The following is a 61,603-nucleotide window of genomic DNA, read 5'->3' as shown; positions in this document are numbered from 1 at the left end:
TTAGCCCAATAAACTATGCCTGAATGAATAAATGTCAATTCCTGAGGTTTCATCTGATCGCTAATCTTTTCTTTTCTTTTTTTGAGACAGAGTTTCTCTCTTGTTGCCTGGGCTGAAGTGCAATGATGTGATATTGGCTCAGCACAACCTCTGCCTCCTGGATCCAAGTGATTCTCCCGCCTCAGCCTCCTCAGTAGCTGGGACTACAGGCATGCGCCACTACACCTGGCTAATTTTTTTTTTTTTTTTTTTTTTTTTGTATTTTTAGTAGAGATGGGGTTTCACCATGTTGGCCAGGCTGATCTCAAACTCCTGACCTCAGGCGATCCATCTGCCTGGGCCTCCCAAAGTGCTGGGATTACAGGCGGGAGCCACCTTGCCCGGCCCTGATTGCCAATCTTATCACACTCTTCACGTCACATCTTCTCGCAGCACCCATTCTTTTCCTTGTAGCTTTTCATGTAGTTTGTCATGATCTATTGATTGGTTTATTTGTTCGATGTCTCCCCCTTGGGCTCTAAGCCCCTCACAGGGCTCCCGTTCTTGTTTGTTCACAACTGTGCCTCTAGCACTTAGAACAACACAAAGCAGGTTTTCAATAAACATCTGACAAACCACAAGTGGACAAACAGCTCCCTCCCCTGCAGCCCCGGGGTAGGGGTTTGCTTGCACCTCAGTGACTCACAGGCAGGCACCCTCACCTGCACAGCAGGTTGACACGCAGCTGTGACCAAGATTCGGGGGAGTCGGGGTTTGCGCCAGGAAGGAGCCACCATCCCAGAGAGGGATGGATGCAAGAAGGGGCAGAATGACATAACCTCTTCCTTCTGCCAACATCCATGGGAAATTCATTTGCCAAGCACCTGCCATGGGACTGGGGCAGGGGGAGGTTCTCCTTCTTTGATAGCCTGGGAGAAGAAAGTAAACTGGGTGTACAGGTGAGGAGGTTTTAATAAACTGAGACCAAAACACAGATGATTAATTAAACAAAGGGGGCTACATTTTGGTGTACAATCAAGGAGGTGAAAAATATAACATCGACAAAACCAGGATTAAAAAAGGGCTGATTTTGGCTGGGTGCAGTGGCTCACGCTTGTAATCCCAGCACTTTGGGAGGCCGAGGCAGGTGGATCACCTGAGGTCAGGAGTTTGAGACCACCCTGGCCAACATGGTGGAACTCCATCCTACTAAAAATACAAAAATTACCCAGGTGTGGTGGCGTGTACCTGTAATCCCAGCTACTCAGGAGGCTGAGGCAGGAGAATTGGTTGAACCTGGGAGGCAGAGGTTGCAGTGAGCTGAGATCACGCCGCTGTACTCCAGCCTGGGGGATAGAGCGAAACTGTGCCTCCAAAAAAACAAAAAGAAGATGGAACACAGTTCAAAGTGGGAGAAACGCCACCTCTTGATCTCCGGGTGGATTAGGATTCTGACACTCATCACCCACTCTTCTCTGCCCAGCCACCTCCTGGTGTGGGAAACTCCATCATTTCAGCCCTGGACCAGGGCAGAAAAACCACACCTGAGTTTGCCCAGGAAGTTGGCTTTTTCCCTGGAGTGTGAAACCGGGAAACAGATTTGATGAACTCAAGCTTGGAGAGGTGGCACACTTAGTCACCCTCTATAGGCAGAGCCCAGAGGAGGCAGAAGCTTCTGCGTATCTGTCCTGGGATGCCTGTCTTTGGGTGGAGTCAAGTGTCCAGGAGCTGGAGAGGAACCCTGGGTCCTCTGAGGGGAGTGGGCCTTAGCACTCTTGTTTGAGCAAAGCCTGAAAACACGTGCAGATTCTCGCCACACCTGGGCACCCACACACATAGCTCTGCCACCTCCAGCTGCTCACACCCTGCACATTCCTTCCTGCCTGGCCTTCCCACCAGCAATCCCACCTCCACCCCTCTCTCAGTCTCTCCCCTTGGCACCAAAACCCAAATATCTTTCACCCTTGCACCCACTGTAGCCACCCACTGGCTCTTGTTCTGGTCTTAGCCTCCTCCAAACCGGCTCCTAGATCCATCTGCTGCCCCAAGCCTGCCCACCACCACCTGCCCTTCCTTCTAATGCCCTTTTCATGCCCAAGGTCAGACTCTCAGCTGTTTCCCCTCCAACCTGAGCCAAAATGTCAACGCTTGGAGCTTCAGGTTGGGGCTTAGGAGGGCCCATGCGGGGAGGGCAGGAAGGATGAGCGCCTGGCCCCAGCCCAGGTTCTGTCTCACAGGCTCCTGCTGCCCCGGGTCTTCGGCCCCTCCCCGTGGCTGCCTCGACCGGCTTTTCAGGAGACACTGCGTCCTGTTCCAGCTCATGGCAATCAGCCCCCTGCCCTTGCCCAAGGGCTGGGAGGCAGGCGGTCTGGGTTCTGTGACAGGAATGGGATCCCGCCTCCAAAATCCGCAACACTCCCCAAGAGACCCTATGCTGTCCTGGCGACCCAGGCGCCCTTCCCTCCAGCACCCTGTGAAACCCAGACTTGGGCTTGGAGTCTCTTCCTTTGGCTTCCTTGAATCTATCCATTTGTCCAGTCAATAAATATTTACTGAACCCCAGGCAGTGTTCAAGAAGCTATGAATACAGCAGTGACCAACATGACCAATTTACATTCCTAGTAGGTGAGACAAGCAATAAAAAATAAAGATAATTTCAGAATTTTTTTTTTTTTTTTTTTTTTTTTTGCTGTGAAAACAAAAGGGTGATACTACAGAGTATAATTAATGTCATGTTATGGTCAGGGGAGGTTTTCTTTCAAAGTTGGCATTTAAGTCAAGTATGGATGAGGAGGAGCCAGCCATGTAAAGATCTGGGTTCTGCATTCCAGGCAGAGAGAGGAGCATGTGCAAAGGACCTGCAGCAAGAATGAGCTTGGTGTGTTTGTGGAACAGGGAGAAGGCCTGTGTGGCTGGAATGGAATGAGTGAAGGGCAGGGGCCGGCCCACAAGAATGAGGTCTGATGACTCCCTCAAACCCCCTAGGGTTCTTCCCTCTCCAGACGGTGCCTCCCATCATTGTAGCCCCTCACTGCTGGGGGAGCTGGAGGCTTAGATGCCTGAGAGGAGTGAGGTGTTGAGGAATCCCCTGCATCCCAGGGACAGAGAGTGGTGGAAGGTGGGTTTGAGAGAGAGGAGTCCTGGACAGTGGGTGAGGAATGAAAAGAGGAGGTGGTTGGAAGGGCAGACACCCATCTCTGGGGTGGAGGGCAAGAAGCAAAGATGCCAGAGTTCTTCTCCATCCATGACTCACCCTCTCTTCCTCCTCCTCTCCATTGCTCAACTCCAAATCTCCCTGGGAAACACCTCCTTGACTGAGGACCAAGTCAGTGCCTCACAGAGGTAATTGAGTCATGAGGGGTGGAGAAGAGGGCTAGAGGGAGAGAGAATAAATAGCAGTGTGGCTTCCCAGGCTCCTCTCTGCATCCTCCCCGACCTTCCCAGCAATATGCATCTTGCACATCTGGTCAGCTCCTGCTCCCTCCTTCTGCTACTGGGGGCCCTGCCTGGATGGGCGGCCAGCGATGACCCCATTGAGAAGGTCATTGAAGGGATCAACCGAGGGCTGAGCAATGCAGAGAGAGAGGTGGGCAAGGCCCTGGATGGCATCAACAGTGGAATCACGCACGCTGGAAGGGAAGTGGAGAAGGTTTTCAACGGACTTAGCAACATGGGGAGCCACACCGGCAAGGAGTTGGACAAAGGCGTCCAGGGGCTCAACCACGGAATGGACAAGGTAGCCCATGAGATCAACCATGGTATTGGACAAGCAGGAAAGGAAGCAGAGAAGTTTGGCCATGGGGTCAACAACGCTGCTGGACAGGTTGGGAAGGAGGCAGACAAACTGATCCACCATGGGGTCCATCACGGGGCCAACCAGGCGGGAAGTGAGGCAGGGAGGTTTGGCCAGGGGGCCCACCATGCTGCGGGGCAGGCTGGAAATGAGGCTGGGAGGTTTGGCCAGGGTATCCACCATGCTGCAGGGCAGGCAGGAAACGAGGCAGGGAGGTTTGGCCAGGGGGCCCACCATGGTCTCAGTGAGGGCTGGAAGGAAACAGAGAAGTTTGGCCAGGGGATCCACCATACTGCTGGTCAGGTTGGGAAGGAGGCAGAGAAGTTTGGCCAGGGGGCCCACCATGCTGCTGGTCAGGTTGGGAAAGAGGCAGAGAAGTTTGGCCAGGGGGCCCACCATGCTGCTGGTCAGGTTGGGAAGGAGGCAGAGAAGTTTGGCCAGGGGGCCCACCATGCTGCGGGGCAGGCCGGAAATGAGGCAGGGAGGTTTGGCCAGGGGGCCCACCACGCTGTGGGGCAGGCCGGAAATGAGGCAGGGAGGTTTGGCCAGGGTATCCACCATGCTGCAGGGCAGGCGGGAAATGAGGCAGGGAGGTTTGGCCAGGGGGTCCATCATGGACTCAGTGAGGGCTGGAAGGAGACAGAGAAGTTTGGCCAGGGAATCCACCATACTGCTGGTCAGGTTGGGAAGGAGGCAGAGAAGTTAGGCCAGGGGGTCCACCATGCTGCCAGTCAGTTTGGGAAGGAAACAGAGAAGCTCGGCCATGGGATCCACCATGGGGTTAATGAGGCCTGGAAGGAAGCAGAGAAGTTTGGCCAGGGAGTCCACCATGCTGCCTCGCAGGTGGGGAAGGAGGGAGACGGAGCGGTCCAAGGCCTCCATCATGGCATTAGTCAGGCTGGAAGGGAGGCGGGGCAGTTTGGCCACGACATTCACTATGCAGCAGGGCAGGCTGGGAAAGAGGGAGACATAGCAGTCCACGGTGTCCAACCCGGGGTCCATGAGGCCGGGAGGGAGGCTGGGCAATTTGGCCAGGGAGTTCACCACACCCTTGAACAGGCCGGAAAGGAAGCAGACAAAGCGGTCCAAGGGTTCCACACTGGGGTCCACCAGGCTGGGAAGGAAGCAGAGAAACTTGGCCAAGGGGTCAACCATGCTGCTGACCAGGCCGGAAAGGAAGCAGACAAAGCGGTCCAAGGGTTCCACACCGGGGTTCACGAGGCTGGGAAGGAGGCAGAGCAGTTTGGCCAGGGAGTTCACCATACCCTTGAACAGGCCGGAAAAGAAGCAGACAAAGCGGTCCAAGGGTTCCACACTGGGGTCCACCAGGCTGGGAAGGAAGCAGAGAAACTTGGTCAAGGGGTCAACCATGCTGCTGACCAGGCTGGAAAGGAAGTGGAGAAGCTTGGCCAAGGTGCCCACCATGCTGCTGGCCAGGCCGGGAAGGAGCCGCAGAATGCTCATAGTGGGGTCAACCAAGCCAGCAAGGAGGCCAACCAGCTGCTGAATGTAGGTGAACAGGATGGGGAAATGGGGGACATGGGGGTTGGGGGAGGGAAAGGTTAAACCCCTGGGACATTTGGGGGGGTCCATGTAGTCTTCGTTTGGTGAAAGAAGCTTGGGCAGCTGTATCACTGTGCTTCTCCCCCAAGCTGTATCACTGTGCTTCTCCCCCAAGCTGTATCACTGTGCTTCTCCCCCAAGCTGTATCACTGTGCTTCTCCCCTTTCCCCATCTCCCTTACAAAGGAGCTGGTGGTAGCTGGTCAGATAGGGTGAGCCACCTTATCTGCAAAGCATGTATCAGACAGGGTGGTGGGCACTCCTGGTTAAGGGGGCCTCAAGTGGGGACCGTGAAGCCCCTCCTGGGGAATGGGAAACAGTTCCTGAGATCAAGATCTAGTATAGGCACTCACTGCAAAGGCATTGAGTGTTGAGAAAACCTGGTGAGGAGAGTGAGCATGAGGAACAGCTTTTGCAGATGAGCCTTGGCCTGTGCAATCTTCGTAACTACCCTCTGATGTGGTCAAGATGAGGCTGCTGGCGCCCTGATTCTCAGATAAGGAAACAAAGGCTCAGAGAAGTTAGGGGACGTGCCAAGGTCCTGTGGCTAGTGCCCAGCTTTGGCGGAGGGCAGGCCAGTGTTTTCTTCCCCTACACTGCCCAGCCAGGAGAGTTTTTCTGGAAGGTTTCTCTCACCCATTTATGCAGAGGGAACAGAAGCTGGGTTCAGTGGCTCATGCCTGTAATCCCAGCACTTTGGGAGGCCGAGACAGGCGGATCGCTTGAGGTCAGGAGTTCAAGAGCAAGCCTGGCCAACATGGTGAAACCCCGTCTCTACTAAAAATACAAAAATTAGCCGGGTGTGGTGGCGGGCGCCTCTAATCCCAGCTACTCAGGAGGCTGAGGCAGGAGAATCCCTTGAACCTGGGAATCGGAGGTTGCAGTGAGCCAAGATCGTGCCATTGCACCCCAGCCTGGGCAACAGAGTGAGACTCTGTCTCAAAAAATAATAATAATAAAATATGTAGAGGGAACAGAGACTGGAGGCAGGCAAATAGCGCCACTCACAACAGAACAGACACCAAGAAGGGAGCGTGGGGAGCAGGAGAGGGTGGACTCCTGTGCGCCCTCACTTTCCAGGCTCCATGAGGGGTCCTGGGATCTGCAAGATGTGACTGGCTCCGAACTCAAAGCCCAGAGCCGCATCTGCCGCCAGACAGAGCCAGGGTGGGGAGGAACGGTGCAGTAGAGGAGTGGGCGCGGCAGGCTGCAGGGTGCCACGAGCAGAGGTGCACTGTGGGAGTTGGGGGCTCGCAACAGCAACCGGGGTTGGGGGCGCTGCTGGGGTGCATGGCTGAGTGTCTGGGGCTGGGTTAAGGACGAGGATCAGTGGAGTTAGGGATGCAGCTAGACAGGGCATAGAAGGGTAGATGTGAGGTCAGGGCTGAGGTGAAACTAGGTCCTGCTAATGGCATGGGTCCTCTACCTTCCCTTTCCACCAGCCCCTCCTCCGTGACTGAGGGCACTTCGTTAAGGAAATTAAAAGGGGCTTTGGGGAGGAAAAGGTAGCAGGAGGCAGAATGCCCACGGGAGCACAGGCTTTGGGTTTTCTTCTGGATAGTGAGGAGGCAGTGGGTTAAGCTGTGCCTCCCACTCCAGCCCCAGTCACCCTGGAGGGGACCAGGTCACTGGGGAAAGGGAACTGGGAGACCCCCAGGATTAAGGGTTTGTAACAAGAGTCTGGGCTTTGTCCACAGGGCAACCATCAAAGCGGATCTTCCGGCCATCAAGGAGGGGCCACAACCACGCCGTTAGCCTCTGGGGTAAGTGCGGACTCCGGGGTAGGGGAGAGAAGGCCCCTGGGAGTTCCCTAGCATGGCTGTGGGTCGGACACTGGAAACTGACCTTCTTGTCCTTGGATTGCAGGCCTCGGTCAACACGCCTTTCATCAACCTTCCCGCTCTGTGGAGGGTGAGTGCCACACCGTGTCTCCTTTCTGCTCTGCGTCCTGATAGACACTCTCACCCTGATCCCTTCCCAGTGTCTGTTGGACCCTCCAACCTGATACCCAGTCCTGGGCTTTCCTCTCTCCACCCGCTCTCTCCCCTTTGCACCCTGCCCTCATCTTTTGGGTGCTTTTCATTTCCACCAAGGCAAACACAAGCTGGCAGAGAAGACCTCCAGGGCCCTGGTGCCCCTGGGAGCCAGGGAGTGGGGAGGGGCTGCTGACTGTTCTCATTCCCTCTCTCTCCCTGTCCTCGTTCCTGACTGACTTCCCTCCTGTCCCCCCACCCTGCTGCAAATGCCTTTGCTTCATGCTGAGAGGAGGAGCCTGTGGCTTTGTCCTCTCCCTGGTGCAAGGTCACCCCAGTGTAGAGGCTCCTGTGGAATCCTTGTTCCCACTTGGGGCTCAAAGTAACCTCCTGACTCTCTTTCTTTATTTTAATTTATTGAGACAGAGTCTCACTCTATCTCCCAGGCTGGAGTGCAGTGGCGCAATCTCAGCTCGCTGCAACCGTCACCTCCTGGGTTCAAGTGATTCTCCTATCTCAGCCTCCTGAGTAGCTGGGATTACAGGTGTGCGCCAACATGCCCAGCTAATTTCTGTATTTTTAGTAGAGACGGGGATTTCACCATATCGGCCAGGCTGGTCTCGAACTCCTGATCTCAAGTGATCCCCCCTTCCTCGGCCTCCCAAAGTGCTGGGATTACAGGCATAAGCCACTGTGCCCAGGCTTTTTTTGCATTTATTATATCTGCTGCCTGAGACCGGGTGCAGGCCAGGGTGAGGGTGTGTTACGGAGGAGGAAGGCCCACCCTTGTGTATCCTGGGCTATGGGGGCTGCAGAGCATCTTCTGAGGCTAAACACACGAGGCTTGCTTGTTCCTGCAGAGGCCCCAGCCCCTCTGGCTGCGGGAGCTGGCTTCCTCATGTTCTTAAGTTTAAATGCTGCCTTCCTGAAGCTGTTCCTCAGAACCTAACTCCGGGGCCAGAGCAGCCAGTGCCTCTTGCGCTTCTCCTGAGGGGTGGGGCTGAGGCCCTCGTCATGACTGTAGACCCAGCATTCACCCTGCTCTCCTTCTCTCTTCCAGAGCGTCGCCAACATCATGCCCTAAATGGGCACCTGCCCTTGCTGGGAGACTAATGTTGCCGTTGTCACATCAGCTGACATGACCTGGAGGGGCTGGGGGTGGGGGACAGGTTTCTGGAGTCCCTGAAGGGGGTTGTACTGGGATTTGTGAATAAACTCGATACACTATGCTGTCTCATCGTGGTCCCCTGGGCTCCCTAAGGAGGGATGGAGAGGGAGGCGGGAGGGGCTTGTCTTTTCTTGTTACTTTGCTGAAGGAGTCAGGGTGTCTGATGCACAGGGGGGTTGGGCTGGAGATTTCAGGCTGATCAGCCGTAAAAGGGCAGGTAATGGGGGCAAACTACACTTTACTGGGGTGCAAAGTTCGTGCTGGCTAATGGCAGGAGGACTCGTGCAGGGAAAAGCACTGCCGGCCACTGGTGGGGACAGACACACCGGGAGAGAATGGTCTGGGTCCAGGAGGTAGCATCCTCAGTCAAGGGGGTGGGGCGCCAAAAGAATAACAACAATAACTTGTATTTATTGTGCAGTTAAGACATGCCAGGCTGCCTGCCAGGCGCGTTACCTGCATGACATCATTGACTCCTCCCAACCACCCAGTTAGGTGAAAGGGACTGTTATTGCCCCATTTTATAGAGAAGCACGTGGGGGCTTGCACACATTAAGAAACATGACCAAGTTTACACAGTCAGTGAGTGGAGGGAGAGAGACAGTGAAGAGCTACAAAGGATATTCTCGAAAAACAGAGGTCTTTGCCCTTTGGCAGCAGCGGAGAGGGGGAATCGGTGAACAGGAAAAGTGAGACACGGGATGGGGCCGGGGATCCTCTCAGGGGAAGGAGGGGGAAGGATGGAAGGCTCAGGTGGAAGACATGTTGGTGACAGGAGCCACCGAGTGGGGGCACAGAAGGCCCCATTTTCAGATCTGTGCACCATTCAAAGCCCAGAGGAACGACGATTACAATTACTGAGTATAGAGCACTTGCTAGACTCAAGGTACCGGCTACAGAGGTGTTCATATTCTCTCTCTCTTTTTTTTTGTTTTTGAGACAGAGTCTTGCTCTTTCGTCCAGGCTGGAGTGCAGAGATGCGATCATGGCTCACTGCAGCCTCGACCTCCTTGGCTCAAGCAATCCTCCCACCTCAGCCTCCTGAGTAGCTGGAACTACTACAGGCACGCGCCACCACATTCAGCTAATTAAATTTTTTTTTTTTTTTTTTTTTTTAGAGAGGGGGTCTCACTAGTCTCACTATATTGCCCAGGCTGTTCTCAAACCTGGGCTCAAGGGAGTCTCCTGCCTCAGCCTCTTGAGTAGCTGGAACTATAGGCACGCACCACCACACTTGGCTAATTAAAAATTATTTTTTTGGCCGGGTGCAGTGGCTCATGCCTATAATCCCAGTACTTTGGGAGGCCAAAGCTGGCGGATCACGAGGTCAAGAGTTCAAGACTAGCCTGACCAACATGGTGAAATCCTGTCTCTACTAAAAATACAAAAAAAAAAAAAAAAAAATTAGCTGGGTGTGGTGGTGGGTGCCTGTAATCCCAGCTACTCAGGAGGTTGAGGCAGGAGAATCACTTGAACCTGGAAAATGGAGGTTGCAGTGAGCTGAGATTGTGCCTCTGCACTCCAGCCTGAACGACAAGGCGAGACTCCGTCTCAAAAACAACAACAACAACAACAAAAAAAAAAAACAGGGCCTCACTATATTGCCCAGGCTGTTCTCAAACTCCTGGGCTCAGGGGATTCTCCCGCCTTGGCCTCCCGAAGTGGTGGGATTACAGGCAAGGCCACTTCATCTGGCCCGTTCATGTTCTTTAAGTCTCCCACAACCCAAAGGCAGAAGCCCTCTTCTCGTCAACACTGTATGGATGAGGACGCTGCAGCTCCGTGGGACGAGGGCACCCACAGAGAAAACAGCAGGCCTGGGTCTGGCTCCATCTATCGCCAGCACCTGACTTCTCATGGTTCCCCGTGAAGTCTCTGTAACCCTCCCAGGCACTAGCCTGGGCGCTGGGAGACTTGCGTTCCAACCAGGAGCAAGATGCCTGAAGGCAGCGTATTTCCCGGAGGCAGGGATTCCACAACTGTTGCTTCCAGCTCCAAAATTCCATCAGTGGGGGACTGGAACTAAGAGACAGTGTTCTTGCCCTTGGGGAATTCACAGCTTTCCTGGGAGGCAAGGCCTGTAAACAGAATGTGAATGCAAACACACAAAGCCACGCATCAATAAGAGCTCAATGACTGGCAAGGGGAGGGGCCTACATTTGTGCAAAAAAACGTGAGGTTCCTCACTTTATAGTCACTGCATTTTCCCTTATTCTGTGGAATACCATAATTTCATTACATATGCTCCTTCCCTCCCCCTGCGATATTTTATTTTGAAAACATTTCAAACATCATGAAAAGATGAGTTTTATAGTGAACACCAACATTCTCACCACTTAGATTTTACCATACTTGCTTGATCACGCATCTGTCCATTTAGCCCCATATCAAACATTTTTGATGTATTTCAAAGTAAACTGTAAACATTATGTTTGCTGCATTTTGTCTTCTTTATTTTTTGAGACAGAGTCTTGGTCTGTTGTTCAGGCTGAAGTTCAGTAGCAGGGTCACGGCTAACTGCAGCCTCAATCTCCTGGGCTCAAGGAATCCTCCCACTTCAGCCTCTCAAGTAGCTGGGACTACAAGCACACACCACCATGCCTGGCTAATTTTTAAATTTTTTTTTGTAGAGATGGGGGTCTCATTATGTTGCCCAGGCTGGTCCTGAACTCCTGAGCTCAGGCAATCCTTCCGCCTCAGCCTCCCAAAGTGCTGGGAATACAGGTGTGAGCCACGGCACCCACCTGCTTGCTGCACTGATGTAAATAGAACCTTCCATTCATGTCACATACTGAGTGAGGGTCTGCTCTGTGCTGGACTTCGTTTCACAGGTATTGGAGGAGGCTCTACTTAAAGGAATCCTACAGTGGCGGCTTTTGAAAAGGCAAAATTGAAGGGACTCTTTCTTTTGTGAAATAAAAGCTTTCATTGACTTTATTTATTTTTATTTAAAAAATATATACATACCTATATGTATACATATGTGTGTGTATATATATATATTTTTTTTTTTTTTGGAGACAGGTCTCACTCTGTCATCCAGGCTGGATTGCAGTGGGTGATATCAGCTCACTGCAACCTCTGCCTCCCGGGCTCAAGCAATTCTCCTGCCTCAGCCTCCCTTACAGGCGTGTGCCACCACACCCAGCTAAATTTTTGTATTTTCAGTAGAGATGGGGTTTCACCATGTTGGCCAGGCTGGTCCCGAACTCCTGACTTCAGGTGATCCGCCCGCCTCGGCCTCCCAAAGTGTTGGGATTACAGGTGTGAACCACCGTGCCTAGCCATCGCCCGGCTGATTGACTATTTTTCAGGCACATTTTCTTGCTGGGTTTGCTTGGATGGGGGTCCTGAAAATACCAAAGAGATACAAGATAATTGATAGACACTGAGTCAGTCCTGGGAGGCCTCTGAAAAAGCAGAGCTTTGAGTCTGTTTTGAGGGTAAAAGAGGCTGGGCTCTCTCCTGTCTGAAGGTCTTGCATGCTGCTCCCTCTGCTAGCAACACTTTCCATGCCCCTCGGCCCCCCATACTGGCTCTTCCCTACCCTTTGCATCTCAGCTACCTTGACCGCTCAACCTGAGCTACAGCCACCCTGTCACTCTCTCTCATAGCCCTGATCTTGTTTTTCCTGTTGGTTACGACAATCTGTAATCATATTACAAATATCCTATCCATTTCCCCCCAGACGAAGAGGTTCAAGCAGTGATGTCAAGGCCAGGTGTCAATGTCTGCCAAAAGCAGAAGGGAAGCCACTGGCTTGAGCAGGTTGGGAAGGGCCATGGAATGAATGTGAGCAAGACACAGGCTGCTTTGCCTGAGACGGGTGGAGCCAGGCTAGGGAGAAACACGGAGAGGAAGGGCCGGTTTCTGAAGATGTTGAAGAACAGGGAGAGGAGTTTGGGTGTGGCTCTCACTGGGCATCTTTTATAGGGTCTGTGCTAAGCACTTACAGGCATGATTCATTTCATCCCCACAACCACCTAGGAGGCAAGTACCATGATCATCGCCCTCACAGATGTTGAAGAAGAGGTGCATAGAAGGGAGCGTGTTGCCTGAGGCCACCCAGCTAGTAAGTGGTGAAGGCCAGGCTCCTGTTCAAGGGCACTTCCCTGCTGGACATCTCTAGCAGTGAAGTGGCCTGCTGCCCTTGCGACTCCCAGGAAGGGGGAGGGGGCTACATCCAAATGAATGTTGTCTTGTTTGTTTGTTTTTTTGACAGAATCTTGTTCTGTTGCCCAGGCTAGAGTGCAGTGACACGATCTTGGCTCACTGCAACCTCCAAATCCCGGGTTCAGGAGATTCTCCTGCCTCAGCCTCCCAAGTAGCTGGGATTACAGGCGCACACCACGCCTGGCTAATTTTTGTATTTTTAGTAGCGATGGGGTTTCACCATGTTGGCCAGGCTGGTCTTGAACTCCTGATCTGAGGTAATCAGCCTGCCTTGGCCTCCCAAAGTGCTGGGATTACAGGTGTGAGCCACCCCGTTCTGGTTCCAAATGAGTGTTCTTTAAAAGTAAGTTTCTGTATCTGGCATTTTTTTTTTTTTTTTTTAATTGAGGCAGGGTCTCGCCCTGTCATCCAGGCTGGAGTGCAGTGGCGTAATCATGGCTCACTGCAACCTCTGCCTCCAGGGTTCAAGCGATCCACGTGCCTCAGCTTCCCAAGTGGCTGGGACTACAGGCACATGTCACTACACCCTGGTAATTTTTGTATTTTTTGTAGAGACGGGGTCTCACCATGTTGCCCAGCGTGGTTGGGAACTCTTGGGCTCAAGCAATCTTCCCTCCTTGGCCTCTCAAGGTTCTGGGATTACAGGCGTGAGCCATGTATCTGGCATTTCAGGATGTGTGCATGTGTGTGTCTCAAGATTAAACAACTGCCGAGAAAGCATTCCAGGAACAGCAATGTGATCAGCACTGCCGAGAAATATATTGAGTGCTTCTGAGTGGCAGACACTTCTCTAAGCAATTTACTTGTATTGCTTCACTCAATCCTCACATTCACCCCTCTTTACAGATGAGAAAATTGTTGCACAGATGGGTTAAGATCATGGTTAGTAAGCGGTGGAGCTAGGGTTTGAATGTAGGCTCTGGGATAGGCCCCGTGGAAGAGGTGAGACTGTAGGTGCCAGTTTGAGACCTGGCATCCCACAGAAGGGAGCAGAGACATCACCCACCCCCAAGGCCTTATCTTCCCACTAGACTGAGTCCAGCCTCCAATCTCCCTCCTCCCTGGTTCTCTGTACTCCACAATCCCCAACGATCTGTTCCCCAGGGGAATGCTGTTAGCACCCATGGCAGCCCAGAACCCTTGGCTGGTTCCACCTCATTCAGAGTACAAATAAAAGTCAAAGTTGGCCAGGTGTGGTGGCTCACACCTGTAATCCCAGCACTTCGGGAGGCCTAGGTGGGTGGATCACTTGAGATCAAGGGTTCGAGACCAGCCTAGACAACATGGCAAAACCCCGTCTCTACTAAAAATACACAACTTAGCCAGGCATCGTGGCAGGCGCCTATAATCCCAGCTACTTGGGAGGCTGAGGCAGAAGAATCACTTGTACCCTGGAGGTGGATGTTGTGGTGAGTTGAGATTGTGCCATTGACCTTCAGCCTGAGCGACAAAAAAGAAAAAAGAAAAAAGAAAAAAGTCAGTCTTCATAATAGTCCCCAAGACCCCAGGATCTTTCCCTCTTTGACTTTAGCTTCTCCCATCCCGACACTGCTCCAGCCACAATGGTTCTCAAATACAGTAGGCAGGCTCCTGCCTCCAGGCCTTTGCATGGCTGTTCCCGCTGCTTGGAATCCACTAGCCCCAGCTAATCCCCACGGCTCACTCTTCCACTCCCTGCAGGGCTCAGCTCACAGGTCACATCTCAAAGAGCCTTTCCCGAGTACCCTATTTAAAACACCTCTCTGTCACCTATTGCCCAACTCCCCCCACCGTGAATGTAAACTCTGCAAGGAGAATGCTTTTTTTGAGACAAGGTCTCACTCTGTCACCCAGGCTGGAGTGCAGTGGTGCGATCATAGCAGCCTCAACCTCTAGAGCTCAAGCGATCCTCTCACCTCAGCCTCTGGAGTAGCTAGAACTATAGGCGTGCACCACCACACCCAACTACTTTTTCAAAAACATTTTTTAGAGATGGGGTCTCTCTGTGTTGCCCAGGCTGGTCTCGAACTTTTGACCTCAAGTCATCCACCTGCCTCGGCCTCCCAAAGTGCTGGGATTGCAGGCATGGGCTGGGATTATGCGGTGTCACTTAGCTGGAGAATGGTTTCTAGGCTGTATCCCCAGTGTCCGGAATAGGCGTGTCACGGAGCAGGTAGTCATAAACATTTGCTGAATGAATGATGTGGTGAATTAACGAGAAGAGCTGAGACCAGAGGGCCTTGGACATGACATAGGCATGTCAGATTTGTGGGTGCCATCACGCGTAAGAACACGGGTGGCATGGTGATGGAGGAGAGAAAGCTGTTTGGAGTCAGACTGACCCGGCTCAAGTTTTTGTTGTTGTTGTTGTTGTTTTGAGACGGAGTTTCGCGCTGTTGCCCAGGCTGGAGTGTAATGGTGCAGTCTTGGCTCACTGCAAACTCCGCTTCCCAGGTTCAAGCAATTTTCTTGCCTCAGCCTCCTGAGCAGCTGGGATTATAGGTGCCTGTCACCACACTCGGTTAATTTTTGTATTTTTAGTAGAGATGGGGTTTCACCATGTTGGCCAGGCTGGTCTTGAACTCCTGACCTCAGATGATCCACCTGCCTCAGCCTCCCAAAGTGCCTGGCTCAAGTTTTGACAACTCTATTTTACCACAGTCTTTTCACATATGATTTTGTGTGTGATGCTGAGCCACTTGGGCCTCAGTTACCTCATCTGTATAATGGAAATAATATTAACCTCTTGTGGTCATACTGAGGATTCAATGAGATCATGTATCTGAAAGCACCTAATATTTTATTTGGTTCACACTAGGTATTTAATAAGGATGCCCTAGGGCTGACCTGCGGTGGCTCCTCAGGTCCGGCGACGTCTGAGGGCAATTTTTTCCTAGCAGTAGAACATGGGCCTGTTGGTGGCGTGGGAGAATTGAGGTGATCCGTGGACACAGCTTTGAATAACTGAATCACACAGGGAGAAACTTACTTTCTTCTCAATTTTCTTTTTTTTTTTTTTTTTTTTTTTTGAGACAGAGTCTCGCTCTGTTGCCCAGGCTGGAGTGCAGTGGCCAGATCTCAGCTCACTGCAAGCTCCGCCTCCCGGGTTCACGCCATTCTCCTGCCTCAGCCTCCCGAGTAGCTGGGACTACAGGCGCCCGCCACCTCGCCCGGCTAGTTTTTTTTTTTTTGTATTTTTTTAGTAGAGACGGGGTTTCACCGTGTTAGCCAGGATGGTCTCGATCTCCTGACCTCGTGATCCACCCGTCTCGGCCTCCCAAAGTGCTGGGATTACAGGCTTGAGCCACCGCGCCCGGCCTCAATTTTCTTTTAAGCTCTCTGACTGTGTTAAAGAGAAAGACTTCATTTATGTTTATTTTTGAAAAAATTTATTATTAGTGTTATTTTCTTGAGGCCTGGACCTACCCTTGAGAAAGATCCCATGTCCAGTTGTGCTGGTGAGTCAGAACACCTCTTTCATCCTTGCTAATCTTCCTTCTTAACAAACAGGGCACGTGGCCGGGCGCGATGGCTCATGCCTGTAATCCCAGCACTCTGGCACTCTGAGGTGGGCGGATCACTTGAGGTCAGGAGTTCGCCACCAGCTTGTCCAATGTGGTCAAACCCCATCTCTACTAAAAATACAAAAATTAATTGGGCATGGTGGTGTGCACCTGTAATCCCAGCTATCTGGGAGGCTGAGGAAGGAGAACTGCTTGAACCTGGGAGGTGGAGGTTGCAGTGAGCCGAGATTGTACCACTGCACTCCAGCCTGGGCGACAGAGGGAGACTTCATCTCAAAACAAAACAAATAAACCAACAAAAAACAAAGAGTGCAGGAGCTGCAGCAAGTATGATGTAATACCACTGTTTACACATGCCTGTCATCCCAACACTTTGGGAGGCCGAGGCGGGCAGATCACGAGGTCAGGAGTTCGAGACCAGCCTGGCCAACATGGTGAAATGCTGTCTCTACTAAAAATACAAAAATTAGCCCGGCATGGTGGCGGGTGCCTGTAATCCCAGCTACTTGGGAGTCTGAGGCAGGAGAATCGCTTGAACTTGGGAGGCAGAGGTTGCAGTGAGCCAAGATTGTGCCATTGCACTCCAGCCTGGGCAACAGAGTAAGACTCTGTCTCAAAAAGAAAAAAAAGAAAATTAGCTGGGCGTGGTGGTGTGCATCTGTAGTCCCAGCTACTTGGGAGGGTGACGGGAGGATCGCTTGAGCCCAGGAGGTCCATGCTGCAGTGAGCTACCAGTGTGCTACTGTACTCCAGCCTGGGCAAGACCCTGTCTCTAAAAAAAAAGAACTATCTCCTAGAGTTGTATAATTCTTAAACTGCTTGTGCTTAGTCCAATGCTGGGTACATCGAGAAGCGCTGATAAGCTGGAGCTGTAATTATTATTATTGTTGTTATTATTACCACCATTATTATTATCATCATTAACGAGTAAGAGATGGAATAACAGGGAAGTAGGAGCTGAGGAGGACAGATGGGGATTGTGTTTACAAGGTAAGAAGTGTTGGATGTTACAAGCTGGGGTGCGGATATTGGGGTGGAGAGAGGAGGGAGAGACTGACTGAGAGACATTGAGAAAGGCTGATGGAAACTGGCCCCTCCTAACTGGGTGATGAACCCCAGTGATACGAGACAGTGGGAGAACCTGTGGTCCCTGGGAATAGAGAAGCAGCCACATTTGCTGGGCAGAGGTGAGGCGGGGGGAGGCTCCCAGGTTCTGTATCACGAGCTGGGACTGGGGAGAGGGCTGTGGCACTCACGGATGACTTCTGACCTTGTGTTACCCTCTCCTCGCTTCCCACTGCTGCCCTGGCCCCTGGCCTGGGGGATGGGTGGGGTGAGCTGGCCCAGTCCCGCCCCTCATAGGTGCTCATACTCACAGGTGCCCCTCCAGGGCTGCGTAAACAGGATGGGCGCCTGGGTCAGCGGCTCCCTCCCTTGGCCTTCCCTCCCACTCGTTCCCTGGGGGTGGCTGGCGCGCCCGGCCGTCCTGCTCCGCACCCAGCTTTCTCAGCCGGGAGCAGCCCGAACGCTGAGACACCCTGCTGACCACTCAAAGGGCGACAGCCACCTCCCTCCCCAGCACTGAGGGTCCCCCCGGGGGCTCTCCCCAGAACGTCAGAAGCTGACACGCAGCCAGTCTCTCTCTCGGGCTGGAAGGTGTGGAGGAACAACAGGGCAGTCACCTGTAGGTGGCAATGCGGGAGGGGAGAGGGAGAGGAGAGGCTGAGGTGCTGAAACCAAAAAAGGTGGACGATGGGCTATGCCTGTCACTCTGGAGCCCCTGAGCCAGGCTGGCTGAGCCTGGGTGGGTCCTGTCCCCTGGGGCTTCCCTGTCCTTACTCCCCTGATGGGGTCCTGCCAGTAACTCCTCTTTTCTAAGTCTGCCCCCACCCCACCGCCTCCAGGAGCCACTGACAACCTGTCTCCTTGAATGCCCCTGCCCCCACCCAGCGCCCCGAATGCCTGGGGTTGGGAAATGGGAGCCCTTTTGCATCACCTCATCCGTTTCTCCCTCCCTCCCTGATTCAGTTCACTCTCTGTTTCGACAGACACTCTCAGACTCACAATTACCGCTCATTACCCTATCGGTAGCTGGGCCCTGAGTCACTGAGGGGAGGGACCTCAGGTTGCCCAGCCCTGTCACCTTCTCCCAGCCTAGTATAAGGAGTAGTGACAGGGAGGTGGACTCTGGGAAGGCCGGGAAGTTGAGGACAGGAGACAGAAGGCTGCAGACCCAGAGGGAGGGAGGACAGGGAGTCGGAAGGAGGAGGACAGAGGAAGGCACACAGACGCAGAGCAAGGGCGGCAAGAAGGAGACCCTGGTGGGAGGAAGACACTCTGGAGAGAGAGGGGGCTGGGCAGAGATGAAGTTCCAGGGGTCCCTGGCCTGCCTCCTGCTGGCCCTCTGCCTGGGCAGTGGGGAGGCTGGCCCCCTGCAGAGTGGAGGGGAAAGCGCTGGGACAAATACTGGGGAGGCCCTTGGCCAAGGGACCAGAGAAGCAGTCGGCACTGGAGTCAGGCAGGTTCCGGGCCTTGGCACAGCAGATGCTTTGGGCAACAGGGTCGGGGAAGCAGCCCATGCTTTGGGAAACCCTGGGCATGAGATTGGCAGACAGGTGGAGGATGTCATTCAACATGGAGCAGATGCTGTCCACGGCTCCTGGCAGGGGGCACCCGGTCACAACGGTGCTTGGGTGAGTGGCTGTGGGGCCAGGTGTGGAAATGGGAGGCTGTGGGCTTCTGGGTTGAGATTCTTGGGAAGTGGTTGAAAGGATGGATGGATCTCTTACTTGCAGCCTTCTGGGGCAGCTTTCTTCTATGTTCCGCCCCCTCCTATGCCACCCTGGAGTCCCTCTGCCTGTCCCTCTCCCGGTCTCTCTACAATTTGCTCTGGCTCTTCTCTGTCAGGGTCAGAGATGGTCCCACTAAGTGCAGGTTTGTTATTCTTGCAGGAAACTTCTGGAGGCCATGGCACCTTTGGCTCCCAAGGTGGTCTTGGAGGCCAGGGCCAGGGCAATCCTGGAGGTCTGGGGACTCCATGGAACCAGGGATACCCTGGAAACTCAGCAGGCAGCTTTGGAACCAACCCTCAGGGAGCCCCCTGGGGTCAAGGAGGCAATGGAGGGCCACCAAACTTTGGGACCAACACTCAGGTAAAGTCACCCCGCAGACCTGCTACCTGCCACCTCCCTCCCTCCAAGCCCACACACTCCACGTGCCTCTCTGGTCCCTCTGGATCCTACACTCAGTCTCACCTTCTCTGCAGGGAGCTGTGGCCCAGCCTGGCTATGGTTCAGTGAGAAGCGGCAACCAGAATGAAGGGGTAAGAGGAAAGGGCTGCGAACGAACGAAGAAGCCACTGGGTGCAGGCTACCGAGAGCTGGGGAAAGAGAAAGAGGAAAGCAAGATGTGGGAGTGGAGGGATTGGGGTGAGAGGAAGAGATGGGGCTGGGCAAGGAGTCTCACGCCTGTAATCCGAGCACTTTGGGAGGCCGAGGCAAGTGGATCACCTGAGGTCAGGAGTTCAAGACCAGCCTGGCCAACATGGTGAAACCCTGTCTCCACTAAAAATACAAAAATCAGCTGGGCGTGGTGGTGTGCGCCTGTAATCCCAGCCACTTGGGAGGCTGAGGCAGGAGAATCACTTGAACCTGGGAGGTGGAGGTTGCAGTGAGCCAAGATCGCATTACTGCACTCCAGCCTGGGCAACAGAGTGAGACCCTGTCTCAAAAAAAAAAAAAAAAAAAAAAAAAGGAGGAAGAGACGGGCTTGGGTCTGGGCCCGGGGAGGAGGCAGATGGGAAGGGGAGGTGGGAGAAACATGTTAAGAGAAAGGAAGCCAAGCCCTAAAGAACAGGAGAGGCCTGGCCTGTGTCCACGGCCGAGGCCGACATCTCCAAACTCACCGTCCCCTTCCCTCCGCAGTGCACTAACCCCCCACCATCTGGCTCAGGCGGAGGCTCAAGCAACTCTGGGGTGAGTGGAGAGGGGCAACCCGGGAGTTTTGCACCAGGAGGAAATGGAAAAGTTCTGCTCCCCTTAGACTGGGCACCATGGAATTTGGCCTGGGTGGAGAGGGAGAGAGGTGGGGCCTGTCTTGGTGCTCTGTCTTTAATCCTGGCCCTGCTCCCTTCCTGCCCCTCAGGGAGGCAGTGGCTCACAGTCGGGCAGCAGTGGCAGTGGCAGCAACAGTGACAACAACAGCGGCAGCAGCAGTGGCAACAGCGGTGGCAACGGTGGTGGCAGCAGTGGCAACAGCGGCAGCAGCAACAGCAACAATGGTGGCAGCAGCAACAACAATGGTGGCAGTAGAGGTGACAGCGGCAGTGAGTCCTCCTGGGTGAGTTTGGCACCTCTGTGGAAGACTGAGATGGGGTAAGGCCCTAGTGGTCCCTGCCGGGAGAGGGCTCCAAGTTTCTCTGAAAGCTGCCGCTGCCCCAGGATGGGCAGTCTCCCTGGCAGTCGTCACTCAGGGGTTCCCTCAGCCTCCTGTTCCCCACCCATGCTGTGCCCCTGACACGCGCACTATTATTTCTGCCAGAGCCACCCCACAGCTTCTGACTCTGTATCCCTATTTTCCACTCTGTGATGGTGGGGACGTTATCCCGCCCGTCTAAGCTCTTGCAGTCAAGTCCACTTGGCAAGTCTCAGGAGATCCTGGGGTGGTGGAGAAGAGGGGGGACATGGGAGAATATGACACTTGTCTGGGAAGCTTCCAGGAGAATGGGGGCAGGACTGTGATCCGGGAGACCTACGGACGCTGACAGAGCGACGGTGCAGACGACATTCACACACGGGGCCCCTGCATGAGTGTGAGGGCAGGAAGGGGCGTTGTGACCCCGCAGCTGCCACCCCAGGGCCCCGGGCCTCACTGACTCCAGAGCCGGCAGTCCCTCCAGCCTCCTGGCCAATGGCCTGTCCAACCCCTTGGCTGATGGCGTCTCCCATCCCGTGTCCTGGAGTCGAGCTGGAGAGGGAGCCACATCTGGCTTCCTCGGGGGTCTGGGAAAGGTGTCAGACAGGAGGAGGTGCGTGAACACAAGACGCCAAATAACCTGAGCTGCTCTCATGCCCCGCTCCCGGTACAATCCTCTTCTCCCCCATCTAGGGCAGTTCTGGGAATGGTGACCAAGGCAGCTCCGGCAGCTCCCAGGTGAGGGCTCTCGGGTCCCTTCCACTTGCTGCCCCCTGGTGGCAGGATCGCGGCTACTGCGCGGCCGGGCTCCAGGGGTTCCCACCCCTGGCCTGCGGTGGGCGGCAGCTTAGGTTCCCCAAATCATTGCATAGTTCCGAATACCCTCGGCCACACCTGGCTTTCTCCATGCTCAGAATAACTTTCTGCAGCGACCAACAGGCTAAAGACAGGGAAGGTGTGGAGGCTGGAAAGAGGACTGGAATCTGATTGGGGTTCCAACAAATCTGCAACACCGCTGGGAGCGACTGGGTCCCCTTTAGGTCCTTTAGGACAGCGTTTGAAATCTTGCTTTCCCCTGCAGGGATCCAGTACCGGCTCGTCCTCCGGCAACCACGGTGGGAGCGGCGGAGGAAACGGACATAAACCCGGGGTGAGTGACTGGCGTGAATCTCCCACCTACCGCGGGAAGAAAAAGGAGAGCAGCTGATGTCACTTGCAGGATCGAGGAGCCAAGGCTCCGCGGAGATGGGGCTGGATGGCCGCGGAGTGGAGCGGAAGAGGCTCGCCCCAGGGTTAAAATGCTCCCATTTGGGGGCTGGGACTGGTCTGGGAGGGGACTGAGAGAAAGCCTCCACTTTCTTCCCCCGGCAGTGTGAAAATCCAGGGAATGAAGCCCGCGGGACCGGGGGATCTGGAATTCAGGTGAGAGCCAAAGTCTCTTGGGGACTGCAGTTCCTGCCCGGGACTGCGCCCGCTCCTCCTAACTCAACTCCGCTCAGCCCCCTCCTGCCTTGTCTGCGGGGAACTATTTCAGCAGAAGAAACCAAAATGCACTCCTAAAAATGCTAACAATTTCCAAAGTACTAATTAATTGCAAATCTTGCTGTGATATACCTCACCTTATACCACAGATGGGGCTGGGAGAAATCCCAAGTAAACCGATCCTGGCACAATTGTCTTAAATGTCCTCTATCCAGCCAGGGAACAGACTGTGGTGAACTCTGGGGGATTCAGAGTGTTTTGGAAAGAACATTCCCCCCAGTTATGCTGGAAATGTGGGCTTTATGTCAGCAACCGTGGTGCTGAGAGTTAGTGTTACTGAGATCTTGTGAAAGTGCGGGTTGCTCTAACAGGGTTGAGTAAGGCTGAGCTCCGCGTTGCTAACAAGCTCCTGGGTGAGGCTGGTGGGAAAGGACTCACCTGGCCAGGAGTAAGGCCAGACCGGAAGTGCTGGGGCTGAGTAGAGACAGCTCTTTTTAGATCATCTATGAGGGATACTAACCTTTTATGGGAACAAACTGGATTTTAAAAAACTTTCTCCCCATTTGTAACCCTCTTTCTAGTTTTTTTTTCTTTTTCTTTTTCCTTTTTGAGATGGAGTCTCATTCTGTTGCCCAGGCTGGAGTACAGTGGTGCGATCTCGGCTCACTGGAACCTCCACCTCCGGGGTTCAAAAGATTCTCTTGCCTCAGCCTCCCGAGTAGCTGGGATTACAAGTGCCTGCCACCACCCCTGGCTATTTTTTTTTTTTTTTTTTTTTGTATTTTTAGTAGAGACAGGGCTTCACCATGTTGGCCAGGCTGGTCTCAAACTCCTGACCTCAGGTGATCTGTCCGCCTCGGCTTCTCAAAGTGCTGGGATTACAGGTATGAGCCACTGCACCCGGCCTTTTCTAGTTTTATAATATACCACAGTTTTAAGTATATAAGTAGTCAAAAAACAGCCATCTTTTCCTCTATGGTTTTTGCTCTTGGTGTACTGCTTTAAGGTTTTTATTTTCTTCTAGCACTATGCATAGTCCTGTAATTTCATTTTTTCAGTTTAACTGGGATGCATCTGGACTTTGTTTTCCCGTATGCTGTCTAGTCCCACCCCTCCATCTAACCAGACTTACCCTACACTTTGTATCCGAGCTGTGTGCTCCTTTATGAGGGGGAAAACTGGTTAAAAATAGAGAGGAGGAAACTGATGAGCTCGAACTAAAATTTTCCTCCAAAATACTTCACTGATATTCCCAGTCCCATGTATTCAAACACTTCAGCCTCTGACTTAAAATGCCTCTTATAAATACCTTAGTATTTTGGGGAGCTTCTGGGAATTCTGTCAGACAAGGACCACACTGCTTTATTTATGGTAGCTTTAGAGTATGTTACTATCTTCCTCTTATCTTCACTTACCATTTATCTTTTCCAGTGTTTCCTTACCTATTCTTAGACTTTTGTCCTTCCAAAAAAAAAAGTCAGTGTTTGAACCAGTTCCAAAAGACAGTGCCATTAGGATTGTTAGAGGAATCATATTAAATCAATACATTAATTTTTGGTGGTGGCCTCAGGATCTTAAACAGGGGTCTGTGTTTCTTTGTCTCACCCTGCAGGACTCCAGAGGAGAGAGAGTTTCCAGCAACACGAGGGTAAGAGGATGGCAGACCTGGGGGCAGAGACTGTACCAGTAGTAAGTGGGATAGAGGTAGGTTCTCCAGGAGCAATACTGGCAGACAGGTGGTCCCACATCCCTGCCAGGTCTACATGAGAGCTCTGGGAACGAGGAAGTACTTATGGGTCTGGAATTCACCACGTTTCACAGCAGATAAAGCAGGACTCCAGAGGAGCCCACCTCTCCCTTAAGAGGGGACCAGCCAGTCTACTCTACGCTGCCTCAGCCGCTACTGGCTCTCCAGCTAGCATCCCCTTTTCTTACTAATGCCAATCAGCCCAGACAGGGTCCTTCAGTTTGAATCAATTTAGTGCAACAGCCTGGCTCACTCCAGCTCCCAAGCCAGGGGAGAATTCAGATGCCTTGCTGGCAAAGCCCTCCCTGATGGATTTTGGGTGGCTTGCAGAAATGAACATAAACAGAGATGGCAATGTTATCTCTGGACATTGTAAGTGAGCAGCCACCCGACCCACAGGAGCTCGAAATAAGATCGAAGGGCAGATGGAGCTTCCCTGAGACAAGGACCTCTTTCTCGGGGCTCTGGGAAGTCCTCTGTCATGCTCATGTCTCAGTCCCCCGATTCAGGAACCCCTTGCTGCCACCCTGCTTCTCTGCCCTCTCGTCCCCCTGCCCGCCTGCCTCCCCATCAACTCCTCTCCATTTTCTGTCTCCCTAGGAAGTAAGCAAAGAGGGCAATCACCTCCCTGGAGGCTCTGGAGACAATGATCCGGTGAGCTTAGGGGCAGGCAGGGTTGGCTTTAGGAGAAGAGATGGTGAAGCATGCTAAGATCCTGAGAAAAGAAACAAAAATGTCAGTTTCTTCTTGCAAGCTGCTCTAAATCTGTGTCCAGTAACCATCAGGAGACCAAAACAGGGGTCTGGGATCCCCATCTCCCTTTTTGGTTCATTCCTTCCTTCCTTCCTTTTGATTTGGATCAGAGCCATGTTACTTTTGTAACGGGAAAAAACAGATAAAAGTAACAGAAGAATGGCCAAGGGGATTTCCATACTTAGGGAGGCAGTGTTGAGAAGGAGAAAGTCGGCCGGGCGCGGGGCTCAAGCCTGTAATCCCAGCACTTTGGGAGGCCGAGATGGGCGGATCACGAGGTCAGGAGATCGAGACCATCCTGGCTAACATGGTGAAACCCCGTCTCTACTAAAAAATACAAAAAACTAGCCAGGCGTGGTGGCGGGCGCCTGTAGTCCCAGCTACTCGGGAGGCTGAGGCAGGAGAATGGCGTAAACCCGGGAGGCGGAGCTTGCAGTGAGCTGACATCTGGCCACTGCACTCCAGCCTGGGTGACAGAGCAAGACTCCGTCTCAAAAAAAGAAAAAAAAAGAAGGAGAAAGTCACTGAGCTTTGAGGTAGAAGATGGGGTTTCAAAAGCCAGCTCTGACCAGGCATCAGCATAACTGTAATCCCAGTGCTCTGGGAGGCTGAGGTGCGGGGATCATTTGAGCCCAGGAGTTTGAGACCAGCCTGAGCAACATAGCAAGATGCTGTCTCTACTTTACAAAAATAAAATAATAGGCCGGGCACAATGGCTCACACCTATAATCCCAGCACTTTGAGAGGCCGAGGCGGGTGGATCACCTGAGGTCAGGAGTTCGAAAACAGTCTGGCCAACATAGTGAAACCCCACCTCCACTAAATATACGAAATTAGCCGGGCATGGTGGCGCATGCCTGTAATCCCAGCTACTTGGGAGGCTGAGGTGTGAGAATCGCTTGAACCTGGGAGGTGGAGGTTGCAGTGAGCCAAGATCGTGCCATTGCACTCTAGCCTGGGCAACAAGAGCAAAACTCCATCTCAAACAAACAAAAACAAAGAAAGGAAAATAAGTTTTTTTTTTTTTTTGAGAAGGAGTCTCACCCTTGGCCCAGGCTGGAGTGCAGTGGCGCAATCTCGGCTCACTGCAAGCTCCGCCTCCCGGGTTCACGCCATTCTCCTGCTTCAGCCTCCTGAGTAGCTGGGACTACAGGCGCCTGCCACCACGCCCGGCAAATTTTTTTTTTTTTTTTGTACTTTTGGTAGAGATGGGATTTCACCATGTTAGCCAGGGTGGTCTCGATCTCCTGACCTCGTGATCCGCCCATCTCGGCCTCCCAAAGTGCTGGGATTGCAGGCGTGAGCCACTGTGCCCAGCCTCAAAATAATTTAAGATATATGTTAAAAAACACCACCAGCTCTATCATGTCATCTGTGTATCTTCAGGCAGGTCAGCTAACCTCTTCTAGCCTGAGCTTCCTCCGGTAAAATGAGGACAGTGAAGCCTGACTCACGTAGCCTTCAGTTACCATACAGCTTTCTGTGTCACCACCAGACCAAGGTGTTGTGGAGTCCAGACTCTGGAGGCAGATGCCGCATAAGGCACGGTGCTTGGCGTGCCGTGGGACTGCGTGCCAACTAATCTCATTACTTGGGGTGTTTTGGGGACAGAAAAGGGTGAAGGCAAGAGTCTGAATATTGAGATTCAGGGGACTGAGTGGGGTTCCATGGGAGCAAGCCATTCTAAGAAGGCCTTCCTAGGTGAACTTTTAGGGGCTATGTAAGGAAGAGAAGGCGGCTTTACAGAGAGGAGGACAGGAAGCCTGGACCGAGGTGGGGATGAAGCAATCCGGGGCAGGTTGACAGGTGGCAGGCATGATAGGACGCATAAGCCTTGGACATCGGTCCCCCTTTTCCCCACCCAGGGGCAAGGGTCCAGCTGGGGCAGCAGAGGAGGTGACGCTGTTGGTGGAGTCAATACTGTGGTGAGTGGAGGCGACACTCCACCTTGGGCTGGGACCATGGTGTCACGCAATCCTCGCCTCCCCTCCTGCCACTCATATCTCCCGCCTCTGGCTCACAAAGTGGGTTCTTCGTCTCATCCCATTTCTCCTTGATTCCATAGAACTCTGAGACATCTCCTGGGATGTTTAACTTTGACACTTTCTGGAAGGTGAGTTCTGCAAGATGGCCCTGTTCACTTGCATTTGGAAAACCCCTGCCCTTGGCCCTACAGGCTGGGGTCCTCTTTCTAAACCAACAGTCAGCAGTGGCCCTTGACCTCTCTCGGCCAATTACCTTATGACTCAATTTGGCCATTCTTCTTTTTGTTTCCTCTGCAGAATTTTAAATCCAAGCTGGGTTTCATTAACTGGGATGCCATAAGCAAGGTAAGGGCTGGAAGGCCGTGTGATCCCAATCTCTGTCGGAGAGGGGTATAGGGAAGAAAGCTAAACCTCCGCTCGGTGAGCTGGGGAAACAGTGACCCTGGCTACTAAGGGAGCATTTAGGCCAGTGCTAAAAACAAAAACTAAACCCACTGGGGGTGGAGGAGGGAGGACAGAGGAGGCCTGAAAAGAGGGGCAGAATCCGGAGCAGTTGGGATTGAGGATGAGTGGAGGGGATGGGCTTCTTTGCTGCTTCAACACATAGACCCGAGCAGGTCCCGAACCTCAGTTCCCCCTTTGAGATGGGGAAGGTTAAGGGGAGAGTAGGTTGACTCCTAGAGGGTACACAGAATGAGGAGGGAGGTGGAGCTAAGACGGCCCGAGAGGATGGACACCCAGAGAAAGGAACCAGCAGTGGCCGACAGCCTCAGGGGTGACAGGCATTAGTCTCTCCCACACAAACAAAAACACAGCTGGGGTGCAGAACCCCTCCCTCCTTCCTCCCTGCCCACACTTCCCTCCTGCAGGGGAACCCCTGGCCAGGCTGCTTTGATATCTGAGTAGCAGAGGCACCTCTAGAGGAGAGGGGGCTGGACTGGAAGGGAGGGGAGGAAGGACAGACAGACAACCCACACAGACACTGCCCCGGCAGAAGCTGCGACTGGTGATGAGAGGATGGGTTTCTGAGCCACTATTTTTTTTTTTAAGAATATGAATTAGTTTAAACATGGAGAGACTTCACATAATGATTTGGATTTCGGGTTTCTTTCAAAAACTTTGGCAACACTGGATTCCATTTCCACGGGATGGGGTTAGGCGAGAGCTGAGAAACAGCTGCTGCTTGGCCCAGGTAGGGTGTGTTGGGAATAGGTGGGAGGGTCACTCTCTAGTGGCCAGACTGTCCCTACCTGTCACAGTCATTTTAGCCACCCAACTGATCCCTGTGAGCAGTGGAGCTTCTGGCCTTTAATGTAAAAGAAAGAAGACTGGGCTCAGGAAAATCGAAGTCTGACGTTTTAGGAAGAAGGTTGAGGAGAGAGGAGAGTACAGATGTTCCCACCCAGCTACAGTGGATTCATGTTCTCTCTTTCTTTCTCTTTTATTTATTTATTTATTTATTTATTTATTTATTTATTTATTGTGAGACTGAGTCTCGCTTTGTCACCCAGGTTGGAGCGCAGTGGTTTGATCTCGGCTCACTGCAACCTCTGCCTCCCGGGTTCAAGCGATTCTCCTGCCTCAGCCTCTCTAGTAGCTGGGTTTACAGGTGCCCACCACCACACCCGGGTAATTTTTGTAGTTTTAGTAGAGATGGGGTTTCACTATGTTGGCCAGGCTGGTCTCGAACTCCTTACCTCCAGTGATCTGCCCGCCTTGGCCTCCCAAAGTGCTGGGATTACAGGCGTGAGCCACTGCATCCGGCCTCTCTGTTTCATAGAGAATGGTTTCTGGTAGAAACAAGACTCTTCCCTGGGTCACAGGGAACTTAGGGTCTGATGGGAGCTGGGGCACATACAGACACTTCCCAGAGAACCAGGACCGACACCGTGCCATTTTTGCCCATCTAGGGCGGCAGTCGAGGGAGTGATCTCAGTGAGTCAGGATTCATCTGGGCCAGCTCCTCAGGAGGCAGATCTCCTAGAAAGCAGGCAGGGTAGAGGTGGGCAGGGCAGAGGGTGGAGCCCCGCTCTCCACAGTGGGGCGAGGGAGCTGAGGACTTCAGCCAGAGTGAGGAGGAAGCAGAGGGGAACGCAGTGTAATGTTTCTGACGAGGCAGGGGGTTCTCAAGCCCACGCCGGGGTATCTGGGTTTGTTTGGATAGCGGGGCAAAAAGGTCCCTGTAGACTTCTGGAGCAGGGGTTTTTTATACCCTTGTGTCGGCTCACGATGTCCCGGAATTCCTGTTCCTCAAGCTCTCTCTTTAGAACCTATTTCTGGCCAGACGCGGTGGCTCATGCCTATAATCCTAGCACTTTGGGAGGCCAAGGCTGGTGGATCACTTGAAGTCAGGAGTCTGAAACCAGCCTGGCCAATGTGGCCCATCTCTACTAAAAATACAAAAATTAGCCAGGTGTGGTGGTGTGCGCCTGTAGTCCCAGCTACTTGGGAGGCCGAGGCAGGAGAATCGCTTGAACCCAGGAGGCGGAGGTTGCAGTGAGCTGAGATCGTGCCACTGCACTCCAGCCTGGGCAACAGAGTGAGACCCTGTCTCAAAAAAAAAAAAAAAAAAAAAAAAAAGAACCTATTTCTTTGCCCAGGACCAGAGGAGCTCTCGCATCCCGTGACCTCCAGACAAGGAGCCACCAGATGGATGGGAGCCCCCTACTCCCTTCTTAAAACACCACTCTCTCTCATCACTAATCTCAGCCCTTGCCCTTGAAATAAACCTTAGCTGCCCTAAACTCCTGGTCTCTGCTCCTTTCTTACGTCTCCGCTGTTGTCCGGGGTGGTGTGGAAAGGGTGACTGCAGCCCACAGCTTTGGGAAATGGGATGGAGGAGGCCCAGCAGGTGGAAAGGGGATGCTCTCAGGCAGGTCCTAGTCTTGAGGTTTTGCTAGAATTAGGTTCTGCTGGAGGCTGGCAGACTTGGGATAGAGAACATTGTATGCTCTGGGACAGGGAGAGTTGGTTAGTGCCTCTCTCTCTCCCTGTGTTTCCAAACATGGTTTTCTGGTGTCCCTAAAGACTCCCAGCTCCTCCCGTTCCAAACCTTAGTCACAATGACATTCTGAAGGCTGAGAAAGGGCAGTAGCAGGAGGAGGGGTGGGTGAGTGTGCCCAGGCTCTCTGCTAACCTGCTCACCACCTTTCATCCACAGAACAAAGTCCCACCCCCCAGCACCCGAGCCCTCCTCTACTTCAGCCGACTCTGGGAGGTAGAAGAATTCTTGCTGTTTGAAGAATGGAGGCCTGGCCCTCCTGACTCCCCAAGCCTCCCTCAAGGCAGCCACCCTCTGCTCCCACCACCTGTCTCCAAACTCCCCCTCTTTTCATTTTTGAGATAGCTCATCCAAATCTTATCGCCCAAATCTTATCACCAATACCATCTCAAGTCCTGCCACCCTCAATCTCCCACGTGCTTACCTTCCTCCAACCCCAAACCACACCCAAAAGCTCCTTCCTAGCTGGAGACTACCCCAATTTGCTGCACAGACCACCCCCTGGGTTCTGCCTCCCCGGCCCACTCCGCCCTCCTTCTCCCCGCAGGATTTCAAACACAACACTCCTTTCCTCAACTGGAAAGCAATTATTGAGGTAAGCGGGGCAGGACTTCTCAGCTCTGGGACACGGGGTTTGGGGCCCTGGGCGAGCCGCTGACCCAGGTGTCTGTCCCAGTTTCTTCCCCTCCCTTCCCACTTTCTCAGGCTTTGTGCAATCCCAAGTGGGGGCGGGGTGAGAGGGAGAAGCTGTGAGTCACTGAAGAGCAGGGTGGGAGGACCTCCTAGGATAAAAGCCAAGGCCAAGCGCTGGGGCTTCCACAAGCACATGAACATGAAGCTGGCCGCTGCCTCTGCTCTGCTCCTGCTCCTGCTGGGCCTGGCCTGGACCCAGGGGAGCCACAGCTGGGTGGGTACCGCAGCGTGCGCAGGTGCGGGGAGACCACGTCGTGGGGAAGAAGGGGCCTAGGCTGGGGCATGGGGAGGACAGCTGAGGGGGAATGGGAAGGCGGTATGCAGGGGTCAGGTCCCTGTCTAGTGGAGGCAGCTGCTGAGGGTCTGAAGACCTGGGTCAGGGAGGATGGGCCGGACCTCTGGACCGTGCCAAAGACCACACTCCAACTGTGCATGGCCAGTAGCCTTTGAGAAACAGGACCCGTGGGCACTGAGGTAAGGGCTGCCTGCTCCCGCATCTACATGTGCCAAGTACATGAGGCTGGACAGGTGGGGCCCTGCGAAGGGGGAGGTCGACTTCAGCTGAGTGCGGTCATGCATGTGTGTGTGAACAGGGTGGCAGGTCGTCTGATGTTTCACGAAGAACCAGGATGCTGATCTCTAATTGTAACTAATTTAATTTTTAAGTGGACCAAGCAAAAAATATCTGGAGGCCCATGGTCAACCAGTTTGTGACCTCAGGGTTAGGGCTTGCAGTGGGGTTTAGGTTCAAGGTCAGGTATGGATAAGGCAGAGTTAATGCTGGAGTCAGGACTTCACTGTCACTTTGTGTGTGTGTGTGTGTGGCGGGGCGGAGGGTCCAAGTGGAGAAGCTGTGATGGCTTTTCAACGCTTAGTTTCTCCTCCTGTGCTGGGGCTGGGGGTGTCCGGCGCATCTGCAGTGCCTTAAGTTGCTTTATCTGTTTTCTTGTGTTTCTTTTTTTTGCTTCCTGCAGCCCAGAGCTAACCTAAGCATGCAGCTTCTGCAGATAACAGCCCCTCCTTCAAGCACCCTGTGGGGCATGGCATCGGTGTGCAGGGACTAAGGGCCTACGGGCATAGCAGCAGGACTTGGTACAGGCAGAAGGCGAGCTGGGCTGCGGTGCCTGGGTCTGCCCCAGAGGAGCCTGCGTGGCTGCAACTCACTTGTTCTAGCTCAGTCTCAGGCTGGAGCTGTCAACTCTCCCAGGGCATGGGTGGGGAAGGAGTTGCCAAACCTGGTTCTCTCCCTGGCTCCCAATGCTGAGTGTGGAAATCTGTCGTCTATCTATCTGGGCCAACAGCTTCTCCAGGCTCACTGCCTTCTCTATAGGTAGCACGTGGAAAGGGTGGGGTGAGGGAGAAACTGGGGCTCCGGAAGCCCGGCAAGGCCCGCACGACTGCAGAGGCAAAAACTGTGGCCCCTTTTTCCTTTCAGGGTGCGGACACGTCATCACTGCAGAAACGTGCAGGCGGCGCCGATCAGGTGAGTCTCTGTCCTCAGGTTCCCCTGCAGGGCCCTTGGTCCCCCTTGGCCTTGCTCCCAGGTCTGGGCAATCTGAAATTCTCTTTGCCCCCACCCCCCACCCCATTCAATGGCGTTCTCAGCCGGGTGCAGGCTGGTAGGAGGTGGCAGCTGTAACTTCCAAGGTGAGACATCTACCACGGACCCACTGGGTTAGGTCCTGGAGCTTCTTTTCTTGGTCTCCTACCCTCATCTCCCAAGTAACACTTGAAGAGTTGGGAGAGGACTCGAGGGCAGGGTGAGGAGGAGGAGAAGGTGGTGGCCATTTGGGCTAGGACAGTAAAGGCAGGTGAGGGTGTGGGCCCTAGCTGGCTGGAGGAGATTCTATAAAAGAAAACACGTGACACGAGGGGAGAAGGCAGGCGTTTTAAGAAAGGTTCGGTCCAGGCAGGAAGGTGGAATGTTTATTCCAGAGCAAAATGGCCTTCTTCCGTCTGTTCTAACCCCCACACCCACTTCTTCCACAGAACTACAACTATAACCAGCATGCGTATCCCACTGCCTATGGTGGGCAGTACTCAGTCAAGACCCCTGCAAAGGTGAGACCTGCAACCGCCCCGTCTTCCCACTGGGGGCTCTGCATGGGGGATGGGGAGAGAGGCTTTCACTGCCGGGTCCTCTCGGTTGGTTGCCTTGCCTGAGGCTGGATCCCGCTCTCTTTGAGTCCAGGCCTCCCCACCCTTTTGCAAGGGAGACTCGGGTTCCCTGAGACAGTTTGGAAGTGAAAGGCAGGAGGGTTCAATGCTCCTCACACCCACCCAGTCAGAAAAGGTTAAAAAGGAGCAGCAGCAACAGAGAAAACTGAGAACCAACACCCTCTCCAAGAAGAATATAGGGTCTAAAAACTCATGACACCGGCCGGGCGCAGTGCCTCACAACTGTAATCCCAGCACTTTGCGAGGCCCAGGCGGGCGGATCACGAGGTCAGGAGTTCAAGACCACCTGGCCGACATGGTGAAACCCCATCTCTACTAAAAACACAAAAATTAGCCGGGCATGGTGGCGGGCGCCTGTCGTCCCAGCTATTTGGGAGGCTGAGGCAGGAGAATTGCTTGAATCCAGGAGGTGGAGGTTGCAGTGAGCTGAGATTGTGCCACTGCACTGCAGCCTGAGCAACAGAGCAAGATTCCGTCTAGAAAAAAAAATAACGACACCTGCAAAACACACGAGCAGCTCTTCCTCACAGGTTCCCTCTCTGTGGACGTTTTTTTGGGAAGATGGAATGGAGAGTGAGGAAAACAGACTCGCGCTTAGGGGCCAGCCAGGGAGTGGATGGTTGGTGGAAAAATGGATGCTTTATTCCACAAAGGAAATGAAAGGAAAAAATACGTGAAAATATGGTTTCATTCTGTTGCAATGAAGGCAATCTCGTAACATCAGTAAATGAATATGCTAAGTGCAAATTCGGCTGACAAAGCGACAGCAGGCTGGGTATTTCCATCTCTCACGACAATAAAGTCCTCGCCTTGGGGAGTGGACTTTCCACTGAGAGAAACCACAGGCCGGTGAGAGGAGGGACGTGCAGCTTCTACTGCCTGTGGCTTCCACTCTGCCGGGTTATCTGTGGCCAATGTCGACCCACCTGGCAGGCCGAAGGGAGGCCTATCCTCTTTTGACCCCCTTGGCCAGTACGTGCCCAGGAATCATGTTCAATATCATCTTGGATCAAGTACACTTAGGATAATAAATGTGCTGTGAAACCAACTCCACAGTCTGAATGTCCACAGTCAGACTGGAGAACCTTGGTGATAGCCCCGGTGTGAGCCTGCCCTTGCCGCTGGGCCCTTCGTGAGCCCGGAGGCCATGGCAGGGTACAGGGAGGCCATGAGCCCCACATCACTTTCCTTTGATTTTTTCGCAGGGGGGAGTCTCGCCTTCTTCCTCGGTGAGTATGGGGGCCTGATCTTCATCTGGCTGGAGAGAGAAGGGGCCTGAGGCCAGAGGGTGTGGAAGGGACCCTGTGGTGACCACTCAGATTTCTCTTTTTCTGGCAGGCTTCCCGGGTGCAACCTGGCCTGCTGCAGTGGGTGAAGTTTTGGTAGGTGAGTGTCAGAGTGGGCCGCACCAGGCCACATCCTGGGAGCGGATGCATAGTCACCCCAGGGCAGGGCCAGGATCTTGGTATATCCTCAGATCTCAGTGGGCAGCGACATGAAGTCAGGTATGCTCTGCGTGGATGCTCTAAAGGTGTTAAGGCAGAGGGGAGCTCATGGTGGGGTGTGGAGAAAGACCCATAATAAAATGATCTAGGGCCGGGTGCGGTGACTTATGCCTGTAACCTCTGTGCTTTGTGAGGCTGGGGTGGGAGGATCACTTGAGGCTGGGAGTTTGAGTCCAGACTGGGCAATATAGCAAGACCCCACCTCTAGAAAAGCAAAACAAACCATTCCAGCCTGGGAAACATGGCAAAACCCCGTCTCTATTAAAAATACAAAAAATTAGACAGGTGAGATGGTGCATGACTGTAATCCCAGCTACTCTGGAGGCTGAGGTGGGAGAATCACCTGAGCTTGGGAGCTTGAGGCTGCAGTGAACTGCAATCACGCCACTGCACTCCAGCCTGGGCAATCAGAACGAACAAACAAACAAATGAAATGAAACAAACAAACAAACAAACAAACAAACAAACAGAAAGATTAGCCGGGCATGGTGGCACCTGCCTGTAGTCCCAGCTACTTGAAGGCTGAGGCAGAACGATCGCTTGAGCCCAGGAGTTGAAAACTGCAGTGAGCTATGATCACACCACTGCACTCTAGTCTGGGCAACAGAGGGAGACCCTGTCTCTAAAAAAAGAAAGAAAGAGAGAGAGAGAGAGAAAGAAAGAAACAAAGAAAGAGATAAAGGAAGAAAGAAAATGACCTAGGACCATCAGAAAGCACCCTAAGGTGGGACCACACAGGCACAGCTCTGAGAAGAGAAGATGGTGTTCTAGATGGAGCACAGGGACCGGGATAGAGATGTTGCAGGGGAACTGTAGAGAAAAGAGCCTCCTGGTGGAAAGGTTCAGAGGCAGGACGCAGCGAGGCTGCAGGGGCGAGAGGTGATAGCTTAGCTCGGCAGAACCACAAACTTTGTTTTAGGTGAAGCAAAAGTGAGGGGCACCACAGGTGAACAGGTTGGACAGCAAAAGAATGGTGGGCGCCCAGACGCTGGGTGAAAAGATGCCCCATTTCCGTAGGCTTAGGAATGGCCACATGCTACCATTTGATTTTCTTTCTTCTAGGCAATTTCTTCCAACCACCACCGAGGCCCCGAAAAACACTGGTAGTCAGGGAGCTCCTCCCCTTGGCTCCCAGCCTGTACCAGCCCTGGCCCGGCTGCTGCACCTCTGTTTCCTAGGCTGGGGACCCAGCTTGTGTCTCCTTATTTCCTCCCACTGCACTGTGGGGCCTCAGTGACCACCAGCCTCATCGGATACACCAGCATCTTTCTCTACCTGCTCCCTTTTGTGACCTGAAGTCACTGTGACAGTTCTCCGGGAAGGAGGAGCTTCCTACTTTTGAGTCTCTCTGTGGAAATAAAACATGAGTCTTGTTTCCCTACGACTTTCTCAAATTTTATTCTTTAATGCTATGTTGATGGCCTGGCTCAGGGAGGATGGAAGAGTGATTTAGGGGCAGCTAATCTGCCTGAAACTGGTATAAGGCACAGAGGCCGAGAGAGATGAGACCTGGGTTTTATTTCTGACAAGCAGCCTGCATCGTGCATCAGTTTCCTCATCTGTTTAAAAAAAAAAAAAAAATCATTAACCAACCTATATCTGAATACCATTCTTTTCTTTCTTTTTTTTTTTTTTTGAGATGGAGTCTCGCTCTGTCGCCCAGGCTGGAGTGCAGTGGTGCGATCTTGGCTCACTGCAAGCTCCGCCTCCCGGGTTCACGCCCGTTCTCCTGCCTCAGCCTCCCGAGCAGCTGGGACTACAGGCGCCCGCCACCGCGCCCGGCTAATTTTTTGTATTTTTAGTAGAGACAGGGTTTCACTATGGTCTCGATCTCCTGACCTCCTGATCCGCCCGCCTCGGCCTCCCAAAGTGCTGGGATTACAGGCGTGAGCCACCGCGCCCAGCCGCCATTCTTTTTTTTTTTTTTTTTTTTTTAAGAGTGAGTCTCACTCTGTAGCCCAGGCTGGAGTGCAGTGGCACGATCTTGGCTCACTGCCACCTCCACCTCCTGGGTTCATGCAATTCTCCTGCTTCAGCCTCCTGGGTAGCTAGGATTACACGCATGCGCCACCACACCTGGCTAATTTTTGTATCTTTAGTACAGACGGGGTTTCACCATGTTGGCCAGGGTGTTCTCGAACTCCTGACCTCAGGTGATCCACCCGCCTCGGCCTCCCAAAGTTGCTGGGATTACAGGCGTAAGTCCCCATACCCGGCTTGAATACTGTTCTTTTTGCACTTGAAGCAGCCACAGGTGTTTTGGTGGCCTGAAAAAGCGACAATGGAACTATTCAAGTCAGGAGGCAGGGGGAAAGAGGTTGTTCAAAGTGGGAGGTCAGTCCCAGAAGGTCAGGGAGAGGGCAGGAAACAGGAGCCAGGTGCTGGTAGAGACTGTGCTTCACCACCTGGACAGGCTGCCGTGGGGATGGGGGTGTGGCTGGGGAGACGCGCTTAGGAAGTTGGGGGCACTGGATTAACCCAGGGCCTTATCATAGGCACTGCCCTGTGTTTCCAGGATACAGAGGGAGGGAGGAGAACACTTCCACCCCATCACTGTATCAATGAAACAGGAGAGGCTGAGGCGCAGGCTGAGCCAGGCGTATTCCACGCTGAGGAGCCCTTGGGATGGGGCTGGGGGTCTGCAGTTGGAGCCCCTAAGCCCCACCAAGCTGGTCCAACACGTCCGGATTAAGGATCCCCCACCCCTTTGTCCCCCTGGCATCCCTGCAGGGGACAGGAAGTAAAAGGTGGACAGGAGGCGCCCTGCCAGCGTAAGTGACTCCCTCCCAGGTTTGAGTTCCCTGAGGGCATGGCCCCCATCTGCCTAGGTCACTCTCCACCCACAGGACAGGCACAGGGCCTCACACAGTGGATGTATACATGAAAGAAACCCGGCCCCAAACTGACTTCAGGAAACCAAGCTGACCCAGTCCGCCTGCCTGGGAGAAGGCTCAGCCGCTCTTCCGCTCGGCCTCTCTTCCGCTCGGCCTCTCTTCCGCTCGGCCTCTCTTCCGCTCGGCCTCTCTTCCGCTCGGCCTCTCTTCCGCTCGGCCTCTCTTCCGCTCGGCCTCTCTTCTCTCCTGGGTCCTGAAATCCTGACGCTGGTTTGTACTTGTCCTCCGGGGTTCAACGCCGTAGGAGAGCCTTGCAGTACCTCCTGGAGGCCACAAGGGGGAGAGCGCGGGGCTGTCCCAAGGAGGAGGCTGCATCCTCGCTGCACAGGGAGCTTCCCGGAGCGTGGGTGGGGGTGGAAACCCGCGGGGAGCTCAGGTCTCCTCGGCCCAGTCCCTGAGGCACTGGGAGACGCGGGGTGAGCACGGTTCTTGGCTCGTGGGGTGCTCGTGGCCCAAAGAGCTGAAAGCAGCTCTTGAAAGCTTAGAGTGACACCCGAGGCAGGCTAAGATCCCCTGGCATAAGGGGCCCTCCAACTAAGGGTGGGTACCCCTTTCTCCTTTCAGGGATCCTCCAGTGACCTCCTGAAGCCGCAGCTTCCATCTTATTCCTTAGATCCCATTCTTCCACAACGCCCGGAAGGAGCCCGTGCTCGGAACCTACCACCAGCTTCTCATTAGCCCTGGAATAAAATCCCTATTCCTCACCACGGCTCTATGCAATGGGCCTGGCCTCCCTCTCTAAGGTCCCTCTGGGCCTACTGGCACAGGCCATCAGGGAACAAGGGCGGCTGTTACCAAGGTCTTCAGAAAGCCAGAGCTTCATCTGCTTTTAGGACTAATTTCAAATTTCTCTCCCTGGGCCACCTTTTTAAATTTGTATTTTAATAGAGATGGGGTCTTGCCATGTTGCCCAGGCTTGTCTGGAATTCCTGGGCTCGAGTGATCCTCCTGCCTCAGCCTCCTAAAGTGCTGGGACTACAGGTGTGAGCCACTGCACCCGACCCTCAGGCCATCGACCAATGAAGCCCTGTCAGCATCATATGGCTGTCAGCATCATATGGTTTTCTTCGCAGCACCTGTCCTTCTCTGAAGTAATCTTGTTTGTGTGTCTATTTTTTGTTGCATTATGATGTCTCCTTCGCTAGGATGTGGACTCCGTAGGGCAGGTCTTTTGTCCATCTGCAGTCCCCAGCACCAAGAGTAAAATAAATATTTACAAATTAGCCAATGGAGAGAGGGATTGGAATTAAGTGGGACCAATCCGGGAAGACTTCCCGGGACAGGTTTAAGCACAGGGCACATAGGGTGGGTGGCAAAGGAAGAAACCGGACCTGCTGGTGGATGAGGCTGCTTTCTTGGGTGTGACAACACTGACGAAGGGAGGAAGGGACGGGACAGGGATGCCCTGAGTTCTGCCCCCTAATACTCCACACCCCAGCCCCCTTTCTCTCCCAGGATTCCTGGCTTTCCACCTAGTGTTCACTAAGGCCCCGAAAACCCAGTGTCTATCTCTTGGAATCCCCACTCCCTCCCTAGACCCAAAAGGCTGGCTGCCAGGCCCTAGGTGTGTCTCACAATGGGGCAATCGGGGCTGGGCCTCGCCTCCTACCCACGCTCAAGTTCTGGCAGATTTGGGGTGGGGTGGGGGCAGGCCTGTGGGAAAACAGGGGTTTACTGGTATTCTCAGTGAGGGAGCTAGGAAGTCAAGCCAACCTGGAGATGTGATGTTGCAGAGCCAGTCTCTGCGGCTGCCTGACTCCATTAACCCTCCGTGATTCATCCAAAGCTGAGCTGCATATCAGGCAGATTTTCCTGCCACCCATCACCTGAACTGCTGGGACCCTCTCCCAGGGAGAACCCCCTGCCCCTCTCTTTCCCCATCTGCCCAACCCAACTCAGGGACACAAACTACTGAGGCAGCGTAGATGGAGGAAGCTGGAGGAGTCTGGAGAGAGACACTGGCTTCTAAAGCTGGCACAGCAAAAATCATGTCAGGATGGAACTAGCTGGGCGCTGTGGCTCACTCCTGCGATCCCAGCACTTTGGGAGGCTGAGGCAGGGAAATCACTTGAGGTTAGGAGTTTGAGACCATCCTGGCCAACATGGTGAAACCCCATCTCTGCTAAAAATACAAAAATTAACTGGATGTGGTGGTGCATGCCTATAACCCCAGCTACTCGGGAGACTGAGACAGGAAATCACTTAAACCTGAGAGGTGGAGGTTGCAGTGAGCCGAGATCATACCACTGCACTCCAGACTAGGTGACAGAGCAAGACTCTGTCTCAAAAACAAAAAACAAACAAACAAACAAAACCCCAAAAAATTACCCTCAGAAAATCTACCAGGAAGGTGCCAAGTGGAAACAAATCATGAGTCCAACACAGACAGCTTTTTTGTCCAGCATAGGAACAGAATTTCTTTGGTTGAGCACACAAAGCAGTTGGCCTGTGTTTAGAGGCACGATACAAAAAGTACCTATTTTTAAACACCAGAATGTTGAACACTAGAGCCAGAACCAGAACCTTATCTGTAAACACATACTTGGTGTGGCAAGATGATTATACTACTGGAGGCATCTGGAAACTGAGGCAATCTCAGGTTCATTCGGGGGCTGATGCCACTAACCTTAGTTCTTCGTTTTCATTTTGTCAAGAGCGTGTAGTTTGATTCATTTAAATGAATGCACCTATGCTTGGAGCTGCCATGTCTGATGGTGCAGGCTATGTATCACAAAGGACACTGTAAAGGGGACCTGCGGGGGTTTGATGCAGTCTGCCCCCCACTCTCAGGGCATAGGTCTAATTCACACAGGGTGTTACATGGGCTGTAACATAGCCTGTCCAGCATAGAGAGGAGCGATACAGGTTCAGGCTCTGGAAGCCCAGCGTTCTAATGCTGGTGCTGTCACATTCTGGCTGTGTGACCTGGGGTGAGTTATTTAACCTCTATATGCTGTGGTTCCCCCGCCTATAGAATGTGAGTAATTATAGTACCCACCTGTGTCAGAATCACTGGGACATTTCAATGAGATCACGTATTTGGAGCACTTAGTACAAGGTCTGCCACATAGTAAGCCTCAGTAACTCAGCTAACATTCTTATCAGTACCATGAGGTGGAGAGGAAAATATAGGAAGGGCAATTTATTGTCAAAGGACAATCACAGACTAGACTCTAGAGCCAAACAGAAGATGGCGTTGGATTGTTTGATGCTCTAGATCACCTAGGCCAAAACTGGCGCTGGGTCCCCCCACCCATCTGTCAAATCATAGCTGATTACACATCAGTTCTCTTTTGTCTGATTCTTCACTCCTGGAGTTGACCCTATGCGGATGGAACGGTGGCTAATGAGCTTTTTCAGTCACTGTTCGTTAATTAGTAAGATTCATTACACAGAACTTGTGTCCTCCAGAAAACCTTTTGGGAGGTGCTCCACCCACCTCAGTCATTCTATAACTCGTCCCTTCCAGGAGCACCAACTCTGTGACATCTACTACTGCATGGCCATCTGGGCTAAGGGAGTGTTCTCCAAGCAGTGTTCCCTCAGGTAGCTCTGCAAAGGGGAAGCTGCCGTTATAAAATCAGAGGAGGCTGAAGAGGGGCAGGATGTCTGGGACTGGGGTGTGGGGGCAGCGTGAGGATGGAGCCGAGGTGCCCAGCTGCTGGGGTTCGTAAAGGTTATTCATGGACACCGTCCAGCCCTCCCACCCAGGGCCGCCGCCACGGTGCATTGCATCAGGTTGGGTTGATAAGGTCTTGCTTTGCCCTGGCAGTGCCGGTCCATGTCCCAGCCCCTCCCTGTTACAGCAGGAGCCGGTTTGGCCACCTGAACTTCACTGTGGAGAAGGCTGCTTGACTAGGACGTTGTGTCACAGTGAGGTGATCCAACTTCCAAACGGGGGGTGGGGCAAGGTGGGTTAGGGCAATGACATGGAGTGGGCACTCCAAGTTCAGGGTGCCTGGATCCCATCTCCAACTGGGCACCCTAAGACCTGGTTTTTGTTTCCCTGTTCCTTGTCATCTTAGCTCAAGACAGTCATTTCTCTGAAGACCCAAGAGTAAAAGATGGGCAGTTGGAAAATGGAAAGGTTCAGCCCCATGGAAGAAAAATGTACACTGTGGCAGAAGGATGCTTGAATACTAAGTCTAACATATCCGGTCTGACTAATGCTGACTCCACCTGGGTTCTTTTTTTTTTTTTTTTTTTTTTTTGAGACGGAGTCTTGCTCTGTTGCCCAGGCTGGACTGCAGTGGCCGGATCTCAGCTCACTGCAAGCTCCGCCTCCCGGGTTTACGCCATTCTCCTGCCTCAGCCTCCCGAGCAGCTGGGACTACAGGCGCCCGCCACCTCGCCCGGCTAGATTTTTGTATTTTTTTAGTAGAGACGGGGTTTCACCGTGTTAGCCAGGATGGTCTCGATCTCCTGACCTCGTGATCCGCCCGTCTCGGCCTCCCGAAGTGCTGGGATTACAGGCTTGAGCCACCGCGCCCGGCCCTCCACCTGGGTTCTTTGTGAGCCGTGGTACTAGGGGGATGTAAAGCTGGTCAAGATACAGCTCCTGACCTCAAGGAACTTGATATTCTGAAAGGGAAACAAGGCAAGAACATGATTTACTTAGATACAATAGACACACTTAGATACAGAGACATAGAAACGAATGAATATGGGAATTCTGTGAAAGGAAAGGTGTGGAGAGAGGGACTGGGCATGGCAGGAAAAATCTGGGAAGCTTCATCCAAGAAGAGTGCTGGGTTCTGAGAACTGGAGATGAGAGAAGGCCATGTTAGGAATAAGGGACAGCATGGCTAGATTCTTGAAAGAGGAAAAAAGAAGGATACAGTTGGTAAGGAGTCCAGTTTGGTCAGAATGTGAGGTATGTACAAAGGGAGTAATGGAAGAAGTTATAAAGGTGGGTTGAGTTCAGAGCATAGACCGCCTTCACTGCCAAGCTAAAGAGTTTACATAGATTTTGGTAGGGTGAAAAAACGGCCTGAATTAGTGTGGAGCGCGGGCTGATACCTGTAATCCCAGCACTTTGGGAGGTCAAGGCAGGCGGACCACTTGAGTCCAGGAGTTTGAGGCCAGCTTGGGCAACATGGCGAGACATCTTCATCTCTACAAGAAAATTTTAAAAAAGCTCCAACATCTCTACAAGAAAATAAAAAAATTAGCTGGGTGAGGTTATGCGTGCCTCTAGTCCCAGCTACTAGGGAGGCTGAAGTGGAAGGATTGCTTGAGCCTGGGAGGTCAAGGCTGCAGTGAGCCATGATCACCTCACTCTACTCCAGTCTGGGCAACGAGTGAGAGCCTGTATTAAAAAAAAAAGGGGGAAAAAAAAGCCTGAATTCTAAGAGAGGAATAGGGATATAAGGAAAAGAGACAAAGACAAAAGGAGAGGTTGCTTGGGTACCACTGCCAATCCCTCGGAGGGACAGGTCCAACCTGTCTCTGTCCCAGCCCCATCTGCATGAAGAGACCCATTGCAGTCTCACCTTCCACGTGCCTGGGGCAGAATGTGAATTGAGAAATCCAAGGCAAATGAGGAACAGTCCATGCCTCCCCCTCCCAGAGCCCCGGGGGTGGGCGACAGGCTCTGAGGATGAGTCAGTGGGGTGGGGACCCCATTTCTGTGCTCATCTGCCTCCTTGGGAATATAAAGAGCAAGCACTGAGGCCCCGCCTCAGAGCACCCCAAACTTGATGCCATGAAGATCCCGGTCCTTCCTGCCGTGGTGCTCCTCTCCCTCCTGGTGCTCCATTCTGCCCAGGGAGCCACCCTGGGTGGTTCTGAGGTGAGCACGTCACCTGCATTTTTATTCTTATACATGTTACCCACCTACCCCTCCATCTCTCTACCTTCTGTCCATTCCTGGATAGGTGGCTCTTAGTTTTGGATTCTGATGGGGGCTGAAGAAGTTGGGGCTCTGTGGAAGGGAGGAGGGAACAGAGCATCCCTGGGGAGACATTTGGGACAGAGATGCTCCTCTTTCTGGAAGGGATGGTGAAGTGTGTGGGGGAGGCTCGTGTACTGAACCCTGGGAGGAGACAGGACTGAGTGGGTCGTCTGGGTTCAGACGATCTCCACCGTGGGCCCTCAGAGTGTTCACTCATTCTGTTCCAGCGCACACATGCCTGGGGATGTGCAGGGGAAGAGGGGGAACTGGAGAACGGCAATGTGAGACAGAGCAGCTCCAAACCCAGGCCTGCGTCCACATGGACAGCAGGTGGAGAGGGTGGAGCAAAGCGAAAAACTAGCTAATGCTGCCTGCAGCTGACTTAACTCTAGGAGGAGTGGGGCTGGGGTGTTCTGGGATACCCCTGCCTAGCCCCTCTTTGCTCTATTTGTGCCCCTGTGAGCGGTGCCCTGGTGACGGGTGGCTCCTCACTGTCTCTGGAGCGCAGACCACGGTGAGAATCTTTACCATCCAGTCCTCAGCCAGAGAGGAATCCTGATGCCTGCTCTGGATTTAAAAGTCTAAGACAGGGGCACAGGCTCAGCGGCTGACGACCGAGCCAGTGATGTCACTGAGCTGGGGGACTGTCGGGGCCTCAGGGGAAGGGGGGCTGACTTCCCCAGTCTGAAAGGGCAGCTTTCACACTACCTGACACCATGGAGTGGGAAGACGTGCCTAGAATTTTAAAAATTTTAGGGGAAACTAGAAATCGGGATGAATTTATGAATTCTTACTAATTCAAAATGTCCAATTCAAACCAAAAAACAAATGAGCCAAATTTTTATGAGATCTGAGCATCTGGATCCAGCCTGCGGGTTCCGTGTTTGGCTGTGTCCTGGGGAGGACACGATGGGGCACACTGAGGCCTGGGGTGGGTCCCCATGGAGGGGGGTAACTGAGCCTCCAGCAGTGGTGGCAATAAAGCCACAAAGCAAAGCAACCTCAATCAGTGAGAGGCAGGCGGTTCACCTCAGCAGCTGGGCTCCCACCTGCACGCGAATCTTTCCCACCCAGCTATATGGACTGAGCATGGGTGTCTCCAGAACACCCCACCTCTTAGAATTAAGTTAACTGCAGGACAGCACTAGCTAGTTTTTCCCGAGCGAATGCTCCGCTCCAGGCTTTCTGCCTGCTGCCCATCATGACACCGCTTACATGTACCATTCTCCAATTCCCCCTCCTCACCCTGCACATCCACCAACCATGTGCGCAACTGGAATGGAGACCATGGTGGAGAACAGGCTGCATTCCTTCGGGGACTGGCCTGTGGATGAAGGCAGAGCTGGCAGACAGGGATGTGGGTGAGGGCCCTGGCGTCACGTGACCACCTGCCTCCTTTTCTCCCTCTCCCTTTCTAGGAAGAAAGCACCATTGAGAATTATGCGTCACGACCCGAGGTAAGCCGTCTGTTTTCCCCGGCCCTCCAGCCGTGAGTCTGTCCTTTCTCTCTTTGTGCTTGTTAGCAACTTTCCTAACACCCTGCTTTTCCGCCTAGGCCTTTAACACCCCGTTCCTGAACATCGACAAGTTGCGATCTGTGAGTACGCTTCTCTGGTGCTGCCCCCGTGAATACCTTCATTACAGAGGGGATAAACGCCTTGGTGGAGAGCTTGCAAAGCTGCCACGGTTCCTTCACCTTCTCCAGAGGGCTGGGGGCTAAGCTCTGGCCTCCCCTGGAGGTGACCTGCTTCTGCTGTCCCTCTTCCTCCACAGGCTTTTAAGGCTGATGAGTTCCTGAACTGGCATGCCCTCTTTGAGGTGAGTGCTCGGGCGCCCCTTGCCCTCCTTGGTTGTCTGCAGTCATCCCAGGGTAGTGGCAGCACATTTTGGCTTTAAATGTATGGGTTGGTTCCTGAGCTCTGGGAGGGAGTGACTGCCCTGCCTGGATGCTGCCCAATGGGCTGTCAACCGAAGAAAGCTTCCCCCCGGCGTCTGTCCTGGCTGGCTACCCATGTTTTCCTAAGATGGTGGTGGAGGAGCAGAGCCCCAAAGACAATTGCAGAAGAGGAAGAGCCTAATCGGTCAAGATTTTATTTGAATCCCCTCATCCTATATGGAAAAACTGGGGCCCACCCACACTTAGAAGGCAAAGTCAGTGACAGAGCTGGGGTCCGCGTCTCCTGACTGCACTCACTTCACACGTGGCCTCATGCGAATGCCTTCAGCTCCCTCGGCCTCAGCTTCCTCTGTGATGTGGGGATGACAATCCACCACAAAAGGTTGCTGTAAAAACCCACTGAAATCATGCTTGTGCAAGGCAGACACAGAATGAGTCCTCAGGAAATATTAGCTCTTGATAAAGTAATGACAAAATAATAACATTATTGTTACTATGGTTACTGTGGGAGTTCATTAAGGGAATGCTTACTGATCCATGCCCGGCTGACCCGCAACACAGCACTCTCTTTCTCTTTCTTTCTTTTAGTCTATCAAAAGGAAACTTCCTTTCCTCAACTGGGATGCCTTTCCTAAGGTAAGAGGTGTGGGCATTAGGAGGATATTGGGGGTAAGGGAAGAAGCAGAGGATATGGGAGAGAGAGTGGGGACAGGGAAAGGAGGATCAACCTTCTCACCAAACTGAAGGGAGATCTTAACTACTACATATAGACGAGAACGGGAACTCACATCGAGGCAGAAATTCCTTTCCATCCGTGCCATCCTATACTGGGCACCCAGGGGTTTCCCCATCTAACCCTGACCCCTCTCCCTCCAGCTGAAAGGACTGAGGAGCGCAACTCCTGATGCCCAGTGACCATGACCTCCACTGGGAGAGGGGGCGAGTGTGAGCGCTGATTCTCAACCTACCATAACCCTTTCCTGGCTCAGGAACTCCAATAAAATGTTTTCCATCCAACAGCTCCTGTATCTGTGTCTCTGTCCTCCTACTGGGCTTTACAAAGGAGTTAAGATGGAATGGGCCCCAAGGCTGGTAGGTAGAAATCTTGACTTCCAAGAGGAGAGTAAGTAGGGAGACAGGAGGAAATAGAAAGGACACACCAAGATGGCAAGAGACCTCCTTGTGTTTTAGCTCATTAGTGTTGACTGGGATCCTTGAGGAGCATGAAGCTATGGCTTGCTTAGTAAGATGCTCAAGAAATTTCTAAACCAAAAAGTAACTGAGACAGGTCTCATTCTCTTGAGGGGGAGCTCGTGGACCCAGAAAACTGTCCTGTTGGTTTGAGCAATAAAGACAGCTCAAACTAGTGCCAAGCACCGATAGATTTGTCAGAGGTCAGGGTCACCTCCACTCAGAGGCCATTCGTTGGTTGCCAATTTGTAACCCAAAAAGTATCTGAGACAGGTCTCAATCAATTTAGAAGTTTATTTTGTCAAGGTTAAGGACAATGCCCAGGAGAAAAAATACAGAATCAGAGGAACGGTCTGTGGTCTGTGCCTTTCTCCAAAGATGATTTTGAGAGCTTCAGTATTTAAAGGGGAAAAGCGGGGAAAGAGGGAGGGTATGGTCACATTACTGAATCCACATGTTATAAGAGAAAAGGAGCAGGTGGGGGAATAGTCCATTATATATTTGTCTCATGCTCAGTAAATCCAGCACTTTACATAAGATATGGTGAACATAGAGTCGCTATCTGTTGAGATAGTTAACCTTTCACCTGTAGCTATCTGTTTAGGAACAAAAGGAAAGGCAGCTTCTGGCATGTCTCAGCTTTCAGCTGATCTTTTTGCCTTTCGATAGAGTGAATTGGGGTCCCAAATTTTCATTTTCCTTTCACAGATCAAACCTACTCCCTGAACTGTTGGCATTCTCCCCCTACCTACCTTCTGAAAACCTGATTCCCTTTGTAGTGGCGATTTTGTATAACAGAGCTATCTGAAATCCAAGGTTCAGGACCCAGCTTAAATCACATGAGCCCATCTGAAATCCTTTTTTGGAATTAGGTAGGCTCTAAATAAAGAAAACTAGCAGTGTGACCCTGAGTTTCTTTCTAAGCCTCTGCTTCTTTATCCGTGAAATGAGTATGGGAATAAATAAGAATGATAACCACCATGTGGTGTTGTTATGAAGGTCAAATGAGATAAGTATGTAAAGCCCCTTGCACACGGCCAAGCATATAGTAGATAATGTATTGCTACTCCCCCAGTTTCAACCAGAGAGCTGCCACAATGATCCAGATTCACTCATTCACTCACTCATCCATCCATCCACCCATTCATCCATCCATCCACCCATCCACCCACCCACCCATCCATCCATCCATCCATCCATCCATCCATCCATCCATCCATCCATCCATCCATCCATCCACTCCCCCATCTACCCATCCATCCCTCCACCCATCCACTCATCCACCCATTCATTCACCCATCCACCCACCCCTCCACCCACCCATCCACCCACCCACCCATCCACCCATCCATCCATCCATCCATCCATCCATCCATCCACTCCCCCACTCCCCCATCTACCCATCCATCCCTCCACCCATCCACTCATCCACCCATTCATTCACCCATCCACCCACACCTCCACCCACCCACCCACCCATCCACCCATCCACCCATCCACCCATCCACCCATCCATCCATCCATCCATCCACTCCCCCACTCCCCCATCTACCCATCCATCCCTCCACCCATCCACTCATCCACCCATTCATTCACCCATCCACCCACCCCTCCACCCACCCACCCACCCATCCATCCATCCATCCATCCATCCATCCATCCATCCATCCACCCATCCACTGCAAAGATCTTGAAACATGAAATGGATTTAGTTTTGTTTCCTGTAGATGTATTTTTCTATGACCCAATTTGTGTACTTAAAATACTAAACTAGTTGGAATTATTTCTGGTTTCTCTTGAAAATTGGGAAAATTAGAGAACAGTGGATCTGTGACTGACTTAAAGCCAAGTAGCAGCTTCCCTCTTTACATAGGACATGGCTTCCAGGGAAGTTTCTACTTGGCAAGCTTCACTTGTTTACATTGCCTTTGGCCTTTATAAGTAACTGAGTTTGTAAACCATGAACTGCAGTTTAATTGAGGAAGTGCACTACAAGGGAAATTAAACTTGGTTCCTACTTTCAAGGCGCTTACAGACCAGGTGAATAAGACATGTAAATGTTCCTGGCCGGGCACGGTGGCTCACACTTGTAATCCCAGCACTTTGGGAGGCTGAGCTGGGTGTATCACTTGAGGTCAGGAGTTCGAGACCAGCCTGGGCAATATGGCAAAACCCCGTCTCTACTAAAAACACAAAATTAGGTGGGCGGATCACATGAGGTCAGGAGTTCGAGACCAGCGTGGCCAACATGATGAAACCCCATCTCTACTAAAAATACAAAAATGAGCCGGGTGTGGTGGTGTATGTCTGTAATCCCAGCTACTCAGGAGGCTGAGGCACAAGAATTGCTTGAACCCGGGAGACGGAGGTTGCCGTGAGCCAAAATTGTGCCACTATACTCCAGCCTGGATGACAGAGCAAGACTCTGTCAAAAAAAAAAAAAAAAAAAAAATGTTGCTTATGCTCTTCCTTCCAATACACACAAAGGAGAGGAAAGCTATAAATGGGATGACCAACAGAGAGGAAAACTATGGACACTGGTGAAATGCCACAATCAAATGAAATACTTAGTGAAGATTGGCCGGGCGTGGTGGCTCAAGCCTGTAATCCCAGCACTTTGGGAGGCCGAGACGGGCGGATCACAAGGTCAGGAAATCGAGACCATCCTGGTTAACACGGTGAAACCCCATCTCTACTAAAAAATACAAAAAAACTAGCCGGGTGAGGTGGCGGGAACCTGTAGTCCCAGCTACTCGGGAGGCTGAGGCAGGAGAATGGCGTGAACCCAGGAGGCGGAACTTGCAGTGAGCCGAGATCTGGCCACTGCACTCCAGCCTGGGCGACAGAGTGAGACGCTGTCTAAAAAAAAAAAAAAAAAAAAAAAAAGAAATACTTAGTGAAGATTGTGCACTCACAAACCAAGTGATAGGAAAGGGAGTACAGGAAGAAGAGGGGAGGTGCTTAAGGGACACCCATCGAGTGACTAGGTTTTAGGGGAGGAGTAAAGCATCCCCAGGGAACTAGGAGTCATGATACACAAGTTAAGAGTATCTCTGAGATAAGACAGTAGTTCTCAAAGTGTGGTCCCCAGGCTGGCAGCACTAGGATCCCCTGGGAACTGAAAAGAAATGCAAATTCTTGGGCCCCACTCCAGATCTAGTAAATGCGAAACCAGGGGTGGGGCCCAGCAATCTGTGTTTTAACAAGCTCTCTAAGCAAGTCTGATTCACTAAAGCCTGAGAACCACTTCAAAAAGGAAAGTCACAGGACTTAAGATTAACCCAGAATCAGGATAGTAGTTGCCCCTTAGACGGAGAGATCCCATGTGATAGGAGAGTGGCACACAGGAGATAAGGGGGGTGAAAGAAGTCACCTCTACATCATGTTTCATTTCTTCTTTAAATACGTACACTTTATACACACTTATGTGTGTTGTATTCCACAATAACGATAACATATGATTAAAGCCAGAGAACACTAGACCAATTTGCAAGTGCTGACAGAATGCAGAGTCAAGAAACAATTGGAGCCGGGTGTGGTGGCTCAAGCCTGTAATCCCAGCACTTCGGGAGGCCGAGACGGGCGGATCACGAGGTCAGGAGATCGAGACCATCCTGACTAATTCGGTGAAACCCAGTCTCTACTAAAAAATACAAAAAACTAGCCGGGCGTGGTGGCGGGCGCCTGTAGTCCCAGCTACTCGGGAGGCTGAGGCAGGAGAATGGCGTAAACCCGGGAGGCGGAGCTTGCAGTGAGCTGAGATCTGGCCACTGCACTCCAGCCTGGGCGACAGAGCGAGACTCCATCTCAAAAAAAAAAAGAAAAAAAAAGAAAAAAAAAGAAAAAAAAAGAAACAATTGGAGAGAAACTGCAATCTGAAGCAAAAAGAAAAAGACAAAGTGAAGTGTAGACAAGCTGTGCATGTGAGTGACAGATGTATGCTAGATCATGTGAAATTGACAAAATGCACAAACATGGGTCAGGCCATTCAGAGGATTCAAAGAATGGCAGACACAGCACCTGTGCTCCCCGAGGATGACCTGTGCAGGATGAGGAAGAAGCCAGGGGGTAGTCACTCTTTATTTTATACTTTAGAAAAACAATAACAACAAATACATTTTTTTTCCTTTCTTTTGAGATGGAGTCTCACTCTGTTGCTCAGGTTGGAGTGCAGTGGTGCAGTCTCGGCTCACTGCAACCTCTGCTTCCCAGGTTCAAATGATTCTCCTGCCTCAGCCTCCTGAGAAGATGGGATTACATCTTCTACACAGGTGCCTGCCACCATGTCTGGCTAATTTTTGTATTTTTAGTAGAGATGGGGTTTTGCCACGTGGGCCAGGCTGGTCTTGAACTCCTGACCTCAGGTGATCCACCTGCATTGGCCTCCCAAAGTGCAGGGATTACAGGTGTGAACCACCATGCCTGGCCAACAAATGCATCTTGTATGGACACTATACCACCTGTTCAACAGGACCTAGAGATACACACTGAGCTATGAAACAATCTCCAAGATAGAGTAAAATGAAAAAAGAAAGTGGCAGATCATTATGCTGCCACGTGGTTAAAATAAAGATATGGTACAAATATATGCTATTATCTGCATATTATCTGCCATTATCTGGAATAAAACTTGAGAAGTAACAGTGATCACTTCTGGAGAGTTAGATACTTTCGCTGTGTACCCCTTTGGATTTTATGAACAAAAATGCTTTACCATGTGAAAATTACATATTTAAAAGAATAAATTAAAAATCAAAACTCTCTAGTAAAGCAAACAAACACCAAAAAACGCTTTGCATTGTAAAGTGGTAGGGCCTAGTCCATGCACTGACCCAGAGTAGGTGCCTCTTAACTGAGTGAATGAAACTGATTTCTCACATTTACCACACCCTTTTGCTACTCAGAGTGTGGTCCCCGAGCCAGCGGCATCAGCATCACTTGGTGCTTGCTTGCTAGAAATACAGAAGCTCTGCTCACTCAGAGCTAATGAATCAGAATTTTTTTTTTTTTTTTTTTTTTTTTTTTTTTTGAGACGGAGTCTCGCTCTGTCGCCCAGCCCAGGCTGGAGTGCAGTGGCGCGATCTCGGCTCACTGCAAGCTCCGCCTCCCGGGTTCACGCCATTCTCCTGCCTCAGCCTCCCGAGTAGCTGGGACTACAGGCGCCCACAACCGCGCCCGGCTAATTTTTTGTATTTTTAGTAGAGACGGGGTTTCACCGTGGTCTCGATCTCCTGACCTTGTGATCCGCCCGTCTCGGCCTCCCAAAGTGCTGGGATTACAGGCGTGAGCCACAGCGCCCGGCCATGAATCAGAATTTTAACAAGACCCCTGCCCCAGGATGATTGACATGTGGAATAATGTTTGAGAAGCACGGCCTTAGGCATGATGTTGAGTGCTATGCAGAAGGCCTTCAAGGAGTTATGATTCAGTTGATGCTTACGACAAAGGAAACGCACAGGGAGAAGGCACTAGATACCTTAGAACGATATGTTTAAATCTGACAGAAGGGAGGAGATAGTTTTGCACCAGGGTAAGAAAACTAGGGAAAGTAACTTTGAGTCTGGCATTCATAAATGAACTTAAAAAAAAAAAAGTCCCTGTCATACTCAGCCAGGACATAAAGGGACTAAAAACCAAAGCCAAACTCACTGATTACCTTGGAAGGCTGCTGGGAATCAACTCATTTTAAAAACTGGTAAATAAAGGAAATGAATAAAAGATTCATCCTCACTTTCCTCTATGAACTATACTTCAGGGTAAACAGTTTCTCTCTCTCTCTCTCTTTTTTTTTTTTTTTTTTTTTTTTTGAGACAGGGTCTTGCTCTTTTACCCTGGCTGGAGTGCAGTGGCATAATCTTGGCTGGAGGTAGCCTTCACCTCCCTGGCTCAAGAGATCCTCCTGCCTCAGCCTCCTGAGTAGTTGGAACTACAGGCACAAGCCACCACACCTGGTAAATTTTTAAATTTTTTGTAGGGTGGGTGTCTTGCTATGTTGCCCAGGGTGGTCTTGAACTCCTGACTTCAAGTGATTCTCTGTCCTTGGCTTTCCAAAGTGTTGAAATTACAGGCATGAGCCACCATGCCCGGCTGGCAAAATTTTTCTTTATACAAGAATTTGAAGCTAATAAATGCAAAAGAAATAATAGAATATTTTCATTTTTCAAAATTTAATTAAATAACGAATGTAGGCTAGCATCTGTAGGGAAGGAAGAAAACATTTTTTAATACTGTCTTAGGTTCAGTGGCTGTGGCAGGCTAATTAAATTAACAAAAGAGTCCACACGCAGTGACTTACGCCTGTAATCCCAGCACTTTGGGAGGCCGAGGAGGTGGATCGCCTGAGGTCAGGAGTTCGAGACCAGCCAGACCAACATGATGAAACCCCATCTCTACTAAAAATACAAAAATTAGCTGGGCATCATGGCGCATGCCTGTGTAGTCCCAGCTACTCAGGAGGCTGAGACGGGAGAATCACTTGAACCTGGGAGGCAGAGGTAGCAGTGAGCCGAGATCGCACAACTGTACTCCAGCCTGGGTGACAAAGTGAGACTCCATCTTAAAAAAAAAAAAAAAATAACAAACAAAAGATAGATTAGCAGGAGAAAAGGCTTATTATGCATGCATCCAGGAGCTTCACAGAAAAGAAGTGGAAACCTAAAGAAGTGGCCAGGCTTGAGGCTCATATACTGTTTTAACAAAGGGTGATAGATTGTGGAAAAGTAAGCTGGGCATGGTGGCTCATGCCTGTAATCCCAGCACTTTGGGAGGCTGAGGAAAGTGGATCATTTGAGGTCAGGAGTTTGAGATCAGCCTAATCAACATGGTGAAACCCCATCTCTACTAAAAATACAAAAGAATTAGCCGGGCATGGTGGTGCACACCTGTAATCCCAATTACCCAGGAGCTGAGGCACAAAAATCCCTTGAACCCAGGAGGCGGAGGCTGCAGTGAGCCCAGATCACACCACTGTCCTCCAGCATGGGCAACAGAGTGAGACTCTGTCTTAAAAAAAAAAAATGTGGAAAAATGACAAAACAATAAAAAAGGGATTTGGACATCCAGGGGAGGTAAATTGTTGGAAGGTAAGTAAAATATACAGGGGAAATTAATGGAAGATAAAGGTTATTTAGCAAGATTTGCTGATGCAGATTCAAGTCTCCAGTGTTGAGTTATCTCCTCTACTTGATGGGAAATGTATGCCCTGCTTTAGGCAGACAGGGGGACGACAGAGAGTTCCGCTTCTGTCTGCCGCTTCTTAATTGTCTTCAGCTCAAAATAATCCTTATGCGAAAGCAGCATACTTTGGAGTGGCACATGCTAATCCCCTTCACATTAATGACTGAAAAACCCGGCAGGTGAAACGCTGATGGGGAACTTTATGGTGGTGGATCAGGCTCACAACCCATGAACCCATGGATCTATCCAACACCCAGAGAGAGGAGACAAGCTTCTGTGGACCTGATGCAACAGAAAGCACAGGGCCCCACATAGAACGCATTCTTGCCAAAACTCAACTCCAAACCTGATTAAAACTCTAGACTCTAGATCTAACTACCAGTTTGCAGGGGGATGAAAAGGCACAGGGGAACACAGTAAAGGATTCTACAGGAAAGACATTAATAACTCCCCCCACCCTTGGCATTTCCTATGAGAAATTCTAGAAACTGATAACCCAGCTTCTTCAACAAAAACACTGTAGAAAAGTCAGGCGCGGTGGCTCACGCCTGTATTCCCAGCACTTTAGGAGGCTGAGGTGGGCTGATCACCTGAGGTCAGGAGTTCGAGACCAGCCTGATCAACGGGGGGAAACCTTGTCTCTACTAAAAATACAAAATTAACTAGGCATATTCCTGTAATTCCAGCTACTGGGGAGGCTGCTGAGGCAGGAGAATGGCTTGAACCCGGGAGGTGGAGGTTGCAGTGAGCCGAGATTGCGCCATTGCACTCCAGCCTGGGCGACAAGAGCGAAACATCATCCAAAAAAAAAAAAAAAAAAAACCACCACCACCACCACCAACAAAAAACACCACTATAGAAAAAAAAGAGAAAGGGGGAAAAATATAAAAATTGAGGGGGCTGGGCATGGTGGCTCACGCCTGTATTCCTAGCACTTTGGGAGGCTGAGGGGGGTGGATCACCTGAGGTCAGGAGTTCAAGACCAGCTTGGCCTACATGGTGCAGCCCTGCCTCTACTAAAAATACAAAAATTAGTCGGCTTGGGGGTGCATGCCTGTTATTCCCAGCTATTTGGGAGGATGAGGCAGGAGAATGTCTTGAACCCAAGAGGTGGAGATTGTGCCACTGCATGCCAGCCTGGGTGACAGAATGAGACTCTGTCTCAAAAAAAAAAAAGTTCATTGAAGAGACACATCACTTAAATGCAACATATGAATCTTGTCTATATCCTAATTTGAACAAACCAACTGGGAGAGAAAAAGATTTAGGAGACGATGAAGGAAACCTGAACATGGACATATTGGTAATAAGAAATTATCATCTTTGGTTTGGGCATGGCGGCTCACGCCTGTAATCTCAGCACTTTGATTTAGGAGGCCGAGGTGGGTGGATTGCTTGAGTCCAGGAGTTCAAGACCAGCCTGAGCAACATAGTGAGATTCCGTCTCTAAAAAATAATTTAAAAAAGAAACAATCAAAAAATAAATAAAAAGAAATTATATTTTTAGATGTGAAAATGTTATTGTAGTTATGTTAAAAAAGAGTCTTTACCTTACAGATACATAATGATGAATTTATGTTTGAAGTAATAAACTCTTTAGGATTTGCTTCAAAATATTCCAATGGGGGGAACAGGTTGGGGTACACAGGAAATAAGTTCGGTAATTACCTAATAAAAAAAGAGGTTCATTATATTAGCTTTTCATATGTGCATATTTTGAAATATTCTACAGTAACAGTTTCTTAAAATATTCAAAAAATTTCAAGAGTATGCTTTTAGAGGAGGGAGGGGGGAAGAGGGCCCTCCAGTGGGCAGAGCATGAAGAACTGGTAGTGCGGGATTCTGGACTGGGAACGCTGTCATTCAGCCTGGCTATCCTGTAGGCGTGGAGGCCTGGAAATGCAGGTTAGGTCAGATGATGGGGGGCTAAAAATTTTCCACTCAATCCTGTGGTCAGTAAAGACAGTCCCGAAGGTGGTAACAACCACAGCCACAATTCAATAGCAGCCATTCTTATTTGGTTCTTAACACGCGCCAGGCTTTATGCCAAGTGCTTTGCATATATTATCTAAGTTGATGTGCAAAACAAACCTATTAGGTTGGCATCATTATCCCCATCTTACAAACAAAGAAATTGAATCTCAGAGAGATAAGCACAGTCATGCTCTGTATAATGACGTTTCGGTCAACAACAGACCGCATAAACAACAGTGGTCTCAAAAGATTATATCATATTTGTACTGTACCTTTTCTATGTTTAGAAACACAAATGCTTATTGTGTTACAGTTGCCTGCAGCATTCAGACCAGTGACATGCTGGGCAGGTTTGTAGCCTGGGAGCCATAAGCTATACCGCACAACCTAGGTGTGGAGTAGGCGATGCTGTATAGGTTTGTGTAAGCGCATTCTGTGGTTCTTCATTTCTCAAAATGTATCTCCATCATTAAGTGATCCATGACTGTAATCTGTTCAAGCTCACACAGTCAGGACCTGGCAGAGCCAGGATTGAACCCATACCTACTTTACCCCTGCTTTAACTGGTGTAATTTGGCCTTCGCTTGCTTTACAACCTATGGTTTCATTTAAGACTTTGCTTGGGAAAAAAAATGCTTCCATTCCTTAAAAAACGTTTGGAAACCACTGCTAAGGATCTGCTGTAGGCATTTAAGGTAGTACAACTTAGTGGTTAGAATATGAGTTATAAAATCAGTCAGACCTGATTTCAAATTCTGTTCCTACCGCTTTACTAGCTATGTGTCCTCTGGGTGGCCACTCTGTCAGGGCCAGAGTTTCATCATTTGTAAAGTGGGAATAATAGCAATACTTCATAGGGGTTAAGAAAACCTCAGTAAATGGTAGCCTAGCTTTTTTCATGTTAATAAAAGGTAGCTGTTATTATTATGCTATAAAACTCCACTTAGATAATGACTCGATAGAGTCATACTTAGAGAAATAATATTTGCAACTGTATTCACTTGCTCTCTTCGGACAGATGAGGAAACTGAGGCCCATAAAGATGAAGTGACTTTTCCAAGAGCACCCAGAGAAGAAATAGCAGAGCCAGGCTTTCAACTCAGGTTCTGTTAGACTTCAGAGCCCTAGAATTTTCAGCTATTTTAGTTTCTTGTGTTGGCTGGGTGCGGTGGTTCACATCTATAATCCTAGTGCTTCCGGAGGCCAAGGCAGGTGGATAATTTGAGGCCAAGAGTTCAAAACCAGCCTCAGCAAGATACTGAGACCCCTGTTTCTCCAAAAAAATCATTAAAAAATTAGCCAGGCATGGTGGTGCATGCTTGTAGCCCCAGCTAGTTGGGAGGCTGAGGTGAGAGGATCACTTAGCCCAAGGAGTTCAAGGCTACAGAGAGCTATGATGGCAACACTGCACTCCAGCCTGAACCAGACCTTGGCTTACAAAAAAAAAAAAAAAAAAAAAAAAGCAGGGGGCAGAGGGGGCCGGGCATGGTGGCTTATGCCTGTAATCCCAGCACTTTGGGAGGCTGAGGCGGTTGGATCACGAGCTCAGGTGTTTGAGACCAGCCTGGCCAACATAGTGAAACCCTGTGTCTACTAAAAATACAAAAAATTAGCTGGGCATGGTGGCAGGAGCCTGTAATCCCAGCTACTCAGGAGGCTGAGGCAGGAGAATCGTTTGAACCCAGGAGGTAGAAGTTGTAGTGAGCCGAGATCATGCCACTGCAGTCCAGCCTGGGGGACAGAGACAGACTCCGTCTCAAAAAAAAAAAAAAGCTCCCAGGTATTGAGTGCCTACAGTGTGTATGATACTTACGGTCTCATTTAACTCTTACGACTTTATGAAGGAGCCATCGTTATCATGCGCACTTTACAGAAAGGAAAATAAAACGCAAAGGGGCAAAGCATGGTTGGGTTTAACTTTCTGTCACTGAAGTTTCTCATCAGATTCCCGAATGCCAAAACCAAGATAGCTGTAGAGTCATGGATGGTACACCCCAGCAACGACCACCCTAGGGATACACTAGAGAGAAATTCTTGCATATATATGCAAAGAGGCAGGTGTAAGGATTTTCACAGAAGCAGTGCCTGGAATAGCTCCAAGCTGGAAACCATGAATAAAAGAGTGGATGTCTAGGTTGGGCACAGTGGCTCATTTCTGTAATCCCAGCACTTTGGGAGCCCGAGATGGGCGGATCGCTTGAACCCAGGAGTTCAAGACCAGCCTGGGCAACATGGTGAAACACTGTCCCTATTAAAAATGCAAAAATTAGCTGGGCATGGTGGCAGGCGCCTGTAATCTCAGCTACTTGGGAGGCTGAGGCAGGAGAATCACTGGAACCTGGTGGAGGTTGCAGTGAGTTGAGAGCCGAGATCATGCAATTGAACTCCAGCCTGGGTGACAGAACAAGACTGCCTCAAAAAAAAAAAAAAAAAAAAAAGAATGGATGTGTAAAATAGGGTGGACCACCTGGTGGAAAGGTAGCTGTCCAGCAATGAAATAAGAGTGCAGGCCGGGCGTAGGGGCTCACGCCTGTAATCCTAGCACTTTGGGAGGCTGAGGTGGGCAGATCAAGAAGTCAGGAGTTCAAGACCAGCCTGACCAACGTGGTAAAACCCCGTCTTTACTAAAAATACAAAAATTAGCTGGGCATGGTGGTGTGTGCCTGTAATCCCAGCTGCTCAGGAGGCTGAGGCAGGAGAATCACTTGAATCTGGGAGGCGGAGGTTGCAGTGAGCTGAGATTACACCACTGGAGTCCAGCCTGGGTGACAGAGCGAGACTCTGTCTAAAAAAAAAAAAAAAAAAAAAAGCGGAGGAATGCGTACACAGGAGTTTCTTAATATGGTTTCTCGTATCTTTATGTGTATTTGAAATACTTCATAGCATAATATTTTATTTTATTTATTTTTGACACTGGGTCTCACACTGTCATTCAAGCTGGAGTGCAGTGGCACAAACATAGTTCACTGTAGCTTCAACCTCCGGGGCTCAAGCAATCCTCCTGCCTCAGCCTTCTGTGTAGCTGGGACTTCAAGTGCATGCCACCATGCCTGGCTAATTTTTAAACTTTTTTGTAGAGATGGGGTCTCACTATGTTGTCCACGTTGGTCCTGAACTCCTCAGCTCAACTCATCCTCCTGCCTCAGTCTTCCAAAGTGCTGGGATTACAGGAGTGAGCTACCATGCCCAGCCTAACATAATATTTTAAGGCAACCACAATAAAGACGCCTTAACTTCAAACTGTCCAAAGCCATTCAGCTGTGAGGGACAAGGCTGAGAATTCTGGTGGCTGACGGGGTGCTCTTCATGTTACCTCCTAAACACAGTCCCTCCTGAGAGCCTGATTTACTTGATTACAAACCTCAACAATGGTGGCACTGTGGAGGCGGCCCGAGAACTTCAACAGGGTGAAATGGCCTCAGATGCTCCTGAGAAATGAACATAGCACCCCGCCCTTGATGACTATCATCCCATTAAGATCTCCCACTACATTTTCTGATACCCAACAGACCAACCGACCACAACATTCCTGGGTCCTCCTCCCCTAAATCAGTGACAACCCAAACAAACAAAAATCCCCAGGCCTCTCCCATGGAAAGATGCCTCATTACCCTCGCCTGCACCTGAGTCTCCTTCGCAGGCTGGTGACCTGAGGTAATGCTCCTTAGCGCCCCCTACAACAAATGACCGCTTTTGTACTTACCCTCCTACTGAGCCTCTATCACCCATGAATCCCCGACAGCCCTTTTTATGTTAAATCAGTTCATGCTCTCTCTCTACTGTCTACACTCTACCCTCCCATGATTTCCCATTCCTTCATAATAAAACCCCAAAGATTTTACTATGGGCCTCATCTCCTACCTCCCCCTCCCATCTTGATCACTTTGCTCCAGCCCTCCGCACCCCATTCCAGCCTCCTTGAGGGCTCTTCAAAAGGCCACACTCCCTCTGCCTGCATGACTCATTCCCTTCTTCCCTTGCTCCCTCACTTTATCTAGGTCTCTGTGGCAATGACACCTCCTCCAAGAGGCCTTGCCAGTCTGATTATCCAACCTAATCTTGCTTTATTTGTTGTTCTAGCCAGAAACCCTCGCACATTATGAAAAACCTCACTCCCCAAACAGAGCATCCCCCATCACTCATTCCCAATGTAGCATCGGAGACGGAGTCTGGATGTTCCTCCAGCACTGCTGATCTGATGAGAACATCCCTCAGGACATCCAATTATCACAGATTTCCTCTTGCGGCTTATTCTCAGGGTCATCCTGCTTACTAATTCCTAACAGAACATCTGGGGCTCCTCACGAGTAAGGGCAGAAACTAGGAAGACTTTCAATTTTCACTCCTTAAATTTATCTCGAAATGAGATTTTTCAGAGAGTCACAGAGGTAGGCTAACTGGATTGGGACTACGAAGTTTCATTCACTGTACAACTTAAAAACTGTCTCTCATCGGCTGGGTGCAGTGGCTCCCACCTGTAATCCCAGCACTTTGGGAGGCCGAGGTGGGCGGATCACCTGAGGTCAGGAGTTCGAGACCAGCCTGGCCAACATGACAAATCCCCGTCTCTACTAAAAACACAAAAATTAGCTGGGCATGGGGGCACATGCCTGGAGCTACTCGGGAGGCTGAGACAGGAGAATCGCTTGAATCTAAAAGGCAGAGGTTGCAGTGAACCAAGATCGTGCCACTACACTCCAGCATGGGCAACAGAGCAAGACGCCATCTCAAAAAAAAAAAAAATTGTGTCTCATTAACAGGTCACCTCGTTATTTCTTATAAATCCAATCATCTGCACAACTGTATTGCCCTGAGTATATTTTCGTATAATTCATTTATTCAATGTAAACATTTACAACACGGCACAATTTTTGGAACAATTTTTGCTTTGGCATCTGTTCATTTCTCAGCATTTCATTCTCAGTATTCAGTTTCTCAATGAAGCCTCCCAAGACCTTACTGGACTTCCAAGAAGCCTTGTCCAGATGCCGTCCCGAGAAGACCCTGCCTAGGAATAAAATTTCCTCTCCTTGAGGCCCAAATTCACAGTTCTTACTATTTGTGGATAAGTCAATTTTCAGTTCCAACTTGATTTCCGATTCAATGGTTCAAAATCTGTGTCCATCACTCTTCTCATCACTCACCTCAGCCCAAACTTCCGCTTCCCTTCTGTCCTCGTGCACTTCCAGTCGCGGCTAATGTGCGCATGCGTCCTGGTTTTGGATGCCCCTTTTTTTTTTTTTTTTTTTTGAGATGGAGTTTCAATTTTGTTGCCCAGGCTGGAGTGCAATGGTGCAATCTCAGCTCCCGGGTTCAAGCAATTCTCCTGCCTCAGCCTCCCGAGTAGCTGGGATTACAGGCATGGACCACCACGCCCCGCTAATTTTGTATTTTTAGTAGAGACAAGGTTTCTCCGTGTTGGTCAGGCTGGTCTCGAACTCCTGACCTCAAGTGATCCACTTGCCTCGGCCTCCTAAAGTGTTGGGATTACAGGCGTGAGCCACTGCTCCCGGCCTGGACGCTCTCTTTTTACCATCCACTTCCTGCTAAGACCTCCCTGAGGTGCCTCAGCCCCTGGGAGGCATTCCTGGCCTTTTGTCACACCTGTTTTGCTTGAGCCACTGCACTGATAGGCACCTTGAGGCCTCGCGGGAGGACAGCCCTCCCTTCTCTGTGTGCAGGCCCTGAAGGGCACATCACATGGAGACAGGTACAGAAAAGGAGGGAAAGCCAAGACGCAGTGTCTGGGGCATGGAGGCTGGGTCTTGAAGTGTAAGCCCTTGAGTCCCCAAACAGCAACGCAGCTGCTGAGCTTCTCAGAACGCAGAAAACGCATAGAGTAGGAGCTCATGCGCACACATACACACCCCAATGCATCCGTCTGTCATCTATTCATATCTTTATTAACCAATTACATGTTGGGATGATAATCCTCTGAACATGTTGGTTTAAATAAAATATATTCATTTCGTCTGTTTCTTTTTACTTCTTTTAATTTGATTATTAGACAATTAAAGATTGTTTAATGGCACCTAGAGCTACTCGGGAGGCTGAGGCAGGAGAATCTCTTGCATCCAAGAGGCTTGGATTTTTTAAAAAATAGTTTACATTATATTTCTTTCTTTTAATTTTTTAAAGCTATTTTGAATTTTAAATTTTTTTGAGACAGAGTTTCGCTCTTGTCACCCAGGCCGGAGTGCAATAGTGCAATCTCGGCTCACTGCAACCTCCGCCTCCTGAGTTCTAGCCATTGTCCTGTCCCAGCCTCCTGAGTAGCTGGGATTACAGGTGCTCGCCACCATGCCCAGCTAATGTCTGTATGTTTAGTAAAGATGGGGTTTCACCATGTTGGTCAGGCTGGTCTCAAACTCCTGACTTCAGGTGATCCACCTGCCTTGGCCTCCCAGATTGCTGGGATTACAGGCATGAGCCACCACCCCTGGCCCCTTTTAATTTTTGAAGAAACAGGGTTTTGCTATGTTGTCCAGGCTGATCTCGAACTGGTGACCTCAAGAGTTGTTCTTGCGTCAACCTCCTAAATTGCTGGGATTACAGGCATGAGTCACTGTGCCTGGCCTTGGCTTACATTGTATATCTATTGGACAATGTTGGGGTTGATAAAAGGATTCATTGCAAAGCTCCTAATCCAGTGACTGGCTCATAATAGATA

The 61,603-nt window shown here is 51.1% G+C and overlaps 3 protein-coding genes across 22 annotated transcripts; all 3 read left to right on the top strand.

Annotated features, from left to right (window-relative positions):
• Nucleotides 1–3,399: 3,399 nt before the first annotated feature.
• Nucleotides 3,400–8,534, top strand: SBSN (suprabasin). Of its 3 annotated transcripts, none has more exons than XM_015441696.4 (5): nucleotides 3,400–3,715; nucleotides 5,048–5,281; nucleotides 7,032–7,097; nucleotides 7,201–7,245; nucleotides 8,368–8,534. In XM_015441696.4, the coding sequence occupies exons 1-5, from the start codon at nucleotides 3,428–3,430 to the stop codon at nucleotides 8,389–8,391; spliced, it is 657 nt and encodes a 218-aa protein (XP_015297182.2). In that variant the 5' UTR covers nucleotides 3,400–3,427; the 3' UTR covers nucleotides 8,392–8,534. The 3 variants fall into 3 exon arrangements, with proteins under 3 accessions (XP_015297182.2, XP_045237107.2, XP_073879312.1); XM_045381172.3 differs by having other exon boundaries at nucleotides 3,400–3,802; XM_074023211.1 differs by lacking the exon at nucleotides 5,048–5,281.
• Nucleotides 8,535–18,340: 9,806 nt separating this feature from the next.
• Nucleotides 18,341–35,289, top strand: DMKN (dermokine). 18 transcript variants are annotated; one of them, XM_045379602.2, is made up of 20 exons: nucleotides 18,341–18,844; nucleotides 19,103–19,303; nucleotides 19,417–19,473; nucleotides 20,075–20,125; nucleotides 20,295–20,489; nucleotides 21,258–21,302; nucleotides 21,646–21,714; nucleotides 21,936–21,986; nucleotides 23,659–23,694; nucleotides 24,394–24,447; nucleotides 26,412–26,471; nucleotides 26,612–26,659; nucleotides 26,829–26,876; nucleotides 29,692–29,748; nucleotides 30,080–30,127; nucleotides 31,661–31,708; nucleotides 32,215–32,286; nucleotides 33,609–33,632; nucleotides 33,742–33,789; nucleotides 34,971–35,289. In XM_045379602.2, exons 1-19 carry the CDS (start codon nucleotides 18,515–18,517, stop codon nucleotides 33,787–33,789), a joined length of 1,542 nt encoding a protein of 513 aa, XP_045235537.2. In that variant the 5' UTR covers nucleotides 18,341–18,514; the 3' UTR covers nucleotides 34,971–35,289. The 18 variants fall into 18 exon arrangements, with proteins under 18 accessions (XP_045235537.2, XP_015297375.3, XP_073879297.1 ...); XM_015441889.3 differs by lacking the exon at nucleotides 21,258–21,302; XM_074023196.1 differs by lacking the exons at nucleotides 33,609–33,632; nucleotides 33,742–33,789; nucleotides 34,971–35,289 and having other exon boundaries at nucleotides 32,215–33,451.
• Nucleotides 35,290–42,484: 7,195 nt separating this feature from the next.
• On the top strand, nucleotides 42,485–45,607 carry KRTDAP (keratinocyte differentiation associated protein). The gene is made up of 6 exons (XM_005588854.3): nucleotides 42,485–42,593; nucleotides 44,114–44,152; nucleotides 44,251–44,292; nucleotides 44,469–44,513; nucleotides 45,181–45,228; nucleotides 45,469–45,607. Exons 1-6 carry the CDS (start codon nucleotides 42,507–42,509, stop codon nucleotides 45,505–45,507), a joined length of 300 nt encoding a protein of 99 aa, XP_005588911.3. The 5' UTR covers nucleotides 42,485–42,506; the 3' UTR covers nucleotides 45,508–45,607.
• The last annotated feature ends 15,996 nt before the right edge of the window (nucleotides 45,608–61,603 follow it).

The sequence above is a fragment of the Macaca fascicularis genome, chromosome 19 (genome assembly GCF_037993035.2).
Source record: "Macaca fascicularis isolate 582-1 chromosome 19, T2T-MFA8v1.1".
Taxonomy (NCBI): Eukaryota; Metazoa; Chordata; class Mammalia; order Primates; family Cercopithecidae; genus Macaca; species Macaca fascicularis.
The sequence above is the reverse complement of the archived record's forward strand: the minus strand, read 5'-3'. Positions and strand labels throughout refer to the sequence as shown.

Coding starts and splice junctions, on each gene's coding strand:
- SBSN (XM_045381172.3), top strand. CDS start 3,428: ATGCATCTTGCACATCTGGTCAGCTCCTGCTCCCTCCTTCTGCTACTG. Junction 3,803..5,047: donor TCAACAACGCTGCTGGACAG/GTTGGGAAGGAG, acceptor ACCCTTGAACAG/GCCGGAAAAGAAGCAGACAA. Junction 5,282..7,031: donor AGGCCAACCAGCTGCTGAAT/GTAGGTGAACAG, acceptor CTTTGTCCACAG/GGCAACCATCAAAGCGGATC.
- DMKN (XM_074023196.1), top strand. CDS start 18,515: ATGAAGTTCCAGGGGTCCCTGGCCTGCCTCCTGCTGGCCCTCTGCCTG. Junction 19,474..20,074: donor GCGGCAACCAGAATGAAGGG/GTAAGAGGAAAG, acceptor TTCCCTCCGCAG/TGCACTAACCCCCCACCATC. Junction 26,660..26,828: donor ACTTTGACACTTTCTGGAAG/GTGAGTTCTGCA, acceptor TTTCCTCTGCAG/AATTTTAAATCCAAGCTGGG.
- KRTDAP (XM_005588854.3), top strand. CDS start 42,507: ATGAAGATCCCGGTCCTTCCTGCCGTGGTGCTCCTCTCCCTCCTGGTG. Junction 44,293..44,468: donor ACATCGACAAGTTGCGATCT/GTGAGTACGCTT, acceptor CTTCCTCCACAG/GCTTTTAAGGCTGATGAGTT. Junction 45,229..45,468: donor ACTGGGATGCCTTTCCTAAG/GTAAGAGGTGTG, acceptor CTCTCCCTCCAG/CTGAAAGGACTGAGGAGCGC.